At 48.1% G+C, this 72,089-nt stretch overlaps 1 protein-coding gene across 1 annotated transcript; it reads right to left on the minus strand.

Moving 5' to 3' along the window:
• Positions 1–21,793: 21,793 nt before the first annotated feature.
• LOC146798327 (uncharacterized) lies at positions 21,794–58,834 on the minus strand. Its single transcript, XM_085627952.1, has 5 exons — positions 58,756–58,834; positions 27,081–31,006; positions 26,691–26,891; positions 25,290–26,266; positions 21,794–22,070 (listed from the first exon to the last, which is right to left on the minus strand). The coding sequence occupies exon 2, from the start codon at positions 30,850–30,852 to the stop codon at positions 29,851–29,853; it is 1,002 nt and encodes a 333-aa protein (XP_085484078.1). The 5' UTR covers positions 30,853–31,006; positions 58,756–58,834; the 3' UTR covers positions 21,794–22,070; positions 25,290–26,266; positions 26,691–26,891; positions 27,081–29,850.
• Between the last annotated feature and the right edge of the window lie 13,255 nt (positions 58,835–72,089).

Here is a 72,089-nt window from a genome sequence, read left to right on the forward strand (position 1 = left end):
CACTGGGCGGAGCACCTCCTTCACCTCAAAGCCGTCCTGGCCGCCCTCCAGCAGGCCGGGCTCACGATCAAGGCCAGCAAATGCCAGATCGGCCACGGATCCGTGACCTACCTGGGCCATCAAGTGGGAAGCGGGCAGGTGGCCCCTCTCCAGCCAAAAATCGATGCCATCCAGGCCTGGGAACCCCCTACTACCCAGACAGCTGTCCGGGCCTTCCTGGGCCTCACCGGTTACTACCGGCGGTTCATCCGGGACTATGGGAGTATTGTTGACCCCCTCACAGAGCTCACGTCCAAGAAGCAGCCCAAGAAGGTGCACTGGACACCCCGCTGCCAAGCAGCCTTCGAAACCCTCAAGACAGCGATGTGTACTGCCCCTGTGCTGCAGGCCCCCGACTACAGTAAGGAGTTCGTGGTGCAGACGGACGCCTCCGAGTATGGGATCGGGGCCGTCCTGTCCCAGGCCGATGAAAAGGGGCTCGACCGACCAGTGGCCTTCATCAGCCGACGGCTACTGCCCCGGGAGCAGCGATGGAGCACCATCGAGCGTGAAGCCTTCGCGGTAGTGTGGGCCCTTAAGAATCTCCGGCCCTATCTCTTCGGTACCCACTTCCGGGTCCAGACCGACCACCGGCCCCTGCGGTGGTTAATGCAAATGCGGGGCGAGAACCCCAAGCTGCTGCGGTGGTCCATCTCGCTGCAAGGGATGGACTTTGATGTTGAACACCGGCCCGGCAATGACCACGCCAACGCCGACGGCCTGTCCCGCTTCTTCCGCCTTGACGAGGAGAATCCCCAAGGAGATGGGTGACTCTCCATGCCTTCGGCTGGGGGACACGCCTGTTGGACCCGGCCTCGTGGCGTGGTCCTTACCCCCGTGGATTGTGCCCGTTCCCCGCCCCGGCCTTCACGGGCCACCCTTCCGAACTGCACCGAGACCCCTCATTCCGAGCCGCACGAGGTCGCATACCCCTCGGGGCTCCGCCATCTTGTTGGCATCCACGTGACTCTGTGTGCCAGCTGGCGCGACCCCGCTCAACCCGGCCTCGGCCCCAGCGAAGCCCCGACATCGAGGCACCAAGAACTGGCCAGGGGGTGCCACATGGACCATTCACCGCCCCCGGCGGAGGACAGTATCGATGAGACCCCCAACTGTCCTCCCATCCCTAGGTGTGATCGCCCTGCAACTCTCTTGGGCCGGGCGCCTCTCCTGCTGGGCGTCTGGCCACCTCCACCCGGCCTCTCCGCCCCCCCGGGCGCCAGGGTCCGGACATCAAAGGGCTCCAGACCTATATCTGGGGCGACCCCGCCACAGATCGGCAGTTGTATCCAGGAGTCGAGAGCCCTGCTGATTGAATCGCGGCCGACCCTACGGAGAAGAACTCTTGCTTGAACTATCATGAGCCCTGCAGACTGCGTCGCGGCTCCTTCTTGTGAACACCTTGAAGCCCCCCGGAACATCGGGCCCTGCTGACGCTGTCGCGGCCCAACCTCGCTGAAACCTCCCTCGGAGTCCTGCTGACGATGTCGCGGCTCGAGCTGAGCAGAAACCATCCTGAGAGCCCTGCTGACCTGATCGCGGCTCCCCACGAACTGAACGCCAGAGCCCTGCTGACGCCGTCGCGGCTCGACCCCTCCGAGATCCGGAGGTCCTCCAGCTTGAGGATAAGAACTGGGCCCCAGGTACCCTCGTACCGAGCTCCTGCCAAAGACTGTCCCGCTACCCCGACCCTTCCAAAGAGACACTGAGACTTTTGGTGGATCCCTCGATCCCTTTCGTGTACATATTGATCTCGTAACCTTTAAATGCTGATAAAGAATTGCTCGTCTTGAGACAACCTCCTTGAGTCCTGTGTGGTGGTGTTACTGTGCTAGTACGTGATAGGAGAAGGATCTCTCAGGAGGCTTCTCGACAGCGCTCGGCTACTTCGTGCAGGTGAGGGCCCCCCCCCCTTGGTGGTCTCACCGACTCCTCGGGGTCCGCCTTCCAACACCCCACCACTGATTTTACATGAGGAAAAAAAACTACCTTACAACACACAACTAAATACTGCAAGAAAACTATAGAGGACAATATGATTACATACAATTTGGGAGGAGCTGGAGGAGTGAGGCACCCACTTCCCCCTTTGTGCAGGCTTGCAAACAGGCTCTGAAGAACAACAGCTCAGAGTCGGCACTGGCGCGGTCGCCTCTGTAAAACATTTCAACGTAATCAGAGTGAAAAAAACTGTATTTAAGAGTCCAAAGAGGCTGGGTAGTGCAGGCACAGCTCTGTTGAAGGCATGCTCATTTGCATCTGATGCAGGGAAATATATGTTTGTTGCTGGAACTACCTTGGCTCAAACCCACCCTCTTAGGGGCCGATTCCGATCCTGTAAAAAGGACCTACGAATCGTCGTACGGAGCGTTTTCTCCGTACGACTCATACCCGATAAACTGTCCCTACAACCTAGGAAGTACGATTCGTACATAAAGCCTATTTCCGTACGAATCGTACAAAAGACCGTACGTGGAAAAAATACCTACGATTCTGATCCGGGACAGCTTGTACGCGACGTCCGGAGGTATTCAGGCAGCGGTTTCCGGCCCAGCAAGTACGATTCCTCCCTACGTCACTCCGTACGGCTTTTTCTACGGGAGTCAGACACAGCCGGAAAAGCAGAGTTCGACGCGAACCGCCACGCAACAGAGCCCCGGTACGCGACATACACGCCATGAACCCCATCGTATGTGTCATCCCGGTCCTCTTGGCCTACGACCTGGTGCACCGCACCCGACGCACATGCCGCAGAAGGTGAGAACAACACCCAGGGGCCATGGTGGGGGTGAGGGGCACGAAACATACCCCATAACCAAACCCAAACCTATAATATGGAGGCCATACATTACCACCAGGTCTGGTCACTTTGGGGGGCGTGTCCAGCAACCCCTGCGTACCGCAACAACGGAAGTGGACGTGTACGGTGCATACCACACGTACCCCTACGGCACCATTACAACAGTGGCACGGACCGTACCCACGCATGAATGCGTGGGTACGGTGCGTACCACACATACCCCTACGGCACCATTACAACTCAGGTACGGACCGTACCCACGCATGAATGTGTGGGTACGGTGCGTACCACACGTACCCCTACGGCACCATGACAACTCAGGTACGGACCGTACCCTGGGTACGGTGCGTACCACGTGTACCCCTACAGCACCATTACAACTCAGGTACAGACCGTACCCACGCATGAATGCATGGGTACGGTGCGTACCACACGTACCCCAATGGCACCATGCCAACTCAGGTATGGACCGAATGCGTGGGTACAGTGCGTACCACACATACCCCTACGGCACCATGACAACCATGCCAACTCAGGTACGGACCATACCCACGCATGAATGCGTGGGTACGGTGCGTACCACACGTACCCCTACGGCACCATGCCAACTCAGGTACGGACCGTACCCACGCATGAATGCGTGGGTACCGTGCGTACCACACGTACCCCGTTACGGCAGCAGTAAATTTGGGATAGGATGTGTACACACGCCAGGAATGTGGGCCTAGAGGACTGGCCCAGCATGTTACCTTCATATTGGTGTGTGTGTAGGTCCAGGCCAGCAGTGTACAGCCCCAAGGGGGTGCGTGAGTGGGTGCATATGACTCACAGCAGCGTCCAGACATATGAGGGGTGGGTGCATATCACTACCATCAGTGTCCAGACATATGTGGGGTGGGTGCAGAGGACTCCCAGCAGCGTCCAGACATATGAGGGGTGGGTGCATATGACTCCCAGCAGCGTCCAGACCTATGAGGGGTGGGTGCATATCACTACCAGCAGTGGACAGACATATGAGGGGTGGGTGCATATGACTCCCAGCAGCGTCCAGACCTATGAGGGGTGGGTGCATATCACTACCAGCAGCGTCCAGACATATGATGGGTGGGTGCAGAGGACTCCCAGCAGCTTCCAGACCTATGAGGGGTGGGTGCATGTCACTACTAGCAGTGGACAGACATATGAGGGGTGGGTGCATATGACTCCCAGCAGTGTCCAGACCTATGAGGGGTGGGTGCATATCACTACCAGCAGTGGACAGACATATGAGGGGTGGGTGCATATGACTCCCAGCAGCATCCAGACCTATGAGGGGTGGGTGCATATCACTACCAGCAGCGTCCAGACATATGCTGGGTGGGTGCAGAGGACTCCCAGCAGCGTCCAGACCAATGAGGGGTGGGTGCATGTCACTACCAGCAGTGGACAGACATATGAGGGGTGGGTGCATATGACTCCCAGCAGCGTCCAGACCTATGAGGGGTGGGTGCATATCACTACCAGCAGCGTCCAGACATATGAGGGGTGGGTGCATATGACTCCCAGCAGCGTCCAGACCTATGAGGGGTGGGTGCATATCACTACCAGCAGTGGACAGACATATGAGGGGTGGGTGCATATGACTCCCAGCAGCGTCCAGACCTATGAGGCTTGGGTGCATATCACTACCAGTAGCGTCCAGACATATGAGGGGTGGGTGCAGAGGACTCCCAGCAGCGTCCAGACATATGAGGGGTGGGTGCATATGACTCCCAGCAGCGTCCAGACCTATGAGGGGTGGGTGCATATCACTACCAGCAGTGGACAGACATATGAGGGGTGGGTGCAGAGGACTCCCAGCAGCGTCCAGACCTATGATGGGTGGGTGCATATCACTACCAGCAGCGTCCAGACAAATGAGGGGTGGGTGCAGAGGACTCCCAGCAGCGTCCAGACATATGAGGGGTGGGTGCATATGACTCCCAGCAGAGTCCAGACCTATGAGGGGTGGGTGCATATCACTACCAGCAGTGGACAGACATATGAGGGGTGGGTGCATATGACTCCCAGCAGCGTCCAGACCTATGAGGGGTGGGTGCATATCACTACCAGCAGTGGACAGACATATGAGGGGTGGGTGCATATCACTACCAGCAGTGTCCAGACATATGAGGGGTAGGTGCAGAGTACTCCCAGCAGTGGACAGACATATGCAGGGTGGGTCCATATCACTACCAGCAGCATCCAGACATTTGAGGGGTGGGTGCAGAGGACTCCAAGCAGCGTGCAGACCTATGAGGGGTGGGTGCATAACACTACCAGCAGGGTCCAGACCTATGAGGGGTGGGTGCATATCACTACCAGCAGTGGACAGACATATGAGGGGTGAGTGCATATCACTACCAGCAGTGTTCAGACATATGAGGGGTGGGTGCAGAGGACTCCCAGCAGTGGACAGACACATGCGGGGTGGGTGCATATCACTACCAGCAGTGTCCAGACATATGAGGGGTGGGTGCAGAGGACTCCCAGCAGCGTCCAGACCTATGAGGGGTGGGTGCATAACACTACCAGCAGCGCCCAGACATATGAGGGGTGTGTGCAGAGGACTTCCATCAGTGTCCCACTCCCAGGAGAATGGATGACTTTCACACACTGCATGACACACCACATGTGGGTGTGAGGACATATAACACATGCATACCCACCCATGGTGGATGCAGCACAATACACACCCAGATTTCATGCCAACAGACTGTATAGTCATGTAGCTGCATACAAAACTAAGATAGCCAAAGGGAACACACACTGTCACGCACATCCCAGGACTGATAGGAATGTCCAGGTGCTGGTCCAGCCACCAAGATGTTGTCTCTCATGGAAGGAATAGGGTTCAATTCCACCAGATACAATGCCCACAATTGTGAGTCAGGTGCCCAAATACCCTGCATAACAAGTACCATTTGTGTGGTAGGCCGTGATTACACACATGCATAGTGCTGAAAAGGGCCAAATTGTCCCTGAAGGAATTCCTACATACCCAAAACACAAGTACAGTGACTAGCAAGGATGGCACAGACAATTCAGCAGGAGACATCGGTGAGCAGGCATGGCCATTGTTGAAGGGATCCCTCACCAACAAAGGAAATGTGGACACAGGTCAGCACAACAATTGTGCAACTGTGTGCAGGGAAGATGTCAGGTGCCACAGTGGAAGGAACACTCCTTGGTACAATGTATCCAAAGAAAAGGAACACACACTACCAATGATTCTTTGCAGAGACATTGTGATGGCACACAGATACAATGGTCCACCTCCTGACCATCATACAAAAACATTTACCAGAACCCTAACACATTACCAGAACAACAACTCCAGAAGCCTCATCACCAACATCAAGTACCTGAAATGCAATAGTGTTGAAAGTAAAAGAAAAGGCTTTATTCAGCACACAAAAATAATAAATTAAGAAGACACTATCTACAAAGGCCAATAACCAGTCCTTTGTTATAGTCCAAGGGTGGACGTAGGGGACTGTGTCCACCCCTACCTTGCCTGCACAAAGTAACCTTAAGGTTTGTCGACCGGGGGGGGGGCATCATCTGTGGCAGGAACAGGCACCGCAGGGACAGGAGGGGGTTGGGTAGGTGTGGTGGGTGCAGGGCTGGACGTCTCCACCACAGGGGGTGGGGCAGCGCCAAAGGTGGAGGTGAGCTCGGCACTGAACACTGCTGCCAGGGCATCCAGAGTAACCCCTGCACCTGAAGAGAACCCAGGGCCAACGGAGGGGGGTGGCCGAGGGATGGGGTGCAGCGCTCTTGGGGGAGGGGGTGGACATGGGGGAGGACTCAACTCCCCTGCCCGGGGATTTCGTCGCCCGCTTGCGGGGTGGTGTCACAGTGGGGGTGAGGGCCAGCTCACCCATGTAGAGCTCTTTGGGTGACAGTTTGGCAGGGGAGCTAAGGGGAGTGGTTTTGGAGGGACTGGGTTGTGAGGACTGCGGACTCTGACTGTGGCTGCGTGTCTGTCGTTTGCACCCTGACCCTGTGGGTGTGCCTACATCCCCCTAAGTGTGCGTGCCAGGAGGTGTGCGCTGTGCCTTACTTGGGGGTGTGCTGGATGTGTCTGTTGGGGTGCATGCCCGTGACTGTCTGTGTGTGCGTTGGGCAGGCATGGGAGAGGGCAGTGTGGATGGGTCCGGGGTAGGGGGGGACGGAGCGCCGCAGGAGAGAAACTGCTTCCGTCAGTGAAGAATCCATGGACCGCAGAATCCTGCGTTGCTCAGACATCATTGATGACATGCCCTCCAGGAACGACACCAACTGTGTGAGCAGTTTAGTGTGTCTATGGAGGACATGCAGCACTGATGCCTGACCAACCTGCAACTGGCGCAGTGTGTCCACAGACTCTTCACTGAGGGCAGCAGGGGTGACTGGGGCAGGAGGTGCGGTGCCTGGTCCGAAGGAGACACAGTGGGACCCTGCACGGACAGAAGGGACGGGAGCAACTGGAAGGGCGGAGATGTCAATGGAGGAGGCGGGTACAGATGGTGGGATGCTGCCAGTTGTTGGGGCATCCTCCGCCTCCTCAGGGAGTTCAGCCTCGGACCCGTTGGCGTCGTAGATGCTCTCGCCTCCAGACAGGTCCTCCGACTGACTCCCCTCGCCCTCCGTGCCACTGGCTCCTGCTGACTCCACAGCACTGGCGGCACTGTCGCTGGGTCCCTCCTCAAGGTCCATGCAGGTGTCTCCCTCGCTTGCAGATGATGATGCTGTGGGCAAGGAGAAGAAACCAAAATGCATCAGTCACCTGTATACATCTGACACATGAGCACAAGAACAATTGGTCACAGGGCATATCAGGCAATGCATCATGAGTAACAGCTAGCCTACTCCGCACATATGTAAGCCCTGTACTGCCCAGTTGTTAGACCCACCATGCCACTTCGACACCAGGACAATACAAAAGGCCACAACTGGAATGAGAAATACACTGAGAAGCTAGTGTCTGTGAACCGGTGAGCACAGCAATACAATGAAGTCATGACACCTCTTGTTTAGCCTGAAAGAAACAGTAGTGATGCACTCAAGGTAAACTAACACACCTCAATACTCAAGGTGTCACCACACTCAGAGACCTGTAAGTCCTTTGGAACACAAAACGAACAAATGTTGGTACCTTGGGACTCACAATACTTTACACAATCTACATGTTTTGAATGTGCCAATTGGCCATTTCGTGAAAAGAACACTCATGTGGCTGCATGCAATATGTCGCACAAGGCTGTGCATACAAAAGTATATGTACACTGTCATTGAAGAAGCTGGCACCTTTTCTGAGAAGCCACTGTTAGAAATGAATGGTGTTGCAGAAAGTACATATACATGGGCCCACGGAGGACTTGATGTCTTGAGATTCGTTAGTTTGTATCACCAACAACAAAGGAGTCTCACAAAATCAAGACCACTGTGGGAACATGTATATGGAGAATCTGCAACACCATTTAATTTGAACAGTGGCTTCTTTGAATAGGTGGCAGTGTGTTCCATGAAAGTAGAAATGTTGTTTGGTGTGCGCTTCCTTGGTAGACTTTTTTCATGCAGGCACATCAGTGTACTTAACACAAATCATCCAATTTCCACATTTAAAACATAAACAAATGTTGACAAGTGCTGTGAGTGCCAAGGTACAATTTTGTAAGAGTAACAACTTTAATTATGTCAGTTGTCACCAGGCCATCCGTCACCTGATTACACAGTTGGCTTCACATATGACCTACTGCCTGTCATCTGGAGTGGCACACATGTGCACACCCAGGACAATGCATAAGCTAATGGGCCTGCAATTGGCTGGTAAAAAAGCCCAGCTGTACTGTGGGGACACCCTCATGGCAAGCCAGAATGTACACACAGATGTCAGCACACAAAGTCCAAAATGCGTTGCATCAGAACCACACACAGGTGCAAAAAATCGATGATCAGGATTCATGTTGGTAAAATAATGACATAGGCTGCAAAGCACAAACAGGCTGGCCACCATCACAGGGGCACTGCACAGTGTATTTTTGTACAGGCAATTCTCACACACAAGTCAGACCTGGCAATGAAAAATCAGGGTTGGACATGTATGCCTCTCCCGCACCCCCCCCCCCCCCCCAATACCTGAGTCAATGTGATTGATACAGATCAAGAACTGACACCTCTTATTCTGGGTTACAACAACTGTGCGTGAAAAATAGCTTCATTTACACAACATCACCTCGTGAGGCTGCAAACACATATTTGTGACAAACAACCATCAACAGATTGTTGTGAAGAGCCACACAGGCGCTGCCCAATGTGAGTATGCACAAGCAAAATGGTGTATCCCTGTCCAGTGGACACAGGTAGCACACATTAGCAAATTACAAACTAGGCCAGGGAACAATGCCACAGAGGCAGACCTATGCAGAACACACAGAGAAAGTGCACAGTGTTGGATGACACACATGATTAGGAGGCCAGGGTGTCTCAGGGGACTGTAGTGGGCACACTGCTCCGTGGTCCTGGAATGAGCTGACTGTACCATGTTCAACCGTCATGGCACTATGCATATCTCACACTCATGCACATCATGTCTGAGGCCACAACATTGGTCATGCATGCTGCAAGGGTGTCCAGTTGAAAGCTCACACTCCTATGTGGAGAATCAGCATCAGTGACAACAACTATGGACCCCCAACATAGTGAACAGGTCATGGCACAGGCAAGGTACCAACACAAGTCACAGACCACCCTCCCACATGATGCAGAAAGCAATGTGCACTTAGATTTACTGACACCCTAGATGACCATGTGCAAATGTGATTACACACAGACCAGGGGACACATGTCAAGGAGGGGAAGGGATGAAAAAGAGCAACAGGTGACATTGGGGAACAGACAATTCACTGCACATATCAACTCTGGGAGTGTATCCAGGCTACAGAGCACTTACAAAAGCTTGCGACACATAACACGACAAACAGCCATGTACCTACCCCCTCCTTGCTGCAGTCTCTCCTGTAACTGCCTATCGAGGTCTGGGAAGACCACCGCCAGGACACGTCTCATTTGGGGGGTCAGCCGTCGGCGTCCGTCGTGGGGGCGAGGACTGTCGAGTCCCAGCTGGACCCGGGAGATCCGCCGGGTCCAGCACCGGATGTCATGCCACCTCTTGCGCACCTGTGGCAGCTGGCGACGACGCTCCCCCTCAGATCTCACGGCCCTGACGATGTGGTTCCAAATCTCCCCCTTCTCGTAGGCAGTTACCTGTCAGGATGACAAAGTGACACACCATCAATATACCTGCTCCATGTCCCCGAGACACACATTTGAACCTCTTAGAAATGTTGAACAGGGCATAGGATGCAGACAGGAATTACATCATACACAATATGAAATTGGCCTGTGTGCAAGCCCCAATGCACTACATGGCATTGAAAGTCAACCGGTTGGCATGAGGGTTGCGACACACTCACTGATCATGCTACACACTGTGCAGCACATGCAACAGCAGGCTGATGGCCAGCATGTGCCAAGCAGTCACATGTCCCACTCCACTGACGCACCCTCAGCATACTAGGCATACACACCCAAGCACAGATCACTCGCCTGTCATTGACAGCAGCAGATACAACCCTCACTCTGCACATGTGCCACTTGCCAGTGGGGTGTCACAGGTGTCATGCTAGCTATGCAAGTCAGACACATAGTACGGCTTACTTGTCACATCAGATGGGTAGATATGTTGCCACCTCCATGCAGCTGTGGCGCAACACTTCACATAGACACTCACCCACATGTAAAGGAAGATTCACACACATCAATGTCCATGAGGTCGTACACATCATTTGGACACTCTCACCACAGGTCCACTCAACTCATACACATCTGTTGGTACAGTCACCTGTCACACCGGGGTGAGCACTGAATCACCTCAGGACAATAGGAAAAAAAAACACCAAGGATTTCACTGGCTCAATGTGTCATGCACTATGCAGTTAAAGTCACAGTAAGCACAATGCAAGTGAGGAGTGCACACAGGAACTACATCAGGCTCTGCATGAGAGACATCAGCATGTCCCCCACCCTGGGACCCACTCTAAACAACATTGCATGTCTGTCCCACCTGGACACAATATTGACAGTCACACAACAGGTGTCTAGGCAAAGGTAGTGGACTCAGCACTCACCTGCTCCCCTGGTCTCCCATACAGGCTGGTGTGGGAGGAGGGCGTCCAGCAAGACCTGATTCTCCTCCTGGGTGAATGGCTGGGCCCTCTCCACAGTACGCGACATGGTCCAGAGGAAGCAGAGACAGCAGAAATGTTGTCGACTGGAAAGTTGTGCAGGCAAGTGACCTCTCATGGGTTCTGGCTGCCTTATATCTGTCTTGCTGAGGGGAATTCATTTAGAGGAGTACATAGCGATTGGTCAGACTCATTAGCATCCTACATTTACTCCAATCCCTTTAAACATACACCAATGACTTTAAACATACACCAATGACAGCATTCGCATCGTTCAAATTTTGAGCATCATGTCAAGTCAACAACCACTTTGCAACATTGTATTTTGTGGCAAACTGACTGTTCTAGGACACATGATCGACACTTTCCAACTGAAAACTCTGTCTCCATGACAACCAGCATGCATTTAGGGCCTAATACTTGTCCCTTATGTGTCCCCTATGTAATTTTTAAATCTACACACAGGTACGGTGCGTTTCACACGTACCCCTACGGCACAAGTACAATGGTGAAACGAAGCGCACACACGCGATGATAGCGGGTGTACGGTGCGTTTCACACGTACCCCTACGGCACAAGTACAATGGTGAAACGAAGCGTACACACGCGATGATAGCGGGTGTATGGTGCATTTTACACGTACCCCTACGGCACAAGTACAATGGTGAAACGAAGCGTACACACGCGATGATAGCGGGTGTACGGTGCGTTTCACACGTACCCCTACGGCACAAGTACAATGGTGAAACGAAGCGTACACACGCGATGATAGCGGGTGTACGGTGCGTTTCACACGTACCCCTACGGCACAAGTACAATGGTGAAACGAAGTGTACACACACGATGATAGCGGGTATACGGTGCGTTTCACACATACCCCTACGGCACCAGTTGTACAGTGCGTTTGACAGGTACGTGTACTACTAGTGTGTACACGTACGTGTACGCACTGTACTACTAGTGCATGCACCGTACGTGTACTACTAGTGCGTACCCGTACGTGTACTAAGGTAGTACGTGTACTACTAGTGCATACAGGTACGTGTACTACCTTAGTACACGTATGTGTACGCATTAGTAGTACACATACCCGTACGTGTACTACTAGTGTGTACAGGTACGTGTACTACCTTAGTACACGTACGGGTACGCACTAGTAGTACACGTACCCGTACGTGTACTACTAGTGCATACACGTACGTGTACTAAGGTAGCACACGTACACGTACGTGTACTACTAATGCATACACGTACGTGTACGCACTGTACTACTAGTGCATGCACCGTACGTGTACTACTGGTGCGTACCCGTACGTGTACTAAGGTAGTATACGTACAGGTACATGTACTACTAGTGCGTACACGTACGTGTACGCACTGTACTACTAGTGCATGCACCGTACATGAACTACTGGTGCGTACCCGTACATGTACTACCTTAGTACACGTACGTGTATGCACTAGCAGTACACGTACCCATACTACTAGGTCTGTGTGCATCATGCATCATATTTTCCCAGTCAGACATGTGTGCGTTGTCTCAATCGCTGTGTTTTTTAGTTGTCACGTGTACCCCTTCATCGCAATGTGTTTGATATGTACATTTGACATTCCATGTGACCTGTGCGTGTGCCTTGCAGTCAGCTGTCTGGATGAGATGACATCCTTCCAATGCAGCTATGTGGATGTGTGTTACTCTGGTGATATCTCTGGCTGTTCACTCAGACTGGCCCCCAGCTCATTTCAGGGCATGTCATGTAGACTTGACAATCAACAGGTGTATCTGGCTTTTTGTAGGAGTGCCAGCAAGCTTGCATATGTGTCCTGGATGAATTGCACACACCCGACTCCATAGTTACCTGATGTGTATTAGCAGTGTAGCATGTGCTATGTTTATTGACATTGATGTTGGCCGACTCTCAATCTTCATTCATCCAAACAATCTCTTTCAGGGCACCACCTGTCCCAAGACTAATGCCAGACTTGGGTGCCATGAGGGAACGTGCCTGCATCCGACATTACAGATTCACTCAACCGTTGATTGAGGACTTGACCGACAGGCTGGCACCACACCTCCAACCGCGACACAGGTATCCTACTGCACTGACCCCAAAGATGAAGGTGATGGCAGCCCTACATTTTTTTGCCACAGGTACGTTTCAATTCACCATAGCTGATGTTGGTGGCATGTCACAGACAATGTTCAGCCGTGTCCTGCGTGATGTTTTAGCAGCCATGTTGGAGCACCTTGATGAATTCATCACATTTCCTACTCCTGAGGAGTTTACAGATGTCAAGGGTGATTTCTATGCCCTGGGAGGGATGCCACATGTCATTGGGTCCATTGATGGTACACATGTGGCTTTGGTACCACCGGCTGTCCACCAGTGAAGGCAGAGTCGTTAAATGTCAATCTATATTGCTATCTTTTGAGATATATCATAATTTCTGCACCATATAATGATTGTGTTGTTCCAAGAATTTATTGAGCCCAGTGGAAGACCTTCATATACATACCAGGCCCCTCAGAAGGTCAAAACACGTCAGCTGGAGGTGTCTGAGCTGTCCCTGGAGAAAGGCTCCCTGTTACCATTAATATCTCAACGAGGGGAGCCACGCGGCCAAACTTCCTTCAAGTAATCGACCACAGAGGTGAGCTCTCTCTAGCCTTTTCAGGCTCGGAAAGGGGGGCTGAACAGCTCCCTTCCCATTTTCTTAAATTTTGGCCCTTGGTTGGGCTCCCCAGGGCCTCTCGAGGCTCAGGAGGTGGCCTTGTGGCCCCTTCCCATAAAAAGTGATGTTGGTCCCGGGGGAGGCAAAAGGGGGGTGGGAGCACCCTCCCCATATATGCTGATTTTGGCCCAAAGATGGGCTTCCCACAGCCTATGGCAGCTTGGTAAGGGGGGGCCGCATGTCCCCCCTTCCCAAATAAACAATTTTCAGCACTGGAGGTGTGTTCCCTGGAGCCTTTGGAGGCTCTACCTTTATAAATCAGCCTCAGGGTTGGCTCCACCGACCATTGGCTATTTAAATGCGTTCTGGCTGCCATTTTGTTTTTCGATCCCACAACAGACTTGTGGGCTCATTGCATATTTAGCCTTTTTCTTTTTGGGCAAGGGGGTACCTCTGGGTCTCTCCCATGGGACCTAGGGGGTAAGGGTATCCCTACCCTGCCCGTTATAATACTTTTTTTAAATTCCAGGATAGGGGACTAAGAGGCAGCAGCATTTGTCTCATGTTGCTGGCAGCCAATCAGAGGGCTCGCTCTCACAGGAGTTTGATTTGCTCTATTTTCAAAGTGGGGCTCCCACAACAGTCTCTTGATATTCTCCCAGACCCAACTGACAAAATATACTCTAAAATTCTCTAAAAAAACTGAATGGATTTGCACCAAATCACCAAAATCACACTCCGCAGAGAGGCATCTAGCTTCTAACCAAATTTGGTGTAATTCTGTTCAGCGGTTTTTGCTGTAGCCCTGCATGAATAAGTCTAAGGAAATGCATGGGGATTTTACGTTTTGAAACCCTCCCCTTTTTTCTCGGCCCTCGCTTGATCGATCACCCCAAAACTTCCCATGCACAAACTAGCTCAAAAAGAACACTTTTGGGGAAAGTTTTGTGAAGATTTGTCAAACCCTTCTCAATATTTTTAGCAACACAAAATACACATTTCCTATGTAAACACTGACCTAGCTATAACTGCCCAGTGGCGATTGCCACTGGGCAATATATATAGACATATATATCCCGTGACCTAAGAAAAAACTCAAAAAGATGTAGGGGGCAGGGTAGGGAAATCCTGACCCCTTAGGCATGCTAGTGGTATCCCAGAGTGACCCCACCTGGGGCCCAATTATTATTTTTTTGCCACAAATATGCAGAGTGTTGGACTTGGCCCTTCTGGCAAGTTCACCCCTAGAACTTTTACCATTTATCCTAGCCTTTTCCCTATGGTGTATTAGTGGATTTAGGCCTCTAGGCGCTTTAACACTGTGTCCCAGTGTAAAGTGCGTGCGCTCTGGGTTACATTGAGTGAGACTGACCTGCCCTCCCATAGGAATGCATGGGGGATCTGAGTGACCATGTTAGTTCCTGATGCGTGGGGAGTGCAGGGCCGAGTTTGGTATGTACGGACTCGTGTGATGAAATGCTGCGCGATGATGTGTGCGGCGTCAATGTACCTAGTGTGGAAGTGCCACTTCTAGAAGTGGGCATTTCTGTGTGCAGTGTGAGATGAGTGCCTTGTCTGGCGATTGGCTGCCTGAGGTCATGTGATGGGCTAGGTAATCCCCAGGGTCAGGAGGAGTCACCCAGTGGTGAATGGGGAGATCAGCAGCCAGATGGGTGGGAGGAGTACACCTGGGACCTGAATAGGGCTGGGCTTTCCCCACACAATGCTGGCTCCGCTCCCTGTGGTGCGACTGATGACCCTGGCCTTTTCTTTGAATAGGGAGAGGGGCTGAGCAAAACAAAGTGCTCAAGAACCAGTTGTATCTGGTTCGCCCCTTCCCTGCACCTTTGGAGACAAAGGAACCTGTGTATAAAAAGGGGCTGTGACCCCATGTAAAATGTTCTTGTGCTTAACTTGAAACAACCAGGGGCGTGCTGCTGCTGGGGCCCAGGGGAAGGCTTGCCTCCCTGGGCCCTGCCCAGCCCCTGGATGCCTGATGGACTTTGTGGGACCTTTTGTTTCTGTTTCCTGGATCTATCAAGGACTTTGTGTGGTCCTGAACATAGCGCCTGGAGAGCGCTTTATCCTAATTTCCCCCAGAGAGAGGAGCTGGGGCTGTGCAGCGTCGCGCTGCTGAGAGCGAGAGAGAGGGAATCGCCAGCGTAGGGATTCCCCTATGATGTGTGCCTTGCGGGTGCCCACCCCGCTTATTTGGTTGCTTTGGGTGCGCAGGTGCCCACCCTGCGTCTTCGTTTTGGTTTCCTGATCAATACGGTTGCCTTCCCCGCTTATTTAATTAGTTGTATGCGCGGGTGCCCACCCCGCGACTTTGCCGTATTTGTGGTGCGCGGGTGCCCACCCCGCGACTTCAGCCTTGATGGCGGCGGGTGCCCGCCCCGCCGTGTACTTTCGATTGCGAGGGAGCCTACCCCTCTTGCCGCTGAAGAAAAGTCACCGCCGCGGCCCGCGGCAAAACCGGAAGTCAGGCAGGCCCGCCCGTGACGTGGGCGGGGCCTGCAACTAAGCCGGAAGAGGCCGGCGTGAGTTCGTGGCGCGGGGCTCCCATGCTCGAGGGAGAGCCCCGCGTCGCACAGACAGCGAAGAAGAGAGTTTCCCCCGATGTGGAGAGGAGAACGGGAGCCCACCCCGCCTCCCAGAGATAGAAGAGGGAAGTCCCGCATCCAGCAGCTGTGAGACTGAGTCCCGGGTCCCAGGAGGGGGCCCGGGTGAAGGAGAGAGGTGACCGGAGCAGGCCGCCGAGTCCAGAGGAGATCCAGAACGGCGAGGTCACCTGACCCGGTGAGTAGAGGGGGGTCTGCCTCCTTTGTTCATGGTGCCCACGAGGCACCCGGGCAGTCCTGTTTAGGATTCAGAGCGGCCCCGTATGGCAGTGGGCCGCTCCAACCGGGACATGTTATTTTAAGAGCCCTGTGGCTCCCACATGGGGCGCAGTTGTCTCAAGCCACAGATGGCTCCAACGCTATGGGGGCATGTTGATTTTAAGAGCCCCGTGTGGCTCCGACGCTTAAGGGGACATTTGCTTCAAGAGCCCCGAGTGGCTCACACAGTGGGAATGTTATGTTACTGAGCGCCAGTGCGCTCCACAGTGCTTGGGGCATTATTTACTTTCTGAGCCTTCGTGGCTCCAACGAAGGGCACGTGTATGTTTACAAAGCCCAAGGGGGCTCCAGCGTGTTGGCAGGATGATTTCAGGAGCCAGTGTGCTCCAGGGGGACATGTTGTTTTCGAGCCTAGGTGGCTCCAACGTCTTGGACACTGTTTCAGGGGCCATTGAGAGCCCATGCCTCATTTTACTTCCCCAGCTGTGCAGCACTTAGTGCCAGCTGCAGCGTTTAGGCCCTGTTCTTGTCCCCCAGCTGCCCAGCAAGTAGTGGGCAGCTGCTACGTTTAGGTTCTGGCGCGACCTGGAACCTAATGTGATGGAGGTGTTATTGTGATTCATGCTAATGTGATTGGGTGTTAGGAAATGTACTGTGTATAGCATGTTTTGCGTACCCTGTGTGTTATACCTCTACATAGGATTTCTGCCTAGGAGGTTGTTCTACCCGTTTAGGTTGATGTTAGGGAGATAATGCTTCCCTGTGTGATGTACGCCCCTAGTGTAGTTATACTTAGGTGGCTAGGTCTAATGCGTTAGACTAATGAGAAATTGCATAATGTGTTTATGCCCCTGTGATGGATGCAGGATAGGTTTTATACCTGAAGCTAGTGTGATGACGCTGAGGTCATTATTGCGCCAGTAGTTACTGGCTGTGCTCTACAGTGTTAATTTGTGTTACAGTTAGTATATGTTCTACATGTACCATTGGTGATTTGTGCTGATTCTGACAGTGGTCCATGTGGCCCTGTCCCGTGTAAATAGTCCCTTGTAAAATTCTGCCCAGTGCCAGTTGGCACAGTGTAAATTGTGTGAATATTATCTAATGTGTTTTGGTATAATACAAAGGCTATTTTTATATATAACCTTGTGTGGCGTTTCCTTTGTGGTGGGCCTAGGGTGTTGTTGCTGTGTGCGTGCGCAAACGCTTTACACATTGCAGCCGGGATAAGCCTGACTGCTCGTGCCAAACTACCAAGGGGGTGAGCAGGGGTTATCTTTGGCGTGTAACTCCCCAGGCCTGACTAGAGTGGTGGTTTCTGCCTGGCTTTGGCGCAAGCCTTAGCCAACCAGAAATCCCATTTCTAACACAGAGGGTCTTTTAAGAAATACCCCCTGGCTGGGCCAGGTCCGGGGGGTGGGGGGGTGACATAAACTTGGCCCCTGTCCACAAACCTCTGAGAGCAGCGGGAACCCCATCCTCTTGGGCCACTGTAAAATAAAGAAGGGGGGGGTACGCGGCTCTCCCTCCTGAAGTCTAATTAGGCCCCCGGGACCCCATCTTCTGGGGCTGAAGTTACTAATATAAATGGAAGGGACACACGGCCCTCTCCCGAGCCTAATTAGGACCCGGGGACCCCATCTCCCTGGGTCTGAAATGTAAATAAAAGGGGAGGAGGCCACACTCCCGAGCCTTAAATAGGCCTGCGGACCCTATCCCCGGGCTCTCTTGAACTAATTAAAAGGAGGGATCCCCATCCCTGGGGCTGGCTCAGTGAGTGTGTCCCAGGAAGCCTGCCCACAGGACAAAATAGTTTTTCTGCTTGCACTACCACGGGTGGGGGATTTGTGCTTCCTGCCTGTCAGGAGAATTTTTATATCTTCGGCCTAACTGGAGCAAACATACAAGTCTGATCCCCGCCGGTGTGAGCTTTAAAAATAGTTCATACAGGCTGGGAGCAGGCATGTATTCAGTTTCCCTGCCCAGAGCCCTTGTGTGCGGTGAGGAGGGGATACGTAGTATAATAAAATATTGCCTTAAATAAAAAATTAAAAAAGACACTCAAAAACCAGGTTAAAGTAACATTATAGTTAGGTGAAATGTTCAGTAACAATGTAACATTTTTAAGTCGAAAAAAAACACAAAGGTTCACCAGTTATAGTTATAGTTACCTCAAGTAATTATAACTTGTGCCCTAAGTTAACTATAACTTGAGCGCTCGCTATGCACTGCTAATTACCCCACAAATGACATCACTCATGACATCTACTGTGACATCATTGATAATATCAGTGGAACATTTGCTGTAAAATTATTGATGTGAAAACTGTGCATGGCGGGGACACAAGTTATAGTTACCTTAGGGCACAAGTTATATACTTACGTGAGAGAATTCTGACTGTTGAATTTCCATGGTTTTGTGTGTGTAAAATCTGAACCTAATTAACCCTGGGCGTAGTTCGCGTAGTCGCGCTTCGCGAAGCTTCGCGAAGATGTCATTGCACTACGCGACCTTCGCGAAGCTTCGCAAGCTTGCGTAGTTGCTTGTGGCAACCTGTTCGCGATGGCTTTTTCTTGTTCGCGAGCGCGGTAAGCATGTTCGGGGAGCTGTTTGCATGCTCGGGGGATATATCTCGCGATGTTACCCATGCGGTCGCCAATGGGCGCAGCCATCTTGTTTTTCTATAGTCCCGCCCGCTCGCGATGCCTTATTTCCTGTTCCGGGTCGCGGATAGCGTGTTCGCGATGTGCATTGATGTGTTCGGGAGCGCATTTTACTTGTTCGCGATAAATAGTACATGTTCGCGAGAAATATCGCGCGAACTTACCCACGCGGTCGCGAATGGGCGCGGCCATCTTGTTTTTCACTCTATGCCATGTTTCTGGGCCTACTTTTGTATCCTCCCTTTATCTTAGCAATCCTATGTCTTTAAAGCCTTTTTCGTGACTTTTTTTAGTTATTATCTATCTCTCTGTTTGCCTCAGTTTATATTTTGCATTTTATTTCTACTTTTACTGTGTTTTTGTTACTTTTATAAAGTTCTTTCTATCTTCTTCCCCCTAACTTTTTTTCCCCTTCGGACTTTTCTTTTCCGCCTCCCACCCACCCCAGAACCATGGCCAAGGGCACACGAAGTCCCAAGGGCAAGGGACCTGCAGGCGCAGAGAGGCGCCACCTGCCTTGCGGCAGAATGCGTCCTGCAGGGGTGCAGGCCCGGCAACTGTTTGGGGAGGAGGAGGTGGCGGCTCTCGTTTTCTTCATCCAGCGCCTCCTCCCCTTGACCTTGGCAGCAGGCGGCAGGCCCGGCTCCGGGTACGCTACCCAGGAGCGGCACCGTCGGTGGGCGAAGGTGCGCCGGGCCGTGTTCCGGTGCACTGGGATCCGGCGCACCCACAACCAGCTAGCCCACCGGTGGTCCGACATCCTGGACCGGGAGCAGGACCTGTTGGACCTGCTAGGTGTCGAGGTCGTCGGGCTTGGTGAGTAACTGATTGTGTATATTAAATTAGATGAACAACAAGATTACTGCTGCGTGCCAAGCGTTGCTGGTAAATTACGTTCCAAAAAGCAAAATGTTCTTTGATTTAAGGACCCAGGTGCACGGTGGTACTCTTACTTGTTTGCAACTTAGTTTGCGCTAGCTTGTGCTGATGCTGATTATGTAAGAGTTTACTTTACTGAAATGAAGTTAGGTAATGCGATTTGCTAGAGAGACTCTAGTCCTTCCATTGTCCTACTGTGAAATAGTGGTGGATGGATATTGGATACTAGGTTTAGTTTGTTAGTAGTAGTTACTAATTGTTTTATGCGGTCTGCGTGACGCATCCTCTGTCACTGAGTGCTGCTTACCCCAGTCCTCCGTCGAACCTTTTGTACTTTGTTTAGTGAGTGGTAGGCTTAGCATGGTCAGTCAGTAGCAGAACTAGATCAGAATTATGCAACCAACCCACAATTTGTTGTATGTATGCACTAATGTATGCAACTATGCATGTGTCCTCCATCTCATCTATGCATTTGATGGCTGAAAAAAATTGAAGTGCAGACTTAGTGAACAATTGGCCCGTCTGGAATAGGTGGTGTAGATCAGGTGGTACTTACTAGGCTTTGTTAGTATTTGGAATCAGAATGATCATGGAACACTGGAGTGTTCATAAATAAGTAGGCGATCCGTAAATGCACTAGGAAGCAGCCAGTAGTCGATCCATCTGATTAGATAGGTCAATTTTATTGCACTTGTTGTTTCCTAAAATGTTCTTTGACTTATTGTTTTTCCAAATGATTTATTATTTTTCTCACAGCACTCCTTAATGTTGGTCTCTTTCTTTATTATATTTTACATGATCATCAGCACCACCCAGGGGCAAGAAGACGGGGTCGGAGTCGGTGGGGGAACCCCAGGACCTCTCCTCTACTGAGGCTCCTGCAGCTGGCCCCAGTAAGTCCTCCATTGGTTAGATTGACATTTATATTTCCCTAAATGTTATGTTACTGCATCTTTTTTTCCCAAACTCTAAATTATGGTTCCACTTTCTGAATCTCTTTTTTACAAAAGCTTACTTCTTTGACCTTGACTATCTGTTTACTAATTCTGTTTATCCCTGCCTCGAAGTTGCTTCTAACTCCCTCTGCTATGACTCTCTGTACTACTAATACTACTACTACTATTACTATTATTACTCTGTGTGTAGCAAAGCTTGCACAGTTGCCCACTCTTTAATAGAAGGTTTTCTTTGCAACAATAAAACTCTGATTGACCAATAGCTCTAGCCACTGGGTCCTGTCCTTTGGGTTGTCCTCTTCAAGTCTTCTCAATGTTGAGGCTTTAACAATTACCACAAACAAAATGCCCAACCAGATATTTGACTAGTATTTTTGATCGGATAGTACATGATACTACTATTGTCTAGGATTCTGCAGAGCCACATACAGAACTATGCACAACAAAATAGGATGTTGCTGATGGGAGGTTGGATCTTACTGATCACACCTCAGTCCGAAGAACCCAGGATCCCCTAACCGACTAGCTATAGTGTCTCACATTAGGGTCCCACTCCCGACCCCCCCCACGAAGACGATACACAATGTTGATGATGACTGAGACAGAGACAACCCAGAACATAATAACAAACACCATTTTGCTCACACACTTGTGTAAGTCCACTCCACCACACCAAATACCACAGAGTCTATGTGTAAGTTCAAAAGGTTTATTTGAAACAAGTATCAAACTCTGTACATCGTTAATATGAAATTTAATTTACGACAGCCATAGTCAATAAGCCAGCAAAAAGCCTAACATTAAAACAGTAAACATTTACAAGTGCATGATTGACAACAAGAACAAGAGCCAAGATCTTTTGAATTCTGGAAGACCCCTCAGCGTAGAACGTAGAAATACTGGTTACATCATCTTGCATCCAATATGCTCTGTAAATCTCTGGTTTGTAGAAGGGAATCTTCCGCCTATGCTATATGAGAAAAACGCTGCGAGTTAGCCGTTAGATAGTATACTGGTGAATGCTAGCATTTTGCAGTCATGCCAAAAAGTGTAACATGTATGTGTGATGGCTAAGCAATATAAACTAAACAAAGTCAATAAGTTGGTTTTTTTTCGACCTCTTCACTTGTACGCAACAGTCAAGCGGCCTTAAAGGCATCTACTGCACATGTCAATAAGCTGGCAGGTATAATATGCACCAAAAGAGTAGTAGTCGACATGATGAATCTAAAAGGGTTACTCATGGCTCAGGCTAACTTTCAAAAGAGTAGAGTAGGACTAGATGACCCTAGGAAGTGGAACCATATCCTACTAGTGTCTGTCTACTGACTGTACTTACTGTCTAGTGCTGATGTATGTTGCATCGCATTAACTTTTTTTCAATGTTCCAAGTGAACACTTAAAATAGGGGGAGGTTTACAGGCATCTAAAAAATTTGTGATGCTTTTTTCTAGGCACACTACCATCCACCAGTGCCGTCGGGGCCAGCGATGCGGCCATTCCGGAGGGGGCAGGTGAACTGGCGGCACCTGCAGGAGACACAGGGCCCAGGGGGGATCCAGCAGCAGTGGCCGGCGGCGGTAAGTTATATTCATTACTTCTTGACATTACAGCTAGATGGAACTGTGTTCACTATTTCACTGTACTGTGCGACTTATTATACAACGGTTGAAGAAGACACCCTTTACATAGCATTACCAGCGTGAGTAGAGTAACCAATGGCCTCTTCTATTTGACTCCAAAATCAGCTGTGAATGTTTTATGGAGAAGACAAACTCAGATCAGATGACCTTCATGGATGTGTTGAACATAGAGGGAAAGCACTAAGGGTTGAAGGACGGGCGAGATAAACAATATGACTGACCGGCAGAGAAGGATATGTTGTTGGAAGCATGCATAGGTGGCTGATAGTAATAAGATCAGATGCATGGGTTGTTGAAGGATGGGTGGAAGGTGAAAGAATGCCTGCCTGGGTGGGTGACACAGTATGGGTGGATAGTACTAGATAGCAAGAATCAGCGGTGTTTTTGGTTCAAACTCAAAGCCAAGGCAAGGAAGGAAGGAGCAGAAGCATGGGTGTTTGTTGGTGAAACCAACTAAGGTTTGTTAAGAGATATATACAAAAGGATAGACGTTTACTTTAATGGATGTATGCCTGGATGTACTATCACCAAGAGACAGTATAGGTGGAAAGTGTCACTGGAGATTCTTACTTTGAAGAAAATGTAAAAGAAACTGCGCGACAGTAGCAAAGCCTAGGGGAATTAAGGTAGTATTATGAGCATACAGTACACTTGCAGTAGTTTGCAAGCACGTCATATATTATCAAGCGGAAACCCCTTCCTCCCACTCTGGGGACCACTCCCTACCTATTATTATTAATGTATTTTCGATTGGGGCAGCCAGCCTGCAAAGGGTGGCCTAGCTGTTGTTTAATGTTTATGTATATTGGTTACACAATCAATGAAAGCAAAGTACCCTCTGCAGTAGCGGTTGGTGGTGGGATTGTTGGCGGGCGGTGACATGGGGAGGGGACGGGTGGGTGGCACTGGCGAGTAAACTGTGTATTACTGTTACGGCCAAATACAGGTAATCAACATAAAAATAAATAAAACTATTTTCAAGGTGCGCACTGCACCGCCGAATGCGTGTGTGCTACTGTGTGCAGCAATGTTTTTTTTTTATGTATTCTTTAATTACCTGTGAATGTCCTTAATCCATCGTTTACTATCCCCACCCTGCACCTTCCCACGTCACCGACCGGCAGAACTCCAACCACCGACCGCTACCGACCTGATGTCGTATATCGTATTAGCACTAGCAGCATCTATAATATGAATATAAGCAATGATCGTTGGATCCGATAAATAATCAGCCTTTTTGTAGTACCCATGGCAGGGTGTAAGTGAAATTGTGCATGCCATTTGCCCTCATGTAACAGAGTATGACCAGTGCCAACGGCCGTAAGGCGTCAGACAAAAAGATGAGCTTCCCCACCTGCAGACAGTAGTAGTAAATAAAACTAACGTGAGTCTGCATCATGTGGCTCATATCTGTTTCTCTTGGGTGCAAGCTTAGCTGATGGACCTGGCATGCCGCCTACAACAAGGTTATGTAATTAGGCTAAACTACAGATAAGAACAGCACGACTGGTGTACCGGAGTACATACATAGTACGATTATATTTATAAATAATGTCTGAAACTGTCACAAATGTTAGAGTCCAAGGAAGTAGGATTAGAGATACTTACCCCACCACCAAATCCCAAATGTTATGAACTGTGCTTGCTAGTGATACTGTGACACTATGTGTTGAATGATTTTAGTGTTCCTGTTTTGCTAAGAGTATTGGCTCCAACATGTTCTTTTTCTTTCTTGATATAGATGATACTCCTTCCACTAAACCATCAAGGAAGGAGTTGGCCGCTAGGGCCCGGTGCCGGAAACTGGAGGCCATCTGCGAGCATTATCGCCGGCTGGTGGCTCAGGAGGAGGAGGAGGAGGAGGCGGCTGCAGCTGCAGCCTCCTCCAATGCCCCGGGCCCCAGTCAGGCCCAGCCTCCACTTTAACGGCGCCGTGGTCCGGCATCCGCCCGCCGCCGCGCCTCTATTTCCAGCACTGCTGCCCCCCACCCTGGATGTAACTGTAGGGCATTTCGCCGCCAGCTGCTCCGCCGGATGGCCCGCTTGGAGGAGAACATGGAGGAGCGGGTAAAGATCCTGGTGGACAAACACCTTAAGGCCCGCCGACAATAGAGGACCTCGTCGTTTGCCCCTTTTTTAATTCCTTTTGTTGGTGGGTGGGTTTGTGGGCGTTGGGGATTTCTACGGACATTGGGACTTTGGACTTTCGTTTTGTTTCGTTGGGGTTAGGGAGGGGGGTGGGTTAGGTCAGAGCGGGATAGTTTATTTTTGTTAGGGGACATTAAAAATATACTTACTATTTATTTATACGATGTTAATGTTTTGTGGTGGGTTACAGTTTTCCGAATTCAATGTAAGTTACATGGTTGTTTACTTTGTTTCCGTGCTGCTGCATGCCCACAGCCAGTGTTTGATTTAAAAGATCTGCCGATTTTGTAACACACAAACCGATAGATGCAGTACCCCTCACTGAGTTATTTTTAATTGTCATAATAGTACTGTCAGTCTCTCCTCCTAGTCCATACATCCCACCAAACTTATCTTACCTGTGATTGATGATGAAGTTCGGCACACTGATGGCTGCATGGTTGGTTTACCAAATTGACGGAGTAGATGCCATTATTGTGGTGGTAGTAGTAGACACTGGCAATAGCGTTTGAAAAAAGAAAGAGAAAGTCACTTGACTGAGACTCTAGGAGGAGTAGTGGAACAGAACACAAAGTAAACTACAGCATGGGTGGTCAAGCAGAAGAAGATCCTTGCCCTGCCTTAGTTGAAATTCAATTAGTGTTGCTTTCACCACATCTGCCCCAGCAAGCGTGTGATCAATTGGTGTACATAGTCATCACATCACACTTCAATATAAATCCCACAGACCGGGGGAAGAGGGTTAGGGATTGATGATTGGATGAGAAGTGGGGTTTTGGGAAAGGTTTGAGAAAGAAAAACAGACAATATGCATGGACACAACAAAAGTAAAACACAATCTTGTAAGACGACCATGATCCATTATCAAAGAAATCAAAGTATGAAGTGAGAGAAAGCAAATGCATGCATGCTGAGGAGGATAACTTGATGGTTAATGATAATGAGTTGTACTATAACTACTATGACCCAATGAGACAGTACAGTCAGGGACAAAATTGAAATTTGCCTTGCCTGTCTGACGCCCTCAGAGCTCAGACCGAACCCAATTACATGCTCTACCGGGCTTACTTTTATTTTTCAAGCTAGCTAAGGAAATTAAAAAAAAGTTGGATCAATTAACAAACAAACCACAACACACAGTCGTAATGATTAAAGAGAAAAAAGCAAGCAAATAAATGTAAAGACGAATGATGATACTAAAGTTACTGTATTATCCTGGTCCAAATGTGGAGTTGCATCATTCTCGTCATTCCTCTTGGTCCTCCCTTCCATGGACACTCCACACATCAATCTTGGGTACCACTGCCTGCCTTATGCGGATTGGTAAGGTACGTGTGAGTCGTTTCTCCCACTGTAGCACAGGGTAAAGGCCGGCCTGTAAGTGTAGATGGAAAAACAAACGGGGTATTGAAAAATTACAGCATTTACAACAATAAACTCAATTACAGTGGAGTGCAAGACAACACTCTGGAGAGAACACTTTCAGACTGAGGCAGCTTGGATAGGCTACATAGTGTCTACTCTACAGCATTAAGGTACAACAACAACGGGACAGGATTCAGGAGCCAGCACAGCCACAGAACAGGAGAACCGCGGCACAGGCCAGGCACCCTACCCCTTACTTATATTTTGACCGAGCCTGAGAAATGTCATATGCAATGCAGCAACCTAGAATTTTCCCAATGAAGTGACTAAATCAATGCGCCACTGTCCGTCATACCACTACACTCTACTCCAGTCCACACCACTACACGGACATCTAGCCTAGGTCTGCTGTGGTTCTTGTTCAAACTTTTTACCTGTTAAGTCAGCCCATGAAACGCAGTTATTCCATCAATTTTCTCCAATCCAACTGACTGTGTGCAAAGATAGTATGCTCAGCATCCTCAATGATGGTGACCGTGTGGTACGTATTCTCCAACACCAACTCAGTCTGTAGTGACTGATTAAGTTTATAATATATTCCATATTACCAAATTGCAACGGATATTGGCCGGCACCTGTAGTGGTAGGAGTACAATGTGGTCATTATTAAACAACAAGGAAACATTAACTGTCACCACACCTGAGTCACTTTTACTTTGTTGATAAACTAATATAGTTCTACTTCATGGCATGCACAATTCTTCGTAGTCAGCCAGCATCCAATGCAATGCATGCCACCATCATTCACAATAATCACTCATTACCTGTCTTGGTGTTCTCTTTGGCTGTCTGATCTGATGCCTGCCTAGCCTTCTGCCAGTCAGTGATGAGTTTCTTTCGGATTGAAAACAAAATGGAATATAGGTGGAGTCACGTTTCACTTCTTATGGAGGGACTGTTAGAGGCAACCTGTATTGTACTATTCTCCATCTCCATCCAATGTCTGACTTGCTTGAAATGTACTTAGGGAGAGTAAGGAACATGGAGCAGGACCCTGAGGAGTGGAGTGGACAGTTATGCACAGACGTGCAACTCCAATAGGGAAATAAAAAGAGGAGACTGTTGATGGCTTTGTTGTGAATGTAGATTTTGAACCAGAAAAACAGATACACACAGTCACACACAAATAAAGGAAGGGAGAACAATTTGAAAGCCTAGTTGTCAGGGAAGAGGAGCTCGTCCTCAAACTCTGGTGGTTCGGACAGCAGTACGTCTAACAATCCACTACTTATGTCATCAAAGTCGCTCTCCTCTTCCTCCTGTGATTCACGTATTTTGTACTCTGGTGGTATAAAGTGTTGATTCATTTTGATCATGGTTAACCTCTCAACACTTTTGGGCGAGAGACTGGTCCTTTTGACAGTAACAATGGCACCAGCAGCACTGAAAACACGCTCTGAAGAGACACTTGCAACGGGGCAAGCCACATACTTTATCGCCAGCCTGCTGAGCACTGGCCATTGGCTTCTTTTCCCATACCAATACACCAATGGGCTTTGCTCCATGTAGACCTCTGTTGTGTCATCTAGATAGGCCTGAACCATCCGCTCAATGTTCAGGGGTGCTCCGATTTCCTGGGCCTCTTTTGCCTTTGCATCAGTCATGGATGTGCAATACCCTTTCCGTAGAAACCAATCACCTGCCGTTTTTGTAAATGTGCCTGATGATCCTGTTGGTGCTGTTGATGTTATTGCTGCTGGCAGTGTTGACTGCTGGGAGGCAAACGCACTGCTCTTGGATTCTGAAGTAGAACTTCATTCTGGGTGCCCTGCAGTACTTTTTCTGCCCTGGAGGGGCGGGCCTTTAATGAAGATCCTTTCGTTTTCAAACTCAGTGGCTTCCTCAGCTATCAAAGTTTTGTACTGGGCAACATTCACTTCTGAAAAAGGAATTACTTCATTACTGCGCAGCAATAATTTGTAACGTGGATCCAAAATTGAGGCAGTAATGTAATGTGGATCTGACAGAATGTTATTTTGAATCCTTGTATTGTGAGCTAAGCGAGCGGATAAGGTGTCTGCCAAATAATGTGCGTCTACTTTGTCATCCACACCTGCGTACATTTCTGCCACCTCCTTCAGCTCTTGCTCTAGCATGTACAACAATGGGATAGCTTGGCCCATAGTACAGTCTTCCCGGCTCACTTCACGGGTGAAGACCTCAAAAGGAAGTAGCATCTCTGTCAGGCTTTTGACAAGGTCCCATTGGGCCATCTCAACTCTCATGCCTTTCACTGTAGGATCCCCTGACCTTTTCATGACATAAGCATTAAGTGGTATGTACTGCTCAAACAGACGCTCAAGCATGTAATACGTTGAGTTCCAACGTGTTTGCACCTCTTGGATGAGTGCTTTGACTGGCATTTTATGCTCACGTTGAATCACCCTCAGCTCCTTCCGGGCTTTAAAAGAATGGTTGAAATGTGTGCATATTCTTCTGCAGGTGGTCAGTAAGCTGCTGACTTTGCTTTCATTTTTCAGAAAGTCTTGCACAACAATGTTAATGCAGTGTGCCAAACATGGCACCCTGAAATAGCCACCATCTTTCATGGCCCGAACTACATTACTGCCATTGTCCGTGGCAACAAAACCAATGGTAAGACCTCTTGGTTGCAGCCACTCAAACACCTTGCTGTTAAACTCATCCAAAATGTTAGCAGCAGTATGAGATTTCTCCATTGCAAACATGGCTACAGTTGCATGTTTGCGAGTGTCTTTAAAAATCTCAGCGGTGTCAACAACGCCGTCAGATATCTTTAACACCCGAAAAAGAGACCCAGTGTGCAGTGATGCACATGTAATCAGTGGCTTGGCAACTGGATCACATGTCTGTTGTCAGGTGTATACTCTGAACAGCACTCTGTTTTAAGGCTTTTCCAAGCAATTCCAGCACGTCGTGATGTAGTGCTGGAACAGCAACTCTTGCAAAATAGTAGCGGCTGGCAACTTTCCATTTTGGGCAGATGGTGGTCACAAACTCAAGAAAACCCACCCCTTCAACAAAAGAAAAAGGGAGAAGGTCCAGTGCTAACATTTTTGCCAGCTTAGCATTGTACAAACGTGCTATTGGGTGGTTGCGTTCGTACTGCCCCTCCGGCCTACTAAACATGCTAAGAATGGTAGGCTGCATGGCATTCCTTCCTGTGGTCGACGTCGCACTTTTTGGGCCAGCAGTACTCCTTGGTATCTCAGGCTGGCTCTTACTCTTGTGCCAATGAGATGTGGCTGAGGATGTGGGCGTTACCACTGCAGTGCTGGGGACAGGGCTACTTTGTGTACCACTAGCACAGAGAATGTCTCCCTCTTCTTCCTGTTCCACCGTGAGCGGACTTTCTACTCGTTTAAGCCCAACAGCAATGGTTCCTGTTTTGATGAGCCTAAGGTGCTCCTCCCACTGGATTGCGTGGTGTTTTTTCAGATGGGTCATTTGGCCTCCGGTACCATAGTTTGTACCAAGCTTTCCACGGCTAACAGAGGTATGACAAACGGAGCATACAGCAATGTTCTCCTCCTTTCCGCTAACCGTAAAGAAGTCTCACACTGGGGAGCTTAACTTTTGTCTCCTGCTGGAGGTGCCACTCCCACTTCCAATGCCGGATGAACTGGAGGGTGTGTGTTGAATTTGACTCTGTGCAGGACCACTACCTACTTCTGCTGAGGTGGTGCTTGTTGTGCTGGATGTAGGACGCTGCCGGCCCTTTGCTAATGTAAATATGGAAGCTGGAGGTCGTGTTGGTGTTACCTGTGTTGGAGGTATGCGTGCTACATCCCTCGCATCCATTTTGGATAATGTAAAAATGTTGCTCTCCATCTCCTCAGGAGTGATGTTTGTGATGACTGGCTCATCATCATCATCATCATCATCATCAACCTGCTCTTCTACATCAACATCCATAAGTGTAAGGCTTTCTGGAACCTTCCTTTTCCCATGCCTGCTCTTGTGATGTGTTTCCCTCTCAGACTCAGTTTGTGGCTTCCAAGTGACATCTAGATCATCAGAAGGGGGGCTTGGTGAAGAACTTGATGTACTAACCCTCCTTTTCCTTGCTGGGGATTTAAAAGCCAATGCAACTTGTAAAGGAGTGGCTTCCTCTTCTTCCTCTGCATGAGGCTCAATTTCCTGAACTGCCCCTACTTCGGGAGGAACAACAGCTACTATTGCGGGCGGTGGCTGCGGCTGTTGACCACTTATCTGCTGTGTTGATGATGTTCCCTCCTGCGTTGATTGTGTACTACTTTGAGATAGCGATAAGTTTAGTTCAGGCTCAGCATCACTGCTTTCCACCATAAGGCTGGCTACCTCTTCCACACTCATCTGCTTGGGCATGGGTTGGTGGGTTGGGCCCACTGATGTGGAGGTGCTGCCCCCAGCTTGCCGCCCCGACACCGCTGCTGCAGGCGTCATTTTTGGTGAACCAAAAAAGGTTTTGGGAGGCACACCAGACTTAAGTGACACTTCCTTCTTCTTCTGTTCCTTCTTCTCCATGGCAACTTTCTTGGTACCGGAGGACCTGCTACCTGCTTTCTTTGGGGGCATCTTCAACAGATGTCAAAACAGCACTCAGTTGCACAAGTTGCAGAGATGCCTGGTCAGGTCACTGACACGTCACGTTGTGTACACTACAGCAGCAGGACGTCGGTCTGGCACCACAACAGTGGATGATGATGACACACCTCTGTCTTTTGTGCACCTAAAAGCAAAAAAGCCAGAAGAACATCAGTCAAAAGATCCATAATATAATATATAACTTATTAGTGTCTCGTGGGTGGTCATCACAATTACTAAATTTCATGAAGTCAGTGAACAACATCAACAGTATAGCCAGCCATTAAGAGACTGACAAGGCCAGGGGTCCTGTTGTATTTGTACTGTGTACACTTAGGAAGAAGAATAGCAAGGAACAAAAACCCACCGTGATGATTGCTGAGTTGTACCCCTGGGCCTACTGTACGACTAGGCCACAAGTTTGGACGCCTATGGCAAAGGCACAATGCATGCCTTCCTAAAATGGCCGCCACACACATGCTCAGCCCACCCACCACAATAACAAACAAAAAGTGATTGCAAAGGACAGGAACAGGAAGTTGTAGTGTCTGTGGAACTTAATCCCTCTCAAAAAAATGTTTTCCAGACAAATAACAGCTTCTCCCTGCTCCAAACCTACAGCTCAATGACAGCCTGAGGAGTTTTTTGTGCAGAAATGCACAAAAAAGCGTTTTCGAGAAGGGTCTATGTTGCTCGCGAGATATTGTTTGCCAGATTGCAAAAGCTGCGTGTTCGGGATCGCAAACTGTACAAAAAGGCTTTCTCGCGTGCGCGAACACGCATATTGCGAGCGCAAAAATGACGAAACCTGTAAGTACGCGTTGTCGCACTGTGCAGAGTTACCGAAAGTTCGCGAGCTGAATCCCTTGCCTTATATGCTGGCCAAAAAAGCCCAATTTGTGTAGCACACACCCCAAAAATGCTATTCCACCCCAAACACACCTTTTGCAATAAAATCCAAATCCATCCATGGAGTAAAGGAAAATCACCAGACAACACCAACTGTACATTTAAGTCACGCACCACAGATTGGAGGCTGACTACCTCTGGGCCTACTGGAAGACTACTAGGCCACAAGCTTGGAACCGGATGGCAAAAGCAAGCACACTCCTTGGATGGCTCCACAAAATGGCCGCCACACACCCACAACAACCACAAGAAATGGGAGACAGTCAATGTACGCCTATGGCAAAGGCACAATGCATGCCTTCCTAAAATGGCCGCCACACACATGCTCAGCCCACCCACCACAATAACAAACAAAAAGTGATTGCAAAGGACGGGAACAGGAAGTTGTAGTGTCTGTGGAACTTAATCCCTCTCAAAAAAATGTTTTCCAGACAAATAACAGCTTCTCCCTGCTCCAAACCTACAGCTCAATGACAGCCTGAGGAGTTTTTTGTGCAGAAATGCACAAAAAGCGTTTGAGAAGGGTCTATGTTGCTCGCGAGATATTGTTTGCCAGATTGCAAAAGCTGCGTGTTCGGGATCGCGAACTGTACAAAAAGGCTTTCTCGCGTGCGCGAACACGCATATTGCGAGCGCAAAAATGACGAAAACTGTAAGTACGCGTTGTCGCGCTGTGCAGAGTTACCGAAAGTTCGCGAGCTGAATCCCTTGCCTTACATGCTGGCCAAAAAAGCCCAATTTGTGTAGCACACACCCCAAAAATGCTATTCCACCCCAAACACACCTTTTGCAATAAAATCCAAAGCCATCCATGGAGTAAAGGAAAATCACCAGACAACACCAACTGTACATTTAAGTCACGCACCACAGATTGGAGGCTGATTAGCTCTGGTCCTACTGGAAGACTACTAGGCCACAAGCACACACATCCAACAAAGGTAAATCACAGACACACACCAACAGTGAAATACACCACAGCCACGTTTAGCATTTCAATCCTATGCCATCCATGCCCTACATGATGTAGAAATTCTACAGACACCACAAAACATGGACCCATGGGTACCCTACTGGCTGAAATTGCAGAGAAAAACAACTAGGCCCCTATTGAAAGTAGTACAGGCCACCCACCACAACAATAATTTTTAAAAACAATAAAAATCCCAGAAAAATGTAGGTACAAACAAGCCCCAATGAAACAAACACACCAATTCTCCAACTTACTTGTAGTAAATTAAATCTCAAATCAAAAATTCCTCAAATAAATCCAATCCAATGGTATGATGCAGCAGACAGACACAAAAAGTGATCCTTCCAGCTCCAAATCCAAATGAAAGTGAACAACACATGCACAAAGCACGTGGGAGGAGCCTGCTGGACAGGAACAGGAAGTTGTAGACTCAGGGGCACTTCCTTCCTCTTGAAAAAAAAGAGTTAAAAAAATTAAAGCACTCTTTCTTACACAAAAGACTACAGCAAGATCACAATCTGAGGAGTTTTCTGAGCAAAATGATCATTTTAGAGAAGGTTTTATGAAGCTCGCGAGATATTCTTTGCCAGATTGCAGTTTTTCCATGTTCGGGATCGCGATCTTACCAAAACAGCCGCCGGAAGTCAGCTCGCGCGCACCAATGACGTGTTCGGGGTCGCACACTCTCGCGGGCTTGGGCAGCCATAGCACAAATCTCGTGGCGCTCGCGAACAGACAGAAAAGCAAGTTGGCGATTGCAGAATCAAGGTAAGACGTTACCGCGCGCGCGAGAATGAATATTGAGCGCGCGAGGAAGCAAAACTACTACGCTACGCGCTAGATTGCGTAGCAATCTGCAACTTCGCGCTCTACGCGAATCGCGAAGTTACCTAAACTTCGCAAGCTCCGCGAACGGAGCGTAGTTCAACGCCCAGGCTTAAACCTAACTATAAAGTCCCTGTAAGGGTTTGTTTTTTAGTGAATATGATTATCATTTAGATATCACAGCTTCAGTTGTTCCACTTGGGATTGCTGTAGTTGGTGTAGCCTGTGCCCCATCTGGGGGCCGATTCACTAAGGGCCTCTGCACTTGTGGCGGAGGCCCTGCAGTCATAGAGGGGGGCCTGCACTCATGGGATGGGCTTCACAATGAGTAATTGCAGTACGGAGGTCTCGCCACAACTACTTTGTGAATTGGGCCATAAGCATGTTCCCAGGGATGGAGTGTATTGCCTTTTATTTGCTGTTGGTTTGTCTTCACTTTGAGTGAAGTAAACTCTTTTATCTGAAGAATGATGCAAGTCAAATGTACTATGCGCATTCTTTAAACATCGGCTGCTGCTTGCAACGTAGTTGATTGTAAGGACTATGACGAGGAAGAGGGATAAAAAGGCAATGACGATTGCTGGAAAGTATTTCACATGTGATAATGTTAGAAAGTTAAAACAAATGCCCTGAATTAAGTCATATTTACATCGAATCTGTGGATGTAGTTACTTGTGTTGCGTAAACTATTTTCCTGCACAGTGCCTGTCATAGGTCATTCACTGGCACAGGAATAACGTTAGTGATCATATGCCTCACACAGTATTTAGAGGGTACTACTTTTACATGCACAGCAAAAGCCTCCTTGTTTACATTGTTAAAATAGAGGACTAGCTACAAAGCTTCGTTTAGAGGAGAATCTTTGTTTTTATAACATACAGACAGTTCAGTCTGGCATTAGATTTGCCTCTACTGATAAAACATTTTCAGTAAGTAAGGAGTAAGTAGCTGCCAAGTGGCACCAAGTCATGTGTGACAGTTTTACCTCGGTTTTTAAGCTAACATTGCATCACATTCTGAGAAGTGCAGTTTTTCTTTCAACATCGCAAGCATGTGCACAAAAATATTAGTATATTAAGTTATGTTGGCCACTACGACAGAAAAGGGGCTACATAGGAGGTGGGGCAATTTGGCAGCTTTTTACAATTATTGATTGAGATGCATTGTTATCGTGAAGTAGCCTTGTGAACACATTGATTGGAGAAGTATATGAACTAGAGTATCAGGTAGAAAGGCTATGGGCTAAATGTCAAGATTAATATTTGATATTGTTGTGCCCGATTTCTTCAGGCCACCAGCAAAAAGGATACATATATTTTCAAAGATCAATCATTTTATAGTATTTCTATATTGTCTCTTGATGGCTAATGATTCTGTGCCCTCAATAGATGTCGCCGTGGTGGTCAAGCTTGTTGAGTATTAGCCAAATGGCCAGGGCCAGGTGGAGGATCAAGAGAACTCTTTGCAAGAACTATGTGGCCTTTGTTCGGCTCTTCCTCAAACGGTCCTTGTTGATGGCAGGTAAGAGGGAAAAGAATAAAGGTAAGCCTACCACATGACTCCGTGTCATCAGTGATACTATTTTCCAATCTTGAACCTTAATTTGGAGAAGTGAAATATTTATTTCCTAGAATTCATCTTAGAGAAATAATGAATATTTAAGAATCACACATTACACATACAAAGACTTCGAACATTATATTAAAAATGAAGTAGTCCATTCACAAGCTATATTGCAAATCGTAACATTGAACAATTATCTGGATTACTACCAATACATCTTTGCAGTCCCAATCATTACAAAAGAAAAGTGCTTTGCATCAGTAGTGGGCTGGAGATCAACTTTTACAACTACTGAGTAATTCATAACTCTAAATAAAACCTTTAATATAAAAGCCCCTTTAAAATACCAAAAATGCAAAAATAATTCACTCTGCCTCTCTTCTAAAAAAGATTTGTTTTCAGAAGTGCATTAATAAACATTGCTACTGTAACCCAACGTCAAAAGTCTTCATTTCAAATAAAGTGCTCAGTGCTTCCATTCTTGTGAGGTCTCAATACCTTTTAAAAATTGGGTGAAGGATCTGTTTTCTTATGCCTGTTAAATATAGATAGGTAAGAAGTAGATAGGTTATACTATGTTTCACATCTAGAGCACATGGGCAGTAGCCTTGACTTTGGGGGATTCTCTTCCAATGGGAAGGTTTTTTCCATACAGCATCTACACCACTATGGATCCATAACAATTGATTTCTAATTCTCTTACTGAGAATTTTTGAAAGAAATGTAAATACCCCTAGGCCTCTCATAGAATGGGCTACTGATTTTTTAGGCAACAGGTAAATATTATCTGTCGATAAGCTAAATACTCTAGCCATTCCGGGAAAGTATGATTTTTACCTTTTGTATTTTCTCAAGATTGTACACCTCAAACTTAAATGGAGAACTTTTAGCAAATTTGGTGATTTGACCTGACAGAGGGTCTGAGAGGGATTGAACATCCCAAACAATTTGAGCTGAATATTTTAAATTAGTCTCATTCTTTAAAAGGGAACATAAAAACCTTAGGGCTAATAAGGTATAGAGCTTAAATCATTTAATTTGGGGGGGACTAACAACAGCTTCTTCAGACACACCCTTTCCACAGGGTCCCAACTTGCAGCTCGCAACTTCTGTAGAGAATCAACAGCTCTGTCCCATATGGGGCTTGAAGGACAAGTTTTCCCTGAATCATTTTTTTCAATGGGTCTGCTGATAGCCCACCATATCGGGCATCAAACCTTTTTTAATGCATAGTATGCTAAAATGCGTGTCCCATAGCAAATTGTCAGAAAAATGTAGCACCAGGTACTTGTAGTCCCTGACCGGTTCTAAGGGAGCGGTGTGGAGAAACCATGCTAACTTCTGCAGTCTTTTTAAACACACTAGAGTCTTTGTTTTGTCAATGTTATTTGTGAGCCTGATACTCTCACAATATGCATAAAAAGTGTTAAGATTAAGCTTCAAGCCGATTAGAGTATAGTCCATAAGAACAAGATCGTCACCATAAGTAGGCCGCAGGACACAATTACCTCCAATCTATGGGGAAGACTAATTTATTGATGAATGCTTACCTGGGAGATCTGAAATAAAAATACTAAAGAGGAGGGGGCTAAAACATATCTCTGACATTTTGTTTTTGATAGGGATTCTGTGTGAAAGAATACCATTCCCAACCAAGTCAACCGGAACCCAGTTTTGTGTGTGGAGATGTTGAATCAGTGATATTTTCTTTGAGTTTCTTCCACAGTCTCTCCCAGTTGACCAGATCAAATGCAGTTTGAAAGTTGACAAAGCAACAACAAAGTTTGACAACTGAATTTATTGCCTGCCAAGCCACTGCCCAAAGGGCCAAGCAGTGGTCGACAGCTGAATAATTTTACCTTAAACCTCCCTACTCTCTAGGGATTATACCTACTTCAAAGGCCTCGCTTTGTGGAGTAGTAGACTTTTAGCAACGATTTTAGATGTAGTGTCTGATAGGGAGATAAGCTGATAGTTTATAGGATTAGACCTTTCGCCTTTCTTATACAGTGGCCTAATAAGAGCTCCTTGTCAGGAATTAAGGATTTGTCCTGTGTCTAAAAAAACTGTGTATATTTGCCCACCATTTTCATTTAATAGTCCAGTGTATTGTGGGAGTTATTGTCCTGGTTCACCTCAACTAAAGCAATTAAGTTAATATTCTAATTCACAAGGGGTCATGGAAGAAAGGTTAGGCTGGGAGAAGGCATTCCTAATGGCATTGAGTTATCTAGCCTCTAGAGGGGCTGGAGAATTCAGGGAACATTTCTGCCTGAGAGCCACATGCCACAAATATTGCATAATAATAATAATCATCATGACGGTAATAGATAATAATACACCCAGGAGACATTAATAACTGTAGTAACTTCCTTTCTTTATCTTGTTATAACTGGCAAATTCTGATCTCAAAACGTACCATTTGCTTGTAAAAATATATTACAGGCAAGCATTGATGGCTGCACACCTCCTCTTCCAAACCTCTGCAGTTTTTAGATTTCAAGGCTCCCCTGAAAATCCTACAGTGATATTGCATATGAACAGAGGTAGCTCTTGCACATATTACCATCCAAACTCTGCTTACGTGTGCATGGCCTCCCACCTGCACTGCTTCATGCTGCCTTTCGTGCTGTCTCTCTGCAAACCAATCAGCATACGCAGGCTGACTGAGCAAAGGTGGTTAATTGGTAGACTGCACATGCACTTTTAACTGTTTCAGGGTGGGGACATTTTTCTGCCATCCCTGATAATCTCATGCTGGCTGAAGCAATTGCCCACTGCAACACAGCACCAAAGATGAAGGCCTCAGGTAGGTGATCATAGTGTACAATTTCAGAATATGGGTAAAGCTCTTGTGTTGTCCTCATTCTGGTCCTATTTCTGTCTTCCTTTCTGGGAGCTCCAGTCTTGCTTTTACATAAGAAGCAGCCCCAGAACTTAAGCAAAAATCAGGAACTACTTGCAACTTAACTACGAAAATTGAGGGGCCCTCTTGGGGTGGCTTTACAAATACAAATACCAAACTGTTGCATGGAAAAATGTTCTCTCCTTTTATCCATCAAAATGATATAGCAAGACACCTCAGAGTTCTGTGACCTCACAGAGACACTCAGCCAACAGCATTATCCCTCTCTATTTGCATGGAACAGCAAGGTGACTTACCATCAATGTTCCCTCTAATTCCTTTCCTATGTATACAGCACCAAAATGTGTGCATTTTCCTAAGTTGTGAGCAAATTCAAGACTAGCAATGAGTTACTACTTGAGCGCTCAAAGTGAGCAAGCAGTTATTTCTGGGTGGGATGTATTGGGGGAGTGGATTTATTATAGGATTCCTGCACCAATTGGGGGATACATATATACTCTCCAATGAATAGTTGTAAACGTTATGGTTGAACAATTTAGACATTTATTTTGGATGAAATTCCCATACCATGAAGTTCATAATTGATGCTTACCTGCACCTCACTGAGTGTACATTTGCAAAAATCTTCTATAGGTTCTAAATATAAAATGTGCACTGATCATGGTTAGTAGTGTCAGTACACCTCAAACATAGAAAAATAATTATGAAATTGTCCATAATAATATTTGTGTAGTAGATGATCAAATGTAATACATTTTTAACCCATTATTAAAAATAGAAAACATAGAAATACATATACTTAATTTAATACCTTATACTCAATTTTTCTTAAGTATTTGTTTCTTTTTTTCTATATTTATGATCCAGGTAGGGGTCTCTTGGACTCTAGGACTAATACCTATCACAAAACATTCCCTTGTGAATATTTGGAGCCTTTCATGTACAAGTCACCTAAACAGTGAAGTCTGCTAAAGGCAAATCTCATTACTTAAGTAAGATGGCTTTAACTAGGTGCCAATGAATACAATATATTGACTAGAATAGGCTTCTCCAACAAGAAGCTCGTGAGCTACTGGTAGCTCTCAAACGTAAGTAGCTCACTTGTGTGCGTCTTAGCCTACTAAATTAGAATCTTTTGCTTTGAATTAATATATACATGCCATAATTGTCTATTCAAGAGGAAAATATGTGTATTTTCTGTAGTTATAAGCTGATGTTGGGAGAAAAATGGCAGAAACGTTTCATAATATATTTAAACCTGATTTTGACTGATAAATAACGTGGGAAGAATTATTACTAATAGCATTTTTTTTGTATTGGCGTACTGCTCTATGGCTGGCATTTATTGTGTTCAATAGATCTTTATTCGATTCACAGAATCATAAAAGCATTACACATAAAAAACAAAAGAAATATAAAATATATAAGATCTATTTACATAATAGGGGGGATCCTTCGTGGGAAAACGCCTATTGACAATTTAAAAGCCCATGCTAATACAAGGTACAGTGAACTTGGACCCTAACATGACTTATAAGATACTTATTACCTGCTTCTAGGCTTAGCATTAATATATAAACAGGATTAGCTTTCATAGAATGCAGAGTGCAAAGTGCAAAGTGCTTTATCATAAAGTGCAAAGTTTTTTTTTTTTTTTTTTTAAAAGAGTGTAAACATGACTTCCCTAAAAATAATTACATTCGGTCGGAAACTTTAAATACACACTAGTTGCAAAATTTTTTTTTTTTTAAAAAAAAAAATCCCATAGATCACGATAAAATAATTTTAAAATCTAAGTCCCTTTTAGTCCTAATGAAGTAGGCTGACAATAAAAATCTGCTAGTACCAAACACAATGAGTCTCGAAGAGTCAGTTTTTAGAATACGCAACATTTCGAGGTATCTTCCAACACATAATTTTCTGGCCAGGGGTTTTATCCATTTGGATCTAGGTGTTCTGTAAAGAGGGCAGAAAAATAAAACATGTGCATCATCCTCTTTAGTCCCTGCATTGCATTGAGAACACCTATCTTCCGCAACTCCTCTCTCTCTCTGGGCAGGCCCCCATTTAGATGTGAACGACTTAATTTGAAGAGTTCCATACCTAAATTTAAGGTATAGCACTTTAGCGAGCTGTGGCTCGATCTCGTCCAAAAATTGCTCAAAACGGGGGATTGTTTTAAACATCATGAATTGGGAGGTGAGGGGACCAGCATCACAGTTCAGGCTGACATTGTGCGTGATAAAGTTCCAATAGATACTTTTTATTTCTTGTTTTGAGTCAGAATTGAGCAGGCTTGGGTTAGCCCAGAACCTGCTCAGACCCAAATCCAGCAGCCATTTGCGAATATGTCCCAACCACGGGAAACTGAGGTTAGTATCTAGGGCCAGAAGTTCAGTTAAAGATTGTTTATACATGTAGAGTTCCTCCGTCGTCCAAATTCTTATCCAGTAAGACAGGGACATCCACACAGCTCTGTGGCCCAGGCGTTTAATACCTAAATCCATCATAAGGGGGGTTAATGGTGTGTTTTGTGGGAGGGTAACAAATCTCCTCAGTATCTTATTTTCCCCCTTAGTTAAGGCATTGAGCGGGGCCCCCCCCCAAAGCTCTGATCCATACAGCGCAGCAGATTGGGCCCTTGCCTTGTAGACTTCCAGTGCTGGCGTAATTGCCCTGGACTTGGTTGCGTGCAATTTTTTTAAGATTGGGGCTGAATTTTGCATTAAAATTGTACTTGATTTAGTGATCTGTGGCTTCCAAGAAAGTTTGGAGTCAATGTTCACACCCAGATAAATAAAATTGTGGACACACTCTAAACTCATTCCATTTAATTTAAGATTACGCTTAAAACATTTGTGGGGTCTAATTGACATATATTTTGTCTTTGCGGGATTCATTTCCAGACCCTTTAATGTACAGTAATCGTTGAGTGAGTTCAAGAGATTTTGCAGGCCCTTTGGAGTTTGCGATAGTAATATTGTATCATCTGCAAATGTTAAAGCGCAAACATGATTCCCCCCTAGCTTCGGGGCATCGTGACTAGATTTTAGGAGGAACTCAACCATGTCATTGACGTAAAGAAGAAAGAGTGTTGGCGCCAGGACGCATCCCTGGCGCACTCCTCTGTTCACTACTATTTCTTCGGTGAGTTCACCCGCCTGACCCCAGCGTACTCTGGCATAATTGTTCTCATGGAGCCTGATCAACTGGATTAGAATATTTTTAGGGACTCCCTGTTGCAACAAGTTTGACCACAAGAGCTCTCTGGGGATTGAGTCAAAAGCGGCCTTTAGATCTATAAAGGCCACGTATAGATGGCCATCTCTTAGCCTGGTGTATTTCCAGGCTATTACTATCAGACGAAACACCTGGTCTATAGTGCTTGTCCGTTCCCTGAATCCTGCTTGATAAGGAGAGATAATATTATTTGCAGCTATCCAATCTTTTAAACTTTCCAAAATTTGTTTTGCGTACAGTTTTTGTAGTATGTCCAACAAGCTAATTGGCCTATAATTAGCCGGGTCATCCCTACCGCCCTTTTTATATATTGGCACAATCTCTGCCCCCTTCCAGGAATCAGGGATTGGCTGACCTCCTGCGATTGCATTGCTTAGCAGATTGATGTATGGGACCCATACCTCTGGTGCGTGTTTAAAAAGGTCACCTGGGATTTTGTCAGGTCCCGGAGCTTTTGAGGGCTTAATTGAGTTCAGGGCCAGTCTAGTGTCTTCGATGCTAAAACACAATGGGGCAATCGTGGTTGATGGTATAAGACTACCAGTAACACTACTCTGGCCAGCCATCACAGGGACTTGTGAGGCGTATAGATGGGTGAAGTGTCTGTGCCAGGTGCCTGGATCCAAGTTAAGATCAGGAGCCGGGGCACCTGGATTCTTACTCTTTGCAATAATCTGCCAAAATGTAAATTGGTCGCCCAATTTTGCTGCCTCTACCAACTCTCCCCAGCTTGAGTCTTCCCAACTTCTACGGGCTACCTTCAAAGTTTTGTTGTAAGATATCCTTGCCTCTCTAATGAGCAAGGGATCCTTTGCGTGGAGAGCCTTCATTAGGAGTTGTTTTTTTTCCACACAATCATTATCAAACCAGGGATTTGGTTTCACAGCCTTTGCACGGTTTTTTAACTTGGCATGCCCAGATTTTGTCAGGTCTGATTCAATTCTTTTTACCAGTTTTGAATGGATCTGTGTTATCAGGATTGACCCTGAAGGTTCATTTAAATATAACGACATAAGATCACTAAAACTGTTGTAAATGTGGGTAAGTGATTGGACGTTACCCATTATGGACGCCCATTTTACTGCCCTTCTGTTATTGCTTACTATGGGCTGGATCAATTCGTGGCCAGATCGCAAATGTATAGTTGGATGTTTTTGAAATGATTCTTCTGCGAGTTCTAAACAGAGTGGGAAGTGGTCACTTTCTCTTCTGGTATCTATTTTAAAATCTTTAACGTAAGCCCAGTAGGTCGAGCTTAACATAATGTAGTCGATCCTGGATGTCGCGGATCCCCTTGAGAAAGTATTTGCTCCATGGGGGTCCGAGGGTGTTCGACCATTGCAAGATCTCAACCCATTTGTTATGGTAAAATTCAGTAACTGTAATGCAGATTGGGAACTTCTACAGGAATTAACTATTCCCAGAAGAGGTATGCCCATGGCAGTATCTTCATCTTCAAAGATGTCTTTCAGGCCTGACAGGGGTTCATAGCAGCAATTGAAATCACCGGCAATTAGAATAGGGCCAACAGGGAGTAAGGGGGCTAGGACTTCTTCCAATAACTGTACTGTCATTGATTCTTTGGTATTGTCTCTGGGCCTGATATAAACATTAAATAATGATAGCCTCGAGTCATTTTTAAATTTTAAGCTTAAGCCCAGGATGTCCTCTGAGTCTGATTGTATTATTCCTATGGACGCATTGATGCTATTTGCAACCCAAATGAGGAGACCACCTGATGGTCTACCCCTAGCTGATTGTCGCGCCTCTACACTGTAAGTTCTATAGCCCACCTTATACAAAGGTTCCCTGGCCCACGTCTCTTGAAACAGACAAAGATCGAAAGTGTCTATATATTCATGCCAGTCTGGTTCCTGCAACTTCCTTGTGAGGCCGGCTATGTTCCAGCTTACTATCTTCACAGCATTTGAGGTGGTATGAGTAATGGTGGGGGGGCTACAGACTACTACTGGTTGGGTTGTCTGAGTATGGCACAATAGTGTCTCAATAGTGTTGTCCAAATTGCCCCCTTCCTCTACTTCTGAGCCTAGTCCTCCCACCGAATGGGATTTTTCACAGTGTTTATCGTTCTCAGGTACGGGAGGGGGTGCAGTGGGAATTTTTTGTGCCAGATGTAATAAATTACCAGTCCATTCTTGAGTCAGTCAGTCCGGATCTGATAAATTCGAGAGGCCCCCCGAGGTGTGGTGTACTGTGTCCCTACCAACTAGACAGGTTCTTTTCTGTCTAATGCCAATGCTGGAGTTGAAAAAAGAGTGAGATCTCAGGTTCATAGTTATTAAATTTTCTGCGATGTTTTTATAGTAGAAGGTTAGCTTGATATCGTCCAGGTCACCCCTGTCTTGTTGGATCCTTTCAGCGTTTTTTAAGTCAGATCTTATTATGGATAAACACTGCCTATCCTTTCTGATCCAATGAATTGCTTTATTTAGTAGGGAATCCTTGTCTTCCCTTTTGCCCTCCTTCAGTCTTGGAACATTTGTAAGGAATACACAGTGTAGCTCTGGGTCTTCCCTTGTTACAGTATAATTGGCCTGATCTAGGTGTCGGTTGTGCACTGGCTCATTATCCATGGTCCCTCTCCAGGAGGTAGTGTGGGGAGGTCTGTCTTTATAGTAGATACTCGGATTTGCCTGGGTGTGTCTGGCCTGGTGTTTGGGGATAAAGTTAATGGGATTTTCAATGTAATTGGGCTGTGCTCTATCCTCATTGGTCTGGACGAGTGTATATGTACTTGGGTTTTTACACTGCAAAGGTTTCTGATGCTTACGCTGACTATTAGGTGCTCGGGGCAGTGATTGTACAATTTGACTTCCCCTGGGCATGTCTACTAGTTTGGTTCCGGGAGCATCGATTTCACCCGTAGTTGGGGGTGAGGCCCCTTTGTAAATCGGTGAATGGGACATTAAGATCTCAAGCCTTTTTTTAATTGAGCTGACCTCCTCTTGGAGAACATCCAGTTTGGTATGTAAGGTGGTTACCAAACGGTATGTGTTCAGTACTGTTGGGTTTGTTGGTAAGTGTCCCTGGGAATTATCCCCCGTCACATCTGGATGTTTAGGAATTATTTCATCGCTACTTCTCGCGGGGGACCAAATGTCAGGGACCGTGTTCTCACACAGGGGTGCAAATCTATTAGAGCACTCAACTGTGATTACCTCTCTACATATAGGACTGTTTGTCTGCCTAGCCACAACCTCCGTATTGTCAGGTATTTCGGGGCCGGAGGGAGGCTTTGTAGTGGGCCCCCTTCCTTGCTTTGGGGAAAGGGGAGTTAAGGGTTGGGATTGTGTCTGGAACTGTGGGGGGGAATGGGGTTCATGTACTATGACGATGGGTTCTGGGGGCGTTACCCTTGGCGCCTTCTCTTTTTTGGCGTAGTAGGAAGAGATTTTATTACCCTTGTTGCTAACCCCCTTGTCGCTAGACAACATAATCTCTACCTCTTCTATTAAATTATCGATCTCAGCCAATGTACAATTGTTTACTACTGATTTAGCTTGTTTGTGCATTTTGGCTAATTTCTTTTTGCCAGTCATAGGTTCAGTAGCTTTCCGCTTACCCATCGCCGCCCTGATAATCGAGCAGCACTATTTGCCCCTCAGCGACGGTGACTCTTTGACCAGTTTCCTAGGGATTAATAGAGCCACAGGATATAGGGGAAAGCTGGGCAAACACTCTATCTTGTATAACAGTTTACTCCGTGAGTCCCGGGCAATTGTTAGGTGTCCACTCAGTTTCTCAGGACTCCCGATTGCGCACACCCCCTAGAAAGGAGTGACAACCTTTGGTTACAAATCAGGTCGCTACAATCATCAAGGGTACAGGCATGGCAAAACATAGACACATGAAGATTGCACACTTCTGCAATTGATTTCTCCCAGAATCTTACTTGAAATGCAAGGGGGGTGGTCCAGTCCAGTCTTGTCCGGTCTTTGACGGGCAGGGACGGGCCCGCCCTTGGCCCGGGCTTCGCCCGGGCGCTGCCCGCGCGCGCCCCGCGCTGCGGTAGGCGCGCTGCGTTGATGTAGGCAGGTGACGCCTGCCACTGACGTCACCTGCGAGCGCCGACCAGGGGAGTCTGGGTGCTGTAGTTTGGTTTATGCCGTTGCCCTCACGGCGGACCTGAGGGTCGATTTGGCTGGTGGGTGCTGGCTGTGTGGGCCCCTTCTGGAAATTGCGAGCCTGCCGTTGCCCTCACGGCGCTGGTAAGGTAGCCTGCTTCGAGTCCCCTCCAAGGTGCGTCCCGCGCTGCGGTAGGCGCGCTGCGTTGATGTAGGCAGGTGACGCCTGCCACTGACGTCACCTGCGAGCGCCGACCAGGGGAGTCTGGGTGCTGTAGTTTGGTTTATGCCGTTGCCCTCACGGCGGACCTGAGGGTCGATTTGGCTGGTGGGTGCTGGCTGTGTGGGCCCCTTCTGGAAATTGCGAGCCTGCCGTTGCCCTCACGGCGCTGGTAAGGTAGCCTGCTTCGAGTCCCCTCCAAGGTGCGTCCTGCGCTGCGGTAGGCGCGCTGCGTTGATGTAGGCAGGTGACGCCTGCCACTGACGTCACCTGCGAGCGCCGACCAGGGGAGTCTGGGTGCTGTAGTTTGGTTTATGCCGTTGCCCTCACGGCGGACCTGAGGGTCGATTTGGCTGGTGGGTGCTGGCTGTGTGGGCCCCTTCTGGAAATTGCGAGCCTGCCGTTGCCCTCACGGCGCTGGTAAGGTAGCCTGCTTCGAGTCCCCTCCAAGGTGCGTCCCGCGCTGCGGTAGGCGCGCTGCGTTGATGTAGGCAGGTGACGCCTGCCACTGACGTCACCTGCGAGCGCCGACCAGGGGAGTCTGGGTGCTGTAGTTTGGTTTATGCCGTTGCCCTCACGGCGGACCTGAGGGTCGATTTGGCTGGTGGGTGCTGGCTGTGTGGGCCCCTTCTGGAAATTGCGAGCCTGCCGTTGCCCTCACGGCGCTGGTAAGGTAGCCTGCTTCGAGTCCCCTCCAAGGTGCATCCCGCGCTGCGGTAGGCGCGCTGCGTTGATGTAGGCAGGTGACGCCTGCCACTGACGTCACCTGCGAGCGCCGACCAGGGGAGTCTGGGTGCTGTAGTTTGGTTTATGCCGTTGCCCTCACGGCGGACCTGAGGGTCGATTTGGCTGGTGGGTGCTGGCTGTGTGGGCCCCTTCTGGAAATTGCGAGCCTGCCGTTGCCCTCACGGCGCTGGTAAGGTAGCCTGCTTCGAGTCCCCTCCAAGGTGCGTCCCGCGCTGCGGTAGGCGCGCTGCGTTGATGTAGGCAGGTGACGCCTGCCACTGACGTCACCTGCGAGCGCCGACCAGGGGAGTCTGGGTGCTGTAGTTTGGTTTATGCCGTTGCCCTCACGGCGGACCTGAGGGTCGATTTGGCTGGTGGGTGCTGGCTGTGTGGGCCCCTTCTGGAAATTGCGAGCCTGCCGTTGCCCTCACGGCGCTGGTAAGGTAGCCTGCTTCGAGTCCCCTCCAAGGTGCGTCCCCATCATTTATTACCTATGTAGAGGCATTCTAAACAGACAAAGGGCCTTATTATGAGTTTGGTAGTGCAGAAGCAGGACCGCCCGCTCCCACACCACCAAAGTGATGTTTGAACCCCCTGCCAGATTAGGAGTTTTCTCCTGTCTGGCAGGCTGTTCTTTGGCATCCCCACAGTGGTATCTATCAAATAGGCACCGTAATGTGAATGGCAAAATCATTACCTGCACAGCTGCAGTCATTGCCGTGCAGGTACTGGGTGCATGCACACAGGGGAGCACAACATGTAACCCCTTGCATACACCCCATTGCGCAAAGGTACACCTTTGTTTCCGCACGCCACACTTTTCATGGCAGTCGCCATGAAAAGTGTGACAATGAGGAAACTCGTAATATGCTTGGCGGGCCGCAACAGTCTCACCAAGCACATTGTGGCTTCAAGACCGCGGTTATATTAGTAGCTTATGATGATTTTAATTCCGCACAAGAAGCTCTCATTACACAAAAAATTGGAAACCCCACAAGCAGAAGTACAAAAGAATTTGTTTTCCATTAGAAATAATGCACCATGAAGCAGCACAATAATGAGCTCCTCTGTTTAGTTCGTGCAAATCCATCTGAGTGTTTTTAGGTGTAGTGTGTCAACAGAGCATTACATATGCAGTGGCAGCAGCATGCACTGGTGCCTGCTCTGTGTGCCATGCTTAGGGGGTATTGGAAGGCTTTTCATTCTGTCATCAAATCCTTCAGTCTACATGTATCCTTTGACACATTTTTTGTTAGAGTTTTCCTGCTAACCCTTGTCTCCAGAATCAGTAGTCTATCTGGGAAGACATTGATTATCTCTACATTTTGGATGAATACTTTTATTTTCTTATGCTCTTTATGCATGTAAGGTTGGCAGATCTATATGTGTGTATAGTTACAATAATAAAATACAAACTGAAGTGTTTTGCCCTTAATCATTGGTGTTAATTTCTACACGTATGAAGCATACCTATTTTAACAGAGTTAGTAAAATGCAAAATTCAAACCTATCCCATTATAAGTGACATACAGCTGTTTGCAGCAGCCCCATAATCCAATTAACATTTTTACTAGGCAAGAATTTCTGCAAAGAACACATACAGCAGCTAACCTGCCTTACCACCAAATAAACCAATGATTTGCACATTACATGCAGTATTCTCCATCTGGCACAATAACACTCTGATCTATCACAGCAAACATGTGATTACCAAATTACCTTTTGATCCATCTTTTCAGTATTGTAACCTGAGAGTTGAATAATGCACAGATTTCTTCACCAGGGATATTTACATTCTATAGCATCTTAAACTATGGTAAGTTTGTAACAAATACATTAACTTTGCATAGCTTGCTAAATGTTTGCCAACAAAGGTTTGCTGTAAGTACAGGCTGCACATTTGAATAAAGTATGGCATACCCAGCTTTTCATCCTTCCATGTTCAGTGAACTGGGTACTATGAAGCTGAGTAATACTACCAGCAGCTATTTGCACAATTTAGGAACAACATCACTGTGAGATGAAGAGCTATATTAAAAACTTCATTATTGTTATTGCATTTTTCTTGGGGTAAGGCAGAGTTTTTGAAATAATGCATATATACAGCTTTTTCTCAAAATAGATAAATAAATACACAAATAAATAGATGAATAAACACACAGATTATCATAGATATACAGGTAATTACAATTCTTCAATTAATCATCGTGCTGCCTGAATTGGGCCTGATCGGGTCATTGGAACCGGGAACTGGCAGTCAAAGTGTCACCGATCTGCAAAGGTGAAGTGGAATTATCAGTAGACAGTCTTCAGGACCCAGTCTCCACATTGACCACGACGTTTGGTGAGTGATAGGCCGCAAGTCGAAAATGAGAGGAATCTCTCATAAGGGACTTCCCAGCACTCTGGGCAGTCACCATGTGTCCTTTGGTGTTAGTGATGGTAAATGGTTCAGCCTCAAAAGGAGCATAAGACTTCTTTTTCTGGGTTGTCTGACAAGCACTCAATCTCCTCTTGTAAAGGAGACATCTTTCACATGATGTCATCTGTCAGCATATATTTTCATTTTCTGTTTAGGGCCAAAGTCCATAGTATAAATTTCTTCCTCATTACTGGATCTAAGGTAAGTCCATTGGGGCAGCTTGTTCATCATAGCTCTTCCAAACATGAGAGTTGCGGGGCTTTCCCCGGTCATCGAGTTAGGGGTCGAAGAGTAGTGTTTAAAACAACTTTGAGGTTGAACTTCTCCAATTCAGCATGCTGAACAGCTTTCTTTAGAGTACTCATGAATCTTTCTACCAGGTCAAAGAGGAGTGTTTTTTAATGCTTTTTATTGAGGTGATTTAGAAAGTCTTTGAGTTTTTGATTATTAAAGGGTGGGCCGTCAGATTTTAAGATTGCAGGTACACCCAATGTTGTAAAGATGGAATCTTATCTTTAAATAAACTTTTCATGAGTAGTGGATGAAAGGTCTTCTACCAATAGAAAAAAGGATAATTTATCAACAATGACTAGAAAATGATGTCCATTCTCAAGAGGACCAAATAAATCAACAGCAATTCTTTCCCAAGCAGGATGTGGCAATTCCGACATGTTCATGGTGTGCTGAATATCTTGAGACAAAAAACAGTTGCACACATGACGAGTCTTTAATTCTTTTATGGCCTTTTTGTTGAGATATGGAAACCAGGCTTGGCAGCAACTATTCCTTGATGTCCCTCATGGGTGACATCGATCACTTGTCGTGGACTCTTTGAAATAATAATTTGTGTACCTTGCAGAATGAGGCCTTCTTGAGTCACTGAAATTTCATCTCTTACATTTTTGAACTTCAAATATTCACTGTCACTGGTGAGAGGTCTAGAGTGCTGGTGCAATGATTGATTGGTCATAAAGTCTTTCAACTTTAACATGTCACACTCTTGGCTCATGGCAGTGACAATTTGTTCTAAAGACATGGCAGTGAACATGCCTCCTTATCCCGCAGTTTTCCCCGCAGGGAATTACAACGCGGTCGTTCCGCATACCATTACCCCGCAAGTTGTAACAACGACTTGCGGAGGGTGGGGGGTGCTGGATGTTGGAATAGTCTAATTTACTATTCCAACTCCAGTCTGTGCGGAGATTAGGGAAGGTGTTGGATTTTAAATCCAACACCTTCTTCCCCCCTCCGCAAGTCGTTGTTCCGACTAGCGGAGTAATGGTATGCGGAATTAAAACGCGGTCATTGTAATGACCGCGTTGTAATTCCCTGCGGGGAAAAAGTTTTGTGGTAAACGTTGTTTACCCATGGCAGCTGGTGTGCTCAATTTCACAATAAAATTGATGTAGGCCACCACTTTCTTAGATGAGGTACCGGGGCATTGCAATGGCACTCTTGAACAATAATCAGCAGGATTCTTATCTTTCCCTGGACCACAGTTGCACAGTTGTATTCTTGTAACCTCAAACCCCAACGTTCAATTCGAGGAGGCATTTTGGCTTTGGTATTGCCAAATATTGTCAACAGTGCTTGATGATTATTCACTACTGCGAAAGGCTTTCCGTACAAGGACACATGGTAATATTCGCAAGCCCAGACCACTGCCAAACTTTCTTTCTCAGGTATTGAGTAAGCATGTTTAGTGTGTGACAGGCTTTTACTAGCATATGCCACAATATGTCTCCAGGTGTTTGGCTGTCTGTTGTACTGTGCAAGGATTGCGCTTAACCTGAAAGGGCTAGCATCAACTACAACCTCTGTATGAAGTTTAGGATCAAAGTAGGCCCTTTCAGTGGCACTCAATGGCTTGCTTGATTTTATTAAACTCTTTTCACATTCATGTGATAAATGAAAAGACACATTCTTTTCGTCAGTTCTTACTAACCTTAGCAAAGTCTTGTATGGATCAACAACAGTAACTGGCCATTCCAAGAAATGAGCGTAACATCGAAATATCTTGTGGGGGATTTGCAGTAGACAGCACTTGCACTTTAGCTGGATCAGGTCTCATACTCCTACCAGAAAGGACATGGCCAAACAATTTCAAGATTTTTTTGTGGAATTCACATTTGTCAGCATTCAGAGTTAAGCCTGCATAATTTAGCAAATAACATACCTGCATAAGAGCTTTGTCATGCTCTTTTTGTGAGGCTCATAAAACCAATATGTCCTCACTGTAGTTAAATACATTTACTACAGGCTGTATGGTATGTTGAATAATGTCTTAGAAAAGTTCTGCAGCAGGGGATACACAAAATCTCAATCACATATAGAAAAACAGATCAATATGCGTAGAAAAGGTTGGAATGTACCTACATTTTTCTTCAAGTTCCAGTTGGTGATATCCTTTATATAAGTCGAGTTGAAAGAAAACTTTGCATCATCAAATTGAGTTATCATATCAGCAATGTCCGGACCTGGATGTCTCTCTCACTTAATTGCCTTGTTGGCTTGATGCTTGTCAATGCATATGCATAAAGCTACGTTACTGTCTCTTTTAGGCACTACTACAACGGGAGAAACTCATGGTGTTTGACCAGAGGGGCATTCAATGATGTCATGTTTAAGCAACAAATTAAGTCCATTTTCAGCAGCTTCTTGACAATGAAAAACACAATTTGTCTGTGTCTTTGAGCAACAGAATAAACATCCTCATCTATATGTAACTTTACTTTTATTGTTTTGAGTTTTCCTAACCCATGATATAATGAAGGAAATCTACTTATATTTTCATGTTGAGCATTTACATTGTAGTTCACTGATATCAGTCCGATATCAGCAGCAGCGTTGAAACTTAGCAGACAAGCACTTGAAGCTGATCCTTCAAGTACATGAATGGGTGCTTGTACCACAGTTTTCTTATGTTTCATCATGGCTACAAACAAACTTTGACTTTTTAAGGGTTTTGAGGCATGTATACTTTAGTCTTTCACTTCATAAGTTGTGGTAACAGAGATAATTCTTGATACTTCTCCTCAGGCGCGATATTTACTGATGCACCGCTGTCAATTATGAATTGCATCGAACATCCATTTACCTTTAGAGTGATTTTTGGACAATGTTTGAATGTTTTCGGTGCTTTTTCATATCAATTTTTCCTTCACTTTGAGTTGTTCCTCACATTTGACTAGTCCTACATGTACATGCCTTTCTGAAGTAAACATCAACATTGCAAAATATGTGATTGTCACGCTCACTGAAAACTGATATTGTGGAACTCTTTGTTGAAGATTTAGATGACGATCTTCTTCATGTGGTGTTGATTTGCCTCAGTTGAAGTGACCGCCTGGCCTTGTGGGAGCACACTGGACGTTGCTGAGGTAGCGTTCGGTTGGCCATTTTGTCTTCACTCTGTGACACACTTACTTTTTTCTTAGGCTTTGTAAGTCATCACAAAATGGTTCGCTTTACCACAGTCGATGCATATCTGTCCAATGGTGCGACATTTACCTCCGGGTGGAAACGACAGTCCACATCTGAAACTTATTTTTTTTTTCGACTGCCATTTTTGTTTCTGTGAAGACATCGCCTTGTCTACACCGGCCTTGCACTTTGGCTTACTTTTCATGCTCATGACTGACGCACTTTGGGCACCTCCGGCCTCCATGTCAGTCGCGTGACGATCGGCATGCTCTTCAGCTCAAGCAGCCTTGCGGACTTGTTATAAGCTCAGTTTCTTTCAGCATTCACCATCAAAAGGAATCTGACAGACATCCATCGATTACTCAGAGGCGGGTAGCTTCCTCATCATTAAATAATTGATTTTACAGTGCTTCCTCTGAACATCCAGTTTCTCAACAATTGGATTTGCCTTGTCTCTGACGTTCTTGAATATGCATCTTTCATGGCACTTTATTACAATTGACATTCATGGCTGTTTTGATTTGATCATACATCACTTCACCTTCTTATGGTATCTTTTCATAGCTTCTTTCACTCCTTCACCAGCCATGTTCCTCAGATACTTTGTAATCTTTGTATAATCATTCTAATCTATTGCATCTATGAAATCTTCAAAAGTCTCTTTCCTAGCAGTTCATCTATTGCCAATATTGTGTATTTTGGCAGTATCAAATGCAGATGGCATTTAAAAAAATGTAGCAGCCATATATACTTGTGTGGACAGTAGTGTTCTCTCACGCTTTGTGTAGAACTTGATCAGACATAGATTCTCTAGCGCCTTGGTTCGTGCTGGCTTCATAGTCATCCTTAATGACTTTTGGAACTTAGATCTCACCCTGGCTCTGCATCGGAGCTCTCTACTTGATGGTGGTCTGTGGATTTGTTCAGAGCCTCTTTAAATCAGCTTTGGTGGGGGCCACACAGCTGTCAAGTACAACCCGACCTTCCTTCTGAGGTTGCTTCGCAGCACAGCATTGCACGATGAGTTGTTAGTGGTTTCTGTAAGTAGATAAATCTTTCTCCATGGAAGCAAATAACATTGATCGGCTTTGTCCTTAAATGTCTCTTCACAAACACCTGGTTAATCTGTTTCATAGCACATGAATTTCAGTTTGACTTGTACTGAACTATTGCTGTGTGCTGCTTTCATAACCTGATTGCATCTGCCTTTAGAGTTCTTACTCCGTATAGTGTATGGCATTAGTTTGCGTAAAGGCACAGTACTTTTTATTTGCGCCCCTTTCATTCAGCTCCTGGCAACTGACATTTACACTTTTAGTGTCACTTTCTTTATCTTCAGGCGTTTTACACAGGCTGGCATTGCGCAGAGACTCCACTGGTGTCAGCAGCGATCCTGCACTTTGACTGCTGCACACGTGGCATGCACAAGCAGTTTGCTGGACCACGGCAACTTCTCTGGAGGAGAGCTTCAAATGTACAGGCTTCATATCCCCTGTCTCGTTGCCAGTTGTAGCTTCCTACCAGCCCAGGTACTCGCCAATAACCACACCATACATGGAAAGTAGTTTTACATGTCTTTATTCCACTGCGTGGCAGTCAGAACTCAACATTCTAAGCCTGCAGTCAACTCATGCCTCTAATGCTTATGTCGTATGCCTAAGGTGTACAGTGGGAACCAAAAGAGTTCCAGCGTTCTTTCATTGATAAAACCCTACACTGACGCCACCATTTATGACTTCACCCTTTCAAACTTTATGCTTCTAATGCAATTTGTGGATTCCCTAAGCACCTTTTTGTACATTTTGCAGCACTGATTAGGCTTTCCCTAAAATGTAGCAAATGTCCGCTATGGTAGGTTCTCTGTACATGGCTACATCCAAACTGGAGCATGATTGCGCTCAACTGCTCGGAGCACTTGTGTACTCCAAAATTCGTTTTCACATGTTCATTCTCCATTCACATGTAAGATGGTATGTTATCCCAATGTTTCTGATGCGACAGATATGTCTATCTGGGCCTTTCTCTGGGGCACGAGGGAAAACATAATACATCCATAGCAGTGTACCTTGTTTTACCCAGTGCATTTCGCGCTTTCCTAGCCCTTCTTCAGGGGTTCACTATAACATTAAACAAGCATTGGCATAGCCAATAGGTCTCGCCTTTGGGACCTTATGTGTTTAACCATGCAACAGTTCATGGTGTTGCACCAAGGATATTGTGCTGCATAACTAAATACTTATAAGGTCCCAAAAGACAGGCAGGAACAAAGATAGAGTTGCCTTGAGTTTGATGACGGGGGTTGTTGCAGGTAGAGGAGGGGAGGAGAAACAGCCAGCAGAGAATGGAGGTACGTGAGAGGTAGGTACATGTAGAGGAAGGTATGAGGTAGGAGACATTTATAGTGAGGGAGAGACAGTGGGGACCAAGATTGGTTGTTTCCCATGAGACAAAGGCAAATAAGAAGTAAGACAGAAGAGATTAATGCATTCAGAAAAGAAATATGGGCAGTAAAGGTTACGTGCGGGGGTGACTAACTAACTACACAGAAAGGGGTGGCATGAAGGAAGAGGCGCAGGCAGACAGGCAGGGAGAGAGCCATAGCAACATAGTGTGAGAGAAAGCCTGGCAAGTAGGGGAGGGAGGGACAGATGTGGAGATGGGCTATGGCAGTCACAGAAATGGCAGGGACAGATTGGAGGAGAAGCGTGAGGGATGCCCTCAAGTTGGGGTGGGGTTGGAGTCAGATAGAGTGAGGGAGTGAGCCAGCAGAGACAAGGAGAAAGTGAAGGGCATGCTCATGGGAGGCAGACAGTGAACACTGACAGGCACAGATGCGATAGGCAGGAATGGAGAAACGTCCACAAATAGAGTGAGAGGGAGGGAGGGCTTGAAGAGAGGCATGTAGTTTTACAAGGTCAAAGAGAGACAGGCTAAAGTTAAAGAGAGGCACCGGCGCATGCTGATAGCAATGGGTTTGCAGACTGAGTGCGAACTGGCAAAAACAGACATGAACAGAGGGAAAGAGATACAGGCAGATTGAATGGAAGTGAATGGGGAGAGTTTTGACAGGGAGATTGCACAGAAGAGGGACACTGGTGAACAGGACATGGCAGAGAGGAGCAGTAGACATGCAGGGAGAAAGGCAAAACAAGCAGAAAGAAAAAAATATATATATATGTAGAGAGGCAGTTGCTGACTGGAGGGAGACTTAGAAAAAGACGGACATAGAAGAGAGAAAGGGATAATTGGGAAGAGAGCGGGACAATGGAGGAGATATAGGTTTTCCACTGATGGGCAGAAGACGTCGAGATGTGAGTGTGAGAGAAAGAGAGGAGAGAAAATGTGTAGAGAGGATACATACAAGTAAGGAAAGATGGTAGAGAGAGCAGGGTTAAAAGAGAAAGAGCAGATGGCAGAGACAAGGAGCGTTGAAAGAGATGGGGAGGACCGGCATGTGGGGAGTGAGAAAGAGAGGTGGATACTGAGCAAGATAGAGAGTGGATAGGTAGCTGGAGAGGAGTGGAGGAACAGAGCCAGGAACTGGAGAGGTGATCTGGAGGCGGAGAGCGCAAGAGGCTGGAAGGAAAGGGAGAGATGCAGTCAGAGGCCCTGTGTCCACAGTGAGCAGTCTGCTGGGGGTTGTGTCCAGAAAGTGTCGCGTGGAGGGGGCGGGGCTTGATTAGGTCGCAAGTGATGCGCGACGAGGACACGGAGCAAGTGCAGTACAGCGAGTGCCAGTTTGCCAGAGAAAATAAAAAATACAAATACTGAGTTAATAATTTTTAGATAGGTATTGCAGTGCACATCCTTGTAATAGTCTCTTTGACTGCCTTTAAATTATGCTTAAAAGCAGTGTGCATCCGCGTAATATTACTTGTCTGTAAGCTGTTGTGTCAAACGAACAGGGCTCAGATGAGCAGCTCACACGGGACAGCTCGGGTGAGACTGGATACAGAGCACAGACTTCAGAAGGACAACATTCAAAGTTGCATCAAAGGCTACTTAAATAACAAGCAGCAGCTGTTTTCAAGCACACTCATGCTTTGTGGCACCATCCACCTTGTGGGAGCGAACAACAGCCAATTAGCATGCGCGCCGCTCCTTGCTCCCGCAAGGTGGATGCCGCCACAAGCACGAGTGTATGCTTGAAAATGAGCAGAGCGGCGGCTAAAGGCCCTCCTATGCGTAGGCGAGACCTAAAAACACCAGTAATTCTGCACTATTGCAACTTTTTCTCTGAGGGAAAGGAATTACCACTGAAATTTGTGTTTTTGCTTTATGTTGCTTTGCTATCTACTGATATATTCCATCATGTTTTACTTGGCGAAATGTATCCATTGAAATCTCACCACGTGCATTCATAGCATTTGAGGTAATGCAAATTCACACTAACTCCAGTTTTCAGGCTAATAGTTACCACAACCAAGACAGCAATGAGTGCCACAAGCTTCATCTCAACAAAGCCCATATCACTCTAGTATTGCACGAGACAACTTGAAGGAGCATCAAAGCCTGAGGCTCTCAAACACTTAAGCTTTACAGCCCACTTTAATAACAAAACGAGGGCTCATCTGTCCAAGGCAGTGGGCCCATGGTTTGTGTTCCTGTATGCACAACTAAAAAAAATTTACATTGAGGCTTCTCTCTTTTGAAGAGACGCACAGCCAGGCTATTAATGGGAAGATTGGTGCACAAACGAGTGCAGCTTCCTCATGGTAGCCAGGAGCATCAAACAAAAATTCAAATTTTCATATGGGAACACCACCAGTGATGTTTACTGCCAAGCTCGCCAATCATGAGAACCCCACCCGAGCCGCTGTTGAACGAAAACCCTGCATTTGAAAGTAGAGTTCATAGGACAATCTCAGAACACAGACATGTGTTCTTGGCTCCCAGTGCCAGAAACTCTTTTGGAACTCCTAGAAACCAGTAAACAAGGCCCAACCCTTGTCCACGATTATCCATCACCTACAGAACTTCCACAAAAGACAAATATGAAAGCACTTGTCAAACAACCTTCCTTGCCTTAGGTTGGTAATGCTCTGTGATTAGACAAGTCAGCACTGTCTTTAGACAGAGTCTAATGGTCACAAGAAAACGCTGGAGTCTACAGTGCAGGTGTGAGATTCGAGAGCCATGGGGCACATCTACATTTGGGTATGGTAAAATTCTTCTCCCCTAAAATCTCCACAAAGAAAACGGAGAAACGATTTTTATTTATGCAAAATGCATAAGGTCACTAGATTGCCTGAAAACTGAAAGCAAGGGTATAGCAATAATATTAAATAAAGAGATAATCGCACGACTTGGAGGAGAAAATGTCTCAAAGTTGTGGCTCACATTGTTTTCGCTGTTCCACAAGATATTTTCTACTCAACCCAGTATCCAGAGAGAAAAATTATGGAAAGAGCATAACTAAATTCTGCTATTCCCGTATTCCAGAGAAGAGTTCATATTTAAGCCACAAAAGGCAAGTAACTCTTTATTTTCCCCATATTTCAGATCAACAATGCACTACCTATGGAGAGTTTCAAGGCACAGTTTTACTGTATTACGTGGGTGGATTTTGGCTTAAGGGAAACACTGCAACTCGTTAACATGCCTAGATATTGTCCACAATTTAGCATATGCAAAAAGCATAACTACTTCATGCGTATGACGCTGTAATTTAACTTCACCAAAGGCCACGAGCAGTGTGTGCAATGGATGAAAACGCCCACAAAATGCTGGCGAGACCCCATCTTACAGTTTGTGAAAGGCAGCTCAAGCCTGCATTGCTACGACGGCCAAGGCTAGCTTGAAGCATTTACAACATGTTGGTACACTGTCCGTGCTCGAGTATGTGTGAGGGCGACGTCAGATCTAGTGGGAACATGTTGTATGAGTAATGGTTGGTGTTAATAAAGCGATCCCTTCCACAACAGCAGGAATAAAACAAACGTAAAGCAGTCAGTTCACACACCCACAGGTGGGCACCCATGAACGCAAATGAACAGTAGCCTGGAAATCACGGGCACATAAATCGCCTATAAACCCACTTTGAATGATTAGGAAAAAAAGACTAATGAAACAAGAGCTAACGCTGAAGCCGGACGAAAGTGAAAGTGATCGCGATGCACTTAATGAGGCTGAAAGTGATCGCGATGCACTTAATGAGGCCAGCAGATTGACGAGATCTGTGGTGGGGGAGGGGGAGGGAATTGAAGCGTGGAGAGAGGCACGCAAAGCGCGCGCCCGCGCACATGCACTCAGCCTCTAGGCCGGCCATGGCAGCATCTGGTAGCACTTTTTTTTACCCCTTTACAATAAGTCGAGCAAGCAGCTTGCGCTGCTCTAGGCTCGACCTAAAAATGGCATTAGATTACTATTTAAACCTCAATACTTCAGAATTAATTATACCAACATTAGCAACATGTAAACATTTCTGCCAAGTTTTACCGTCTTTCAACGAACAGCATAAGGACGTATTTACACACTTCCAAAATATACCCAATAACGCATTCTCTCAAAGAGTGCCTCCCTTAAATCTGTTCCCAGTGTGCACAAACTCAGCAACACCCAAATCATTTCCTGTCAAATAATAACCTGGGCTGACTCAAATACACCCATGCCCACAACTGAAACAAACTAAACATTCTCATCTACCTGCATCCTCCGTTTCAATGTCATCAATCCAACTACTTTCCTCTCCTTCCTTGTGAAAATGTTTCAATCACACCGGCCCGGTGACGCTGCCTTTAGTAACTCATGTAACATGACCCCACCCTAGTGATTAACCATTCGCTTCCACCCACCAATTTTAATCCCCACCCTCCAGACTACAAGTCCCACAAATCACCACTTTAAACAACCACCCTGACCTCAAATCAGACCGTTAACCTGTGACCCCTCTTGCTCAATCAATGCAATTAAAAAACTCCCCAAGCCCCTCAAGCCTACAGTCCACCTTTCAACATCTGTTCTCAAAACACGGATTGTCCGATTTTTAAACATGACATTTTTACATAAACATTTGTGCAATTTCAACAGGTTTAATGTTCGTGCACTCGATATCCATTGTGCAAAGTCCAAAATGAAAAGGCCGGTCGTGACAATCTGTTAAATTCATAATAATTCATAACTTGAGTTTCCCCTTTATAGATGTGATGTTGTCGTTTTAAAATCTCACATGTGACTTCATGTCCCCATGACAGACAGAGAGCAGTGAAATAGGGAGAATTCTGTTCTTCCCAATGGAGGAGTGACACTCTTACTGTGATCTCATTTTATACAAGGCTTGTAACTTCAGCTCAGGCACACATTTCCAATTTCTTAGCTGAAAACACAAATGTACTTTTAAGCATTTAACTGTCAAATCTCACTTATGAGTGTATGGCAGGACACCAGTGTGCAGCATTTGATGTAAGGGTTTTGTGCTTTAAGTTTCATTTGAAAGAGTTAAAGTAAGGAGTATCGAGCAGTGTGTTAAGTGCTCGCTGCTAGGACATGCAGTGATCTCTGGGCCATGAGTTTAAAACTCAGGAAGTGCCTCTTGGACTTCCGTACTTCTGAGGCTGGTAATTCATTTTTTTACCATAACAGTAACACCTGCTGTTTACAAACAGAAGTACAGAATGAAGTGCCAAAAGTAACAAGCTATTTAACAGGCTGCTGTTTTACAGTAAACATTTTTAAAGAGGCCTTTTGCATTGATGCATGAGCCAATTGTCCAGCACTGAGACAGCCCTGATCGCAGCCACCGCAGACATCAGAGCACTCCTTGACTACAGATAAATGGCAGAACTCATCCTCCGGAACCTGTCTGCTGTGTTTCGACGCTGTCTCCCATCACATCCTGATAAACAGACAACACCACCTTGGGATCCGGGGTGACGCCTTCAAATGGATTGCCTCTTCCCTCACAGAAAGAAACCAAAGGATCCATCTCCCTCCTTTTACCTCGAATCCCAGAGAGATCATCCCACAAGAGTCATCCCTAAGTCCCACCCTGTTCAATACCTACATGACCCCCTGTCCGACCCGCCAGAGGACACAGACTTAACATCATCTCCTATGCCGCGACACACAGCACATCCATTCTCCATTCCGAAGACCCCTCCACCACCAGATCCAACATTCACAGATGCATGGTCAATGTTGCGGACTGGATGAAGGTCAACTTCTTAAACTTAACAAGGACAAGACAGAAGTCCTCATCTGTGGGAACAACTGCTTGCCATGGACATGGTGGCCTGTGGAACTCAGCTGTCATCCCGCCCCACAGATCATGCCTGCAACCTCAGCATCATACTTGATCGCAAGCTATCCATGAAGAAATAAGTTACTGCAGTCTCATTCGCCTGCTTTCTCACTCTCTACATTCTCTGCAAGATTTTCAGGTGGATCACAGTCAAAACCAGAAGGACCATTATGCTCTCTGTAGGAATCATCACACGCCTCTTGAAGAGACTCCAGACTAAATCAGCTGCAAGTCTCATCCTTGACCTCCCCAGAAGGACCCACATCACATGCCATCCCAAGAAACTACCCTGGCTCCTAATTCAGAAGAAATGCCAGTTCAAGATGCTAACCCATTCCTACAAAGCACTTCACAAAGAAGGACCAGCATACATCAATAAAAGCCTAACCATTCACCAACCGACCAGACACCTTAGCTTCTCAACCCTTTTCATCGCAGACACCTACTGATCCACTAAACCAAAAGTGGAGGACTCTCCTTCTATCGCCGGGCAGACAAGCATGGAGCAACCTCCCCCTGCACCTCAGGACTGCACCGTCGCTCCAGCAATTCAGGAAAAAAATCAAGTTTGAGTGTTAACTCCTCCATGCAGCAGATACTTCTCCAGCACTTTGAGACCCTCACAGGTGATTTGCCGTTCTCAGCAAATGCTTAATTGACCATTGCAGAGCCAACAGGTTGCACTAAAGACCTTAGAGGCACACCTTCCATGCCACTTTTCTCCCTATTAGTATCAGAAAAGACTCGTAAACGATGTGAACAAATGTTTTCCCTGACAGGCATTCAACACAGGTCATTTTCACAGGATGAGGCCCGCTCCATATATATGCATCACATAGGATCAAAGAAACCTGTTTTCTCTCTGAAGGAGTTTCAAGGGTATTTGCAGATGTAGTTCTGTGGTGTGTGTGTGCACTCCTAACTATTCTCTGCATGCTCTTAAGAGAGAAGCTGGGTGGCCACCTGAGTGCACACCCAGAGGGAACATAGCTTATGATATTGATGAAATTTATTATTGGGGTACATTTACCTTACAAATTATATTGTAAAAATAGCTTCTTTAATATATAGCACTTTACAGTTCATTTCTACCCCATCTAAGCACTGTAAGTAATGTCTACCCAAATTATCGGTACATAATTTAATTATTTCATCGGTGTAGTAGTCATCTTTTCTACATGGGCACCCTAGAATTTACACATTTTTCTGGACTCTATGTTTTCTGGCTATAGGACTCTATGCATTTTATCTCTGCTAAACAGTAGTAAAGCACTTGTGCGCCCCTTCGAAATCATGTGCTGTATATTGGAATTGTTGGAAGGCGGACCCCGAGGAGTCGGTGAGACCACCAAGGGGGGGCCCTCTCACTGCACGAAGTAGCCGAGCGCTGCCGAGAAGTCTCCTGAGAGATCCTTCTCCTATCACGTACTAGCACAGTAACACCACCACACCGGACTCAAGGAGGTTGTCTCAAGACAAGCAATTCTTTATCAGCAATAAAAAGGTTACGAGGTCAATATTTACACGAAGGGATCGAGGGATCCACCAAAACTCTCAGTGTCTCTTTGGAAGGGTAGGGGTAGCGGGACAGTCTTTGGCAGGAGTGCGGTACGAGGGTACCTGGGGCCCAGTTCTTATCCTCAAGCTGGAGGACCTCCGGATCTCGGATGGGTCGAGCCGCGACGGCGTCAGCAGGGCTCTGGCGTACAGTTCGTGGAGAGCCGCGATTCAATCAGCAGGGCTCTCAAGATGGTTTCTGCTCAGCTCGAGCCGCGACGTCGTCAGCAGGGCTCCGAGGAAGGTTTCAGCGAGGTTGGGCCGCGACAGCGTCAGCAGGGCTCCGATGTTCCAGGTGGTTCAGAAAGGGTTCACAAGAAGGAGCCGCGACGCAGTCAGCAGGGCTCGTGATGGTTCCGACAAGAGTTCTTCTCCGTAGGGTCAGCCGCGATTCAATCAGCAGGGCTCTCGACTCCGGGATACAACTGCCGAACTGTGGTGGGGTCGCCCCAGATATAGGTCTGGAGCCCTTTGATGTCCGGACCTATGCGCCCGAGGGGGCGGAGTGGCCGGGTGGAGGTGGCCAGACGCCCAGCAGGAGAGGCGCCAGGCCCATGGGAGTTGCAGGGCGATCACACCTCAAGAGGGGAGGACAGTTGGGGGTCCCATCGATACTGTCCTCCGCCGGGGGCGATGAATGGTTCCTGCGGCACCCCCTGGCTAGTTCGTGGTGCCTCGATGTCGGGGCTTCGCTGGGGTCGAGGCCGGGTTGAGCGGGGTCGCGCCGGCTGGTGCACGGTGTGACGTGGATGCCAACAAGATGGCGGAGCCACGAGGAGTATGCGACAACGTGCAGCTCCGGGTGAAGGGCCTTGGTGCAGTTCAGACGGGTGGCCCGTGACGGCCGGGGCGGGGAACGGGCACAATCCAGGGGGTTAAGGACCACGCCACGAGGCCGGGTCCAACAGGCGTCCCCCCCAGCCGAAGGCATGGAGAGTCACCCATCTCCTTGGGGATTCTCCTCGTCAAGGCGGAAGAAGCGGGACAGGCCGTCGGCGTTGGCGTGGTCATTGCCGGGCCGGTGTTCGACGTCAAAGTCCATCCCTTGTAGCGAGATGGACCATCGCAGCAGCTTGGGGTTCTCGCCCCGCATTCGCATTAACCATTGCAAGGGCCGGTGGTCGGTCTGGACCCGGAAGTGGGCGCCAAAGAGGTAGGGCCGGAGCTTCTTGAGGGCCCACACCACAGCGAAGGCCTCACGCTCAATAGTGCTCCAGCGTTGCTCTCGGGGCAGTAGTCGTCGGCTGATGAAGGCCACTGGTCGGTCGAGCCCCTTTTCGTCGGCTTGGGATAGGACGGCCCCGATCCCATACTCGGAGGCGTCCGTCTGTACCACGAACTCCTTCTGGTAGTCCGGGGCCTGCAGCACCGGAGCAGTACACATGGCTGTTTTTAGGGTGTCGAAGGCTGTTTGGCAGCGGGGTGTCCAGTGTACCTTCTTGGGCTGCTTTTTGGACGTTAACTCTGTGAGGGGGCCAACAATGCTCCCATAGTCCCGGATAAACCGCCGGTAGTATCCGGTGAGGCCCAGGAAGGCCCGGACAGCGGTCTGGGTAGTGGGGGGTTCCCAGGTCTGGATGGCATCTATCTTCACTTGGAGGGGGGCCACCTGCCCGCTCCCCACTTGATGGCCCAGGTAGGTCACGGATCCGTGGCCGATTTGACATTTGCTGATTGTGAGCCCGGCCTGCTGGAGGGCGGCCAGGACGGCCTTCAGGTGAAGGAGGTGCTCGGCCCAGTGGTTGCTGTACACGGCAATGTCATCTAAGTAGGCCGCGCTGAAGGCCTCAAGCCCGGCCAAAACCTTGTTCACCAGTCTTTGGAAGGTGGCCGGGGCGTTCTTCATTCCGAAGGGCATCACCCGAAAGTGGTAATGCCCATCCGGAGTCGAAAAGGCGGATCTTTCTGGGGTGCCGGGGGTGAGCTGGATTTGCCAGTACCCGGCGGTGTGGTCCAGCGTGCTCAAGTAGCGAGCGGCCCCTAGGCGGTCGATGAGTTCGTCGGCCCGGGGTATCGGGTGTGCGTCTGTCTTGGTTACTGCATTCAGGGCTCGGTAGTCCACGCAGAATCGCAACTCCGGGGGGTGACCGGGAGCTGCGGCCTTGGGCACCAGGACGACAGGGCTGGCCCACGGGCTGTCGGAAGGCTCGATGACCCCCAGGGCCAGCATCTTCGCTACTTCGGCCTGGATGCAGGCCCGCACTCGGTCAGGCACCCGGTAGGCTCTGTGTCGTATGGGGGGGCTCTCCCCGGTGTCGACGTCGTGGACGCACCAGTGAGTCACCCCCGGGGTGAGAGAGAAGAGGGCTTCGTAGTCCCGCAGTAATTGCTGGCAGTCGTTGTGCTGTTCCGGGGTCAGGGACGAGGCGAGTTGGACCCCTTCGATCGATCCATCGTGAATGTCGGATTGCAAGAGGTCGGGCAAGGGCTCGGAGTCGTCCTCGCCCCCCTCGTCGGTCGCCAGCAGCAGGCTCAGTTCGGTCCGGGCGAAGTGGGGTTTTAGCCTGTTAGCATGTAGGACCCGGAGGGGGTTCCGGGGGGACTCCAGATCGACCAGGTAGGTGACGGGACTTTTCTTCTCCACCACCTTGAAGGGCCCAGTCCACTTGTCCTGGAGGGCGCCGGGTTCGACCGGGGCCATGACCCATACTTTCTGACCTGGCTCGAATTCTACAGTAGAGGTGTTGCGATCGTACCACCGCTTCATGTCCTCCTGGCTGGCCTCGAGGTTGGCTTCGGCCATGGCTCGGAACTTGCGGGTCTGGTTTCGGAGGGTCAGGAGGTATCGGTAGACGTCAGGAGGGGCGCCTCGGGGCTTCATCTCCCAGCCCTCCTTGACCAGGCTGAGCGGTCCGCGGACCGGGTGTCCATACAATAGTTCAAACGGGCTGAACCCCAGGGACTTCTGCGGGACCTCCCGATAGGCAAACAGGAGGCAGGGCAGCAGGACATCCCATTTCCGCCTGAGGGGTTCTTCCAGGCCCTGGATCATCCCTTTTAATGTTCGATTGAACCGCTCAACCAGTCCGTTCCCCTGAGGGTGATAGGGGGTCGTGAACTTGTATGTGACCCCACACTGTTGCCACAGGGACCGCATGTACCTGGAGATAAAGTTCGTGCCGCGGTCGCTCACCACTTCGCTGGGGAATCCCACTCGGGAGAAGATCCCCATCAAGGCCCGGCCTACCACAGGGGCCGTTATAGTTCTTAGCGGGACCGCCTCCGGGTACCTGGTGGCGTGGTCCACGAGGACCAGGATGAAGCGGTGGCCCAGGGCGGTTTGGGGGTCCAGGGGTCCCACAATATCGATTCCGACCCGCTCGAACGGGGTGCTGACGGCGGGAAAGGGCTGGAGGGGGGCCTTGACCCGACCCCCCGTCTTTCCGCTGGCTTGGCAGGTCTGGCAGGACCGGCAGTGGTTGTCCACATCTCTCCGCATCCGGGGCCAGTAGAAGTGGGTCACCAGACGACTGTACGTTTTGTCTTGCCCCAAGTGTCCGGCGAGGGTCACGTCATGGGCCAGGTTGAGAAGGAACTCCCGGAAGCGGAGGGGGACTACCAACACGCGGCTGGCCCCGAGTTCTGCTACTTTCTGTTCACTATACAACAGGCCCTCGGCCCAGTAGATCCAGCGGGTGCCGGTCTGGTCACCGTTGGCTTGCGCGGTCGCCTGTTGTCGGACCCCTTCGAGAGAGGGACAGGACTGTTGCTCTTGCTGGAACTGCTCTCGGGTGGGGCCCCCTTCGTGTTGCCATTGCGTCAGTTCTGGTAGGGCACTCGGAGAAGCCATCTCTTCGGGGGAGGATTCGCTGGGCCCAGGGTCGGTGTCCGCCTCCTCCTCGCTGCTGGTGGGAGGGGGTGTGAGCCCCTCGGGTTGGGCGGTCCCGGAGGTCGAGGATGAGCGGGGGGCCTGGGCGGTCATGGACCGGGTGATGGCGCAGGCCCAATCAGCCAGTCCCAACATTCGGAGGTGCTCTCGTCGTTCTACTTGAGCCCAGGGGGAACTTTCCAAGTCGTTCCCCAGGAGGCAGTCGACCGGGGCGTCGTCGCGCACCGTCACCTTCAGCAGGCCCGTCACCCCTCCCCACTCGAAGGGGACCAGGGCCATCTGGCATAGGCTTTCACTGTTGTCGGCCGTCCGTACGGAGCACAGCACATTCGGTAGAATCTGTTCAGGGGTCACCAGGTGGCAGCGGACAGCGGTGATACTGGCGCCTGTGTCGCGAAGGGCTTCGGCCCGTTGTCCGTTGACCGTGACCTGCTGCCGGTACTTCTGGGTGTTGGTTGGGATGGGGGTGCAGGGTACCATCTCTCGGCTACCCAGGCAGACCAGAGACATGGCTGCCGGCTCCCACTCCGTGTTCTCTCGGTCGAGGGCCTCCTCTTCCTCTTCTCCTCCCCCCAATGCGGCGGCTGTCAGCTGCCGGGGCGGGGGCCCGCCGGCCCCGTTTCTTCGGTTCAGAGGGCAGGCCGGATCGCTGGCAAAGTGTCCGGTTTGTTGGCAGCCATAGCAGGTCACTGGTGGCCGTGGTCCGGGTCGGGCTGGGCCCACCCTTCGAGCTAGGCTCGGGGAGAGATGTGGCTGCGGTGGCCCTCGAGGGGGGCTCCTGGGGGCCACGGCGGGTGGGTCTCGGTTCCTGTTCGGCCCTCCCCCCCACCGCGCTGGCGTGGGGGTCCGTTGGGGTTCCTCTGGTACTCCCCCATTGAGCTCCGGGGGACCCGGGAGTTGACCCATCGATCGGCCTCGACGGCAAGTTTTCGCGGGTCGGTCATTTTGCTGTCGAGGAGGTGCTGTCTCAGTTCCACGAAGCAATTGTTGGAAAGATGTTCCCACACGATGAGGTCGACCAGCTGCCCGTAGGTGGTTACTTTGCTTCCTTTGATCCACCCTTCTAGGGCCCGACTGAAAAAGTCCACATATTCCACCCATGTGGTACCCGGGATTTTCTTGCAGTCTCTGAACCGCTGGTGGTACATTTCCGCTGTTAGCCCGTAGTGGGTGAGCAGGGCCTCCTTCATGTGATCGTAGGAGGTCATCACCTCCTCCGGTAGCTGGAGCAGCGTGTCCCGCCCTTCACTCAGGAATCGCCCCCACAGGCCTGCGCCCCAGTCTTTTCGGGGCACCCGATGGGAGGTCATGGCCACCTCGTAGGCCTTAAACCATTGTTGGATGTCGTCATTCTTGTAATACTCCTTGACGACCTCTTTCGGGATATGTACCTTGGCCTCGGGAGGCGGTAGAGTGTCTCTAGTACTGGGGGTGTCGGTCCCTCCGTTCTTGGCCTTGATCTCGAGCTCCTTGAGACTGCGCTCGTGCTCAAGAGTTAGTTTCTTTTCCTCCAACTCCCGGTGTCGTCTCTTCTCTTCTATCTCTTCTTGAAGGCGTAGCTGCTCGAGGGCCAGTTTCTTTTCTGCCAGCTGGAGTTCGCCGTCCAGCCGCAGTCGGGCGAGTTCTAGCTCGTGGCTCCGGACCTTTTCCCGCTCTCGTATTTCTTCTTCGGAGAGGCCGGTTTCTAGGGTCTTTCTTCCTCCGGTTGCCGGAGTCAGTGCGGTTGCTGTGGTCTCCGTCAGGGGCAAGGGCCCTTCTTCCTGGGAGGGGCCTGCCCCGGCCTCCAACCATGCCCTCAGAGCTTTCTGCATCTCTTCTTTGGTACCTAGGCTGGTGGTTGCAATGCCTTTGTCTTTGCAGAACTGTTTTAATTCTTTGTGCGTATATTCTTCCAGCCGTTCGGGCTGGAACTCCATTGTCGCGTTGTTTTCCTGGCTGCTCATGATGCTATTCGTTTGGATGGGTAGCTAGTGGGTACTTGCTGGTACGTACTGCGTTCGGCTCGGATCCCGTCGCTGGCCACCAAATGTTGGAAGGCGGACCCCGAGGAGTCAGTGAGACCACCAAGGGGGGGCCCTCTCACTGCACGAAGTAGCCGAGCGCTGCCGAGAAGTCTCCTGAGAGATCCTTCTCCTATCACGTACTAGCACAGTAACACCACCACACCGGACTCAAGGAGGTTGTCTCAAGACAAGCAATTCTTTATCAGCAATAAAAAGGTTACGAGGTCAATATTTACACGAAGGGATCGAGGGATCCACCAAAAGTCTCAGTGTCTCTTTGGAAGGGTAGGGGTAGCGGGACAGTCTTTGGCAGGAGTGCGGTACGAGGGTACCTGGGGCCCAGTTCTTATCCTCAAGCTGGAGGACCTCCGGATCTCGGATGGGTCGAGCCGCGACGGCGTCAGCAGGGCTCTGGCGTACAGTTCGTGGAGAGCCGCGATTCAATCAGCAGGGCTCTCAAGATGGTTTCTGCTCAGCTCGAGCCGCGACGTCGTCAGCAGGGCTCCGAGGAAGGTTTCAGCGAGGTTGGGCCGCGACAGCGTCAGCAGGGCTCCGATGTTCCAGGTGGTTCAGAAAGGGTTCACAAGAAGGAGCCGCGACGCAGTCATCAGGGCTCGTGATGGTTCCGACAAGAGTTCTTCTCCGTAGGGTCAGCCGCGATTCAATCAGCAGGGCTCTCGACTCCGGGATACAACTGCCGAACTGTGGTGGGGTCGCCCCAGATATAGGTCTGGAGCCCTTTGATGTCCAGACCTATGCGCCCGAGGGGGCGCAGTGGCCGGGTGGAGGTGGCCAGACGCCCAGCAGGAGAGGCGCCAGGCCCATGGGAGTTGCAGGGCGATCACACCTCGAGAGGGGAGGACAGTTGGGGGTCCCATCGATACTGTCCTCCGCCGGGGGCGATGAATGGTTCCTGCGGCACCCCCTGGCTAGTTCGTGGTGCCTCGATGTCGGGGCTTCGCTGGGGTCGAGGCCGGGTTGAGCGGGGTCGCGCCGGCTGGTGCACGGTGTGACGTGGATGCCAACAAGATGGCGGAGCCACGAGGAGTATGCGACCACGTGCAGCTCCGGGTGAAGGGCCTTGGTGCAGTTCAGACGGGTGGCCCGTGACGGGCGGGGAACGGGCACAATCCAGGGGGTTAAGGACCACGCCACGAGGCCGGGTCCAACAGGAATCAATTGTTTGGCGTATTGAACTTCTATTTTCTTTACAATAGTCTGTGGTAAATAGTGCCTTGTGTGCCTGCATGGAAAGGCTGCAGTGTGTACTTACATTACCCACATATATGACACAAATATGTTTCTGACTGGAGCCCTCCAGTGTTCCGGCTAGGCAGTAGTTTAAATGCTCTGCAGTGACCCATGGCACGGAAAACTGCCCTTGCAATGGGAAAAAAGACTATTTTTCTATAATCATATGTCACTGTTAAAGTGTGCAGTGTATGTCAACATGGCTGGATGCTAATGTATAAGAATAGGGCACACTACATATTTCAGTTAGTGTACTTTTACAGTGAAATAAAAGCCAAAAGCTATGTCACTTGTTAGGCCTGGTAAACCTTTCTCTAATACAACTAGGTGGGATTCAAATCTTTTTTGCCCATCTCCGCATAGGAAAGTGGCATAAAAATGCCTCAAAGTGATTTCCTGCTTAGTTTTTTTTAAATCTTGCATAATGGTGAAATCAGATTTTTGATAACATAAGCAGAAAAGTACCTTGGTAAAAATGAATTGCCATAAAACCAGTTTGGCCACTAATCACATCTCCACAGCGTGAATAGAAATCCTTGGCTGGGACAGTTGATTATGGTGACCTTAGTAAAAATGAATTGCACTAAAACCAGTTTGACCACTAATCACACATGCTCAGCTGGAATAGACATCCTTGGCTGGGACAGTTGATGACTGTGACTCAGAAGATAATGGTTTGCCGCTGGGCTTAGGAAACTCAATGGCTGTTAACCGCTGACCACTTAACATGGATTAGCTATCTGGGATTGGACAGGAACCATTGTCAGACCAAAAACCAGCCTTACCACAACCTCTTTTGACTTAGAGATGCCTGGAAGGTCATCTACTATTTATTTCCAGGACCCTCCTAGACAGCACATCCCCAGTCACAGTTGGAGGGAAAACCAGCTATTCAACCCCTCACAATTCGAAAACTGAAATACACTTTGTTGGCCGGAAGAGGTAATGACTCTAGGTCAGAGGACAATGGCTTGCCTCTGGGCAAGGAAAGGCCAAACAGTGTTAATTGCTGACCACTTGGCAGGGATTAGCTCATGGAAGTGGACAGGAACAGTAGGAAGAACAAAGGGCTTTTTAGCACACCGCCATTTGGCTTGGAGATGCCAGGAAGGACCTATTCTATGTATCCCTAGCACCTCCTAGATAGTTAGGCTCACCACTGCACATGGACTACGGCCCATTCAGCATGGAAATTGTCTACAGTGGGCCCCTTCCTGACATACGGGGTTGCCGGTCCCTCACTGCATCGAGTAATGACCCGCTATGCACAGGGATGATCACAGCTCACTTCATGGCAGCCCCTCCTGGCATATGAGGGTTGCCGAATTTTTCAAGCATGTGGGCAATGAACCGATCGGTGCAACAGCGGTCTCCTCACACCTTTCGCAGGGAGCCCACTTGACAGGATTCCCCACAGGACCTCACTCCCTCGAATAGTCTGATCTTCCTCACAGGGCTCACTAGACATGGCAGGCGCTGGTGCTCCAGGGCAGATGGTCTTGGATTCCCTGGGTGATGTCCCCTCACTCACCTGGCAGACTAGCAGGCCTTGGTTCACAGTCCTGGCCACAGGCAAAACTTTTGCAAAGCCTGACTCGTTACATAACAGTTGACAATTTTTGGGGTCTCAAGGTCACCTTCTTTTTTATTTTTTTTTATATTTTATTGGCATTTTAGCATAATAACAATACACATTTACAGTTATCATGTCTACTGACATATATCTCTTCTCCCTGTGTCCTTGTATTTGTTTATCTATATTTTTACATTTTTAAATCCTAAGACGTTCATTCTTATACATATAAATATCAGGTTATTATGCCAATTTGACAATAAACAAACAATATTTCCCCCCACCCCCATTGTCGTGTCAGATCTCTGAAAGAATAACAACACAATCTTCCCGGTCATATTTTGCACCTGTACATTGTCTCTTGTTTCCTCATCTGGTGCTCCAAGCTCACCTTCTAATAGTTCATTTCCAGATACCTAATGTAATTTAGCGGACAGTACCACGACACTGGCCATGGGAGTGAGTAGAGTTCACACCTATATATCAGCCACAGTGATTTGTGTTTCAAAGGTTTAGCCCAGCGCATCAGCACTACTGTTTGTATTGGCCCAGGGCCTCAGTCCTACTATTAATGATTCTCTTATGAGCCCTATCTCCTTCCTGAGATATGCCCATGCCTCTTCCTTTTGAACTGTCTTTAAACCAAAGAACAGCCTTTGAAGTGGACTGGGGGATCTTGGCTCACCCTTCTCCAGTGTGTCCCATCCAGCTTACAGGAATACAGCACTACACAAATCTGTCTTGGGGGGATTACTCTACCTCCTCTCCTTATGCTTCACAATGCAGTCTTACATCTCCAAAAATGGAACTCAGAATCAGCCCTGTGTTGTACCATTTGCAGGCAGACACACACCCAGCACATGTACACAATGTACACGCACTGCACAGCACTACATCCTTATTGTATTGTACCACTCACAGGCACGCACACACCCAGCATCTGCACTGCATCAAACTGATGTCAGCCAAGGGTCAGTTTAGCACACTGCAGCAGAACTTTAAATGAGTGAGCCTGTAAGCCTCACTCCAGTGACACAGGTGAATAGGACCTGTTAACTTTGACTAATCACTACATAACATGCTGCCGCCACCACGTTCGTGCTGCTTTAATCTTGGTAAAATCAGTGGCCTTTCACCACTAAGACAGTAGTGATTTGGGCATCCCTCCCTGTCTAACAAAACCACAATCCGTGAGACAGCCTATGTCATGGCTCACATGCATGAACTGTGTTTGCCTATGACAACAAAAATCAGTATTAGGGAACCAGACATCACCACAGCTAAGGAACTGTGGGCAAGGGTGCACATCCATTACCATGCTGAGGACTTTTCAAACCCAACACTGGGACAATCCACTTGATGTATCTGACCTCCATGCGACTGCAGTGGGCCTGAAATTGTGCTAAGGTCCCTCTCCACCATGAAGTGTTGTTTTTCCATAGTGCTTGACTTTTTCTAGGTGCTTTTCACCCCAAAATCAATAAAAATACATGGATGAAGGCCAGCAAGGAACAGCAAACCACTGTC

This window comes from Triturus cristatus, chromosome 9 (assembly GCF_964204655.1).
Source record: "Triturus cristatus chromosome 9, aTriCri1.1, whole genome shotgun sequence".
Lineage (NCBI taxonomy): Eukaryota > Metazoa > Chordata > Amphibia > Caudata > Salamandridae > Triturus > Triturus cristatus.

Bases quoted from the DNA above. Each gene is read 5' to 3' on its own strand.
- LOC146798327 (XM_085627952.1), bottom strand. From the start codon at position 30,852: ATGCCCCCAAAGAAAGCAGGTAGCAGGTCCTCCGGTACCAAGAAAGTT.